Source organism: Amblyomma maculatum, chromosome 2, assembly GCF_055883805.1.
Source record: "Amblyomma maculatum isolate TAMU_Amacu chromosome 2, ASM5588380v1, whole genome shotgun sequence".
NCBI classification, from domain to species: Eukaryota; Metazoa; Arthropoda; class Arachnida; order Ixodida; family Ixodidae; genus Amblyomma; species Amblyomma maculatum.
In genome coordinates, this window is record NC_139345.1 from 143,970,038 (window position 1) to 144,042,126 (window position 72,089).

The 72,089-nt window shown below is 46.8% G+C and overlaps 2 protein-coding genes across 2 annotated transcripts; one reads left to right on the top strand and one right to left on the bottom strand.

Annotated features, from left to right (window-relative positions):
- The first annotated feature begins 3,744 nt into the window (after nt 1–3,744).
- On the top strand, nt 3,745–5,415 carry LOC146200110 (solute carrier family 22 member 4-like). The gene has a single exon (XM_084592271.1). It carries the CDS (start codon nt 3,745–3,747, stop codon nt 5,413–5,415), a length of 1,671 nt encoding a protein of 556 aa, XP_084448397.1.
- A 9,770-nt stretch (nt 5,416–15,185) lies between these two features.
- Nucleotides 15,186–48,037, bottom strand: LOC146200111 (uncharacterized). The gene is made up of 7 exons (XM_084592272.1): nt 48,029–48,037; nt 45,839–45,901; nt 44,743–44,845; nt 42,903–42,997; nt 35,674–35,775; nt 32,437–32,499; nt 15,186–15,260 (listed from the first exon to the last, which is right to left on the bottom strand). The coding sequence occupies exons 1-7, from the start codon at nt 48,035–48,037 to the stop codon at nt 15,186–15,188; spliced, it is 510 nt and encodes a 169-aa protein (XP_084448398.1).
- Between the last annotated feature and the right edge of the window lie 24,052 nt (nt 48,038–72,089).

Consider the following 72,089-nt stretch of genomic DNA (forward strand, 5'->3'; position numbering starts at 1 on the left):
CACTGCTGGGTACTCTCCATTCTATATTATTTTTGGAAGAGACCCCTTACTACCCTTCGACACTGCTTCCCCCCGCTGGCCCCGTCACTAATTATGAACTCGATACGATCGCCCGAGCCGATGCCGCCCAGCAGATTGCTCGTCACAAGCTCTCTGTCTCCCAAAAGCACAAAAACGCCACCACGACGCTCACCGCCGTGATGTTCATTATCCTCCCGCGTTTCTGGTATCCCGCTATGTGGGCTTGTGCGAAAAATGTTGTCCCACTACACCGGTCCTTATCGTGTGTTACGCCCAGTGACTGACGTGGAATATGAAATTACGCCACTCCGCCCAAAGTCACCGTCCTCTACACCCACACCCGAAATAGTGCATGTGTCCCGCCTCAAGCCATATTATTCCCCCTCTTCATATCGTACGCCTAATGCGCATCGGGACGTTGCCTTTTGCCGAGGGGGATAGTGCTACCGGTAAACGCGTGACCGAGAAGTAGTTTGTTCAGAGATGACGATGACGACCGAGGAACACGGGGACGACGAAGTGTTCTAGAAGACAACGACGCTGACAGACTGGATGCTACACGGCCCCTGAAGACTGCGCCGAGTTCCGCCCATCGCAGCGCCAGTTACATTAAATACATCCCCGTCAGAAAATAGCAAGGAGAGATAAGAATGCCTTCCTGAACATACAGTGCCAAGCAGTTGAGGACAACAGCCAATTAAGGAACACAAGAGCTCTGTATAAGACAATCAAAGATATCAAAGGAAGCTTCTGTGCTAAGATGGGCGTGATAAAGGACAAACGAGGCAAGGACCTCACTGAAGCCGCAGAGATAAAGAAGAGGTGGCAGGAATACACAGAAGAACTGTACAAGAAGGACCCGAATGTGCAAACCCAACATAAGGCGGTTGTGATAACTGATCTCGAGCCGGGCATCCTGAAGAGTGAAGTTGAATGGGCCTTAGCCAGCCTTGCTAAGAACAAAGCTAGCGGAATTGATAGCATTCCAGCTGAGTTGCTTCAAAACCTCAACCATGACGCTGTTAACATTCTGCATACAATATGTCAGAAGATTTGGACAACCCTGCAGTGGCCACAGGATTGGAGGAGGTCAGTTTACATCCCCATTCCAAAGAAAGGCAGTGCCAAGGATTGTTCCAACTACCGCACGATCGCGCTTATTTCGCATGCCAGCAAGGTGATGTTGAAAATCCTCCAAGGTAGGCTGCAGCAGTATGTAGATCGGGAGCTTCCGGACGTGCAAGCTGGGTTTCGCAAGGGCAGAGGAACTAGAGACCAAGTTGCCAACCTTCGCTGGATCATGGAAAAAGCAAGAGAGTTCCAGAAACCCATCTACTTCTGCTTTATTGATTATGCGAAAGCGTTTGACTGCGTACATCACAGCAGATTGTGGCAAGCTCTCCAAGAGATGGGAGTTCCAATTCACCTCATCTGCCTCCTCAGGAACCTGTATGAAGGGCAAGAGGCCACAGTCAGAACTGGGCATGGTCTTACTGATTGGTTTCCGATTGAGAAAGGAGTGAGGCAAGGCTGCATACTGTCGCCCTGCCTATTTAACCTATATGCAGAGTGCATCATGAGGAAGGCCGGTCTGGACGAGTCTTCAGCTGGAGTGAAGATTGCTGGAAAACGTATCAACAACCTTAGATATGCGGATGATACCACTTTAATTGCAGAAAGTGAAGCGGAACTCAAGAGACTTCTGATGCGCGTAAAAGAAGAGAGTGAGAAGTTTGGGCTTAAACTGAACATTAAAAAGACAAAGATCATGGCGTCTTGCCCTATCAAGTCCTGGAGCATCAAGGGACAAGAAGTGGAAGCTGTGACAGATTTTCTCTTCTTGGGCTCCAAGATTACCTCGGAAGGAGCCTGCAGCCATGAAATTAGGAGACGCCTGCTTCTGGGAAAGAGAGCAATGGTTAGCCTTGACCGCCTAGTAAAGAGCAGAGACATTAGTCTGCCAACCAAGATCCGTATAACTCGTGCTATGATCTTTCCAGTTGTGATGTATGGACGCGAGAGTTGGACTGTGAAAAAGGCTGACCGCCGAAGAATTGACGCGTTTGAATTGTGGTGCTGGCGAAGACTCTTGAGAGTTCCTTGGACTGCCAGAAGATCAAATCAGTCAATATTGTCGACCATAAACCCTGACTGCTCATTGGAGGGTCAAATTCTAAAGTTAAAGCTCAGCTACTTTGGTCATCTGATGAGAAGAGAGGAGTCGCTGGAGAAAGATTTGATGTTGGGAAAGGTTGAGGGTTGCCGGAGAAGGGGTAGGCAGCGAACGCGATGGTTAGATGGCATCCTCGAGGCACTGCAGATGAAGTTATGTGATGTTAGGAAGATAGTGAGAGACCGGAAAGCGTGGCGTGACATGGTCAATAGGGTCACGAAGAGTCGGACACGACTGAACGACTGAACTGAACTGAACAATATAATACACGTCATTTATCTGCTTTGTTTACATGTGCATGCAAATGTGCACAACCACCAGTAGCTACAAGAAATGAAAATTGTTTCCAGGATAATTTGGTTTGTCCTCCCAAATAATTTCCTGGCCCCATTAGAAGCTCACGACAATGTAGTGCCGCAGGTAAAAATTGCGAGAGGTCTTTTCAAACATTTTATTTTGTTTTTGCTCCATACTTATGAACTTGTGTCGCTGTGTCAGCACGTGAAATGAAGTGCGCTGGATATATTTTATGCTGTTGGACGAAAGATTCCGACAGTGGCAGTCCTACGTGCGCGTAGTGGCAGGCACTGAGCTGGTTTGCTCACTAGCTGTATTTTAAAAACACCTGAAATTTTATAAGGACGCTTGTTAAGGACCATTCCAGTTAATTAGGGCAATAGTTTCTGCGTCGTGGTACTTTGCTAGTGTCCTGGCGCGACATTCAGCTGCTTTATTGGATCCTACAATATGTTGGCCTGTTAATTACCTATGGTCTTCGTTATGGTTATTCCCTTTCATATGAAAATTAGCCTGCAAGTGCAGCGCAGCAGCTCCTGAATTACATGGCGTCCAGAGATGCGCTTGATGATGAAAAAAATCATTTCAACTCCCTGGATGGTAAGCGACAACGCTTCGTATATTACTTTCTTCAATGTTGTTCTTGAGCGGCGGTGGTCGGGTGTTTCGCTGGAGGCAAAACGAAGAGAGGTCTGTGTGCGGTGCAATGCCAGTGCACGTTAAGGAACCCCAGGTACCAAGTGGTCGAAATTACTCCGTAGCCCTCCACTACGGCTCCTCTTGCTCTCTTTCCAATTTCACTCCACCTTCCTCTCTCCTTCTACGGCGCGGTTCAGGTGTCTACAGAAAAAAATGTGACAGATACTGCACCTTACCTTTTCTGTGAACCAAATATTATTAATAATAAACAGTTTTCCCTTTCATCTATAGTGCTAAGACGGTGAAAGCCCCGAAAATATCTTAAATATCTTAATAACATTGATCTAGTTACTTTATTTCGGCTAAAGCTGTACTGGTGAAAAAAGGCGGATAAGACAATTTTCGCACTCCTGTTAAAGACTGACGGTCACGCTTCTGTTACAGTTTCACTGCATTAATAATATCACAAAAGAAAAGGGCGAAGATTGAGGGGCACGAAGAAGTAGAAGAAAGCTCTGTGTCAAACATATTGCTCCGTTCGTGCTCCGGACCCTATTTAAACACGGTGGTAAAGCCGCAGGGTAATAATCCGCCACTCGGAGACATTATATGCAATGCATCTCTTCGCCATTGCCCCTTTGGAGTCCAAGGACTTGCTAACCAGCGAGTCCTTTGATTGTAATGAAGCCTTCGGACATGGACTCTACCAGAACCGACTGATGCTCATCTGTGCTGTCGCTGCTTTCGTGGCGAGCTCTCACTCCTTTGTGTTTTCACTGATCTCGGGAGATGTGGAATTCCGATGCAAGCAATCATTGCAGTCCAATTTTTCATTGAGTGACCCAAAAGATGCCGTGATCTCTTTACCGGGAAACCGAACCTCAGACCCATGCCATATCTACGACGAGGATTCGAACCAACAGAACAGCTCGACTGTAGCACCGTGCCAAGAGTGGGAATACGATGAAGAGTTGGCGAAGACCACAGTCGTCAGTGAGTGGAATATGGTCTGCCAAAGACGACCGCTCATCGTGCTCATGGTTATGATTCAAACCATTGGTGCTGCCATGTTTGCACTGATAGCAGGAGCCATCGCTGACTATGCCGGGAGGAAGCCTGTCCTCCTCCTATCACTCGCGATCCTCTTCGTATCCAGCATAGGAAGCTGCCTTTCCAGGAGCTACATTGGGCACGCCACAGCCAAGTTTTTCACCTCTGGCAGCTCCACAGTTGCCATGGAGATGACTGGCGTGGCACTATTCGAGGCTACCATCCACGACCATCGGCCTCTTCACATTGTCGTCGCGGGGGTACTGGGACTCGTGTTGGGCGACCTTTGGCACGTCGCCATGACCCCCGTGAAGATGGTCTGGGAGGTCAAGCAAGCACTTTTCATCTTGCCAAACGTATTCTTGCTCCCAGCTGTCTTCGTTTTCTGTGAGTCACCGCGCTTTCTCATCGCAAATTCAGAGTTTGAGAGGTCGGAGGCTGCTATGCTGACAGCAGCGAAGATGAACCACTTTCCCTTACCAGTCACGGCGTGCCTTGTGGACAAGCTGAACAAAAATGCGAAGAAAAATGCTCGGCGCCAGAAAGCTATCATTCAAGAACTGTTCGGCGACTTCCCCATCCGATTGCGCATGGTCATTATGTGTGCCTGCTCTTTCTCCGGTACCTTCGCTACGTACGTCGTCTTCTTTTTGGCGCCGGCGCCGAATATTCCTTGGGTTTCGTTATTTTCTCTCCTTGCCAACGTATCCGGCTACGCAATGATGCACCTGTTCATCATGAAATTCTCCATGCTCACAGTAATCATGGCATGGTTCGTGGTGCTGTTTGGCCTCCAATGCCTTCTCAGCTTCACTGTCACGTATCCATCGGCAATCATCAATGATGTATTGATATTGCTCGACATAGGCTTATACTACACCGGTGGCTACGTTTTCTTTGTCTATGTCTTGGAGCTGTTCCCGACTGCTCTGAGGGCCGGCGCCGCCGGCTTGACGTTTGCGTTTGGACGCGTGGGAGCCCTCTGCGCCTCCAGCGCCCTTTTTCTCAAGAGCACCGGTCGCCAGGACGTGGCGTTCGCCATTGCCGCCTGTCTAGTTTTCACCTCCTGGATCACTCTGCGCGGCCTGCCACCGGACACAGCGGTCGAGTGCGCTAAGGGCGGTGCTGGTAGTGACACAGCCGAGAGCAAGGTCTCCTTCTCCATCAATCACATGAAGAACACACTGAAGTCACGTCTCAGGCGTGCCGGCAAGAACAAACGTGATGGGTCCTGAGCGCCATGTCGTACACCAGCGTTCACACCCGGCGCCGTTATGAAGGACATGAGACCTAAGCAGTTATTTTAATTAAAACTGACTCAAAATCTAAAACTACACTTTCATACTTCCTGCATTCAAAAGTAAAATGAAGCAGAACTGAGCAATTTTGGGAACAACCAGATTTTGTGGCAATGACAATGTTTCACGTTTATTGCGCTTGAATGCGTTGTGTTTCAAAACTGACGAGAGGCTGAATAGTCTAATATAAATTCAATCAATGCCGTAATAGCAAAACTTAGAGACGGATATTGTTTACTTTTTGTTTTGTTTGATTTAGAATTTATGGCCTTTAACAGCCTTATTTGATAGCGACTGTAAGAGGCACCGCAGCTCAGGGCTGTTGAAATTTCGACCCCTGTAACGTTCACTGACAACGCGAAGTACACAGGCGTACTGCCCTTCTTGGTTGAAATATGGCTGCCGTGGCCAAGAGCGAACTTGAGTATTCGTGATTAGTAATCAAGCGCACAGTTTCCTGAACCACTATGGCAGGGCGGAGAACGTTTCGTTGAAAAAGGTAGAGGAAAAGCGATTTTTAAGAGCCCTAATTAATAAGAACGCCTACGGCTTTGCGCAACCCGGCCAACTGGTTTTCCAGTTGAGCAGACGCTAGCCAGGCACTTCATGATAGGAGAAGGATTTTATGGAGGTACGTAGAAGCTATTTCTTGCTAAGGGCACTGGGAAGGAATGCCGCAGGCTGGGATATGTGGCAGAGGCAACTGCGGTATTATGAAGAGAACCAGTCAAAAAGCACAAGGATATGATGTGAGACGTAATCCACTACATCTGGTCTTAATGCGCGTCTCTCCTCTTGTACATTTTGACTGTTTCTCCTCTTCATATTTACCAACTGTTCCAGAATTCTACTCTTTTGAAGCTAAGGCAGGAGGGCTCAGAAGGACGTGGATACTTGGGGAGTCTGTAGCAGCAGTAAGAAGAGTACGTGTATAGTCTATTTCTCTGTGAGGATGGGAATTTGCGCGATATATGGAGCATTTACAGCGAGCAGTTAGATTTGCACACAACAGGCGAGGCCAGTAGTAGTGCCGCCATATGCCACCATTTCGAGCATCTCAGCCGCGAAATGCTGCTGCACTGCTTGTGTCGCATGTAGAGCGTTTTATACAGATAGCTATTAAGGGAAAAGTGTCCGGTGATTAATGAACTTGGTCCAAGAAGTAACGAAACGTTGTTAAAAGCTTTGGAAACAGTTATAACGAATAAGCAAATTCCGGACAGCTGGCGGCAGAGTTAAATGAATTTGATTTATAAAGGGAAAGGAGAAAGGATGCACTTAAAATCCTACAGGCCGATTACCATAACATCTGTCAGATACAGGTTGGCCATGGAGGCCGTGAAATTAAAGATGCAAGCATGAATAGAAAGTAACAAGATGCTCGGAGAACTTGAGAACGGCTTTAGAAATGGTAGGCGCTTAGGTGATAGCCTGTTCGTGCTTGCCCAATGCAGCGAAATATCTAGAGTGGAAAATAGACCTTTGTATTTGGATTTCCTGGACATAAACGGGGCGTACGACAACGTAAACAGGGAACTCCTATAGAAAATATTAAAAGAAGTTATCGGTTATGGGATAACAGAGTTCCTATAGGAAATATACCTGGATAACAAAGTAGAAATTTCATGGGAAGGGATAAGAAGTACGGAAGCTGTCAAGGTGGGCAAAGGATTAAGACAAAGTTGTCCTCTATCACCGCTGCTGTTCATGCCTTATATGATAAATTTTGAACAGAGGATACAAGAAAGTAACCTAGGTTTTATCCTGTCATGTAGATTAGGAGGAAAGGCGGTAGAGCAGCGCCTCCCTTGTTTATTGTATGCAGACGATATTGCGCTGCTAGCAGAGAGTCAGGAAGAATTGCAAACTCTAGTTAAGTATTGCAGAGACGAAGGGGGCGCTCTAGGCTTCAGTTTTAGCGCAGTTAAGTCGGGTCTGATGATTTTCAACGGCTCAACTGATCAGGGTCTTAAAATGCAATGCCATGAAATACCCAGAGTAGCAGAATATAAATATCTCGGGGTATGGGTAAACGAAAGATTGGTATACATTGAAAAGCTAGAGCAATCACCTAAGGCAAAAGGGCGACTAAATGCCCGAATAATGAAGCATATGGCATTGTGGGGAAGCAAGAGGTATAAGGTTTTGAGGGGTATTTGGGTAAAAATTATGGTGTCCGGGCTTACTTTCGGAAATGCGGTTTTGCGCCTAAAATCAAAGGTACAGTCGACATTAGAAATAAATCAGAGAGCCGTCGGACGATTAGCGCTGGGTGCCCACGGCAAAACTACAAATGAAGCGGTACAGGGAGTTATGGGCTGGGCATCTTTCGAAGTACGGGAATCTCAAAGTAAAATATTATATAAGGAACGCCTAAAGAAATTGGATAGTAACAGATGGGCAGCTAAAGTATTTAAATACTTATACCTAAAAGCGTTGACTCACAATGAAGGAAAAGAACTAGGAAACTAACCAGTAAGTATGCTGCTGACAAGAACGAAGAAATAAAGAGCGTTAAGCAACAGGTAAAAAACACACAAGATAAAAATTGGATAAATTCGATGGAAAAGAGAGTGTGGAATTATACCGAAAGTGGAAAAGGCAGATCAGGAAGGAAGCTTTCTTTGATAACTATAGAGGCAGTGCCTTACTTTTTGAAGCTAGATTAGGGTGCTTTAGAACACGCAGCTGCAAAAAGAAATTCAGCAATGAAGATGACGCATATGCAGTATGTGGTAACTCCACTGAAACAATTGACCATATTATACTCGAATGTAATGGTATCCATCAGGAAGTCAATACACACGCAGTCACTGAAGCTCTGGGGTTTAGAGATACCAGCTTTCGGGTGAATGAACCTGTGATGGAAGCTGGAAAAAAACGATTGAAAGATTGGTGGCTTAAAAGCAAAAAAGTGGCATAATGTTAGCAATTTAGAAACAAAAATTCAACAAATAGAATGATAGTATAGTTAACCGATCTCAAATAATAATTAAGATATATAGGGGGAAAAATGAGCATGATAGCAACTGCTAACACCCCGTTTCAAAGGGGACGCTCCTGTATTCCATCCATCCATCATCCATGGACTAGGGCACGGTTATGGAGGAAGGAAAATGGACACGGTGGACTAGGGTGCCTCGATACCAGTGTCGCCGTTCAGGGTGGTGACACCATTTGGCATACCCAGCACCGCAGCTTTCTCCGCGCTCGCCATCTTGGGGCAAGTCGCTTCGTGCCGTTGCTGCGGAGTGTCTGAAGCGGTTGTGCTGTGCGCTGGGTGCTGGGCGATTATACTGTGTTCCGTCGCGAAAACTAGCATGCCAGGCTGTTCTGTTTCATTTCGTGCTGGCTCGGCAAAAAGAAAAAAAAGGAGCCAGATGTTTTCGTTTTCCACGGGATGAGAGACGCAAACATGTATGGGAGGCGAAGGTGAAACGTGTAGACTGGACGGCGAATGACAACGCGAGGATTTGCGAGGTAAGCCAGAATACCTGTGCTGCTTTTATGCATCCGTGAAATTTCTTTTGAGCGAATAGGTGCATTTCGATTGTGTAAGAAGATCTAGCGCTGACACAGACCACTAGAAATATGACAAACACACGCACACAAGCGCTTGCCTATGTGCGCGTGTCGTCTTTCCTGTGGTCTGTGTATGTTTATACTGTTACGTTTCGCCACCGACAAGTGTGACAGCTGACGCGGCCACCGCATAGCAACAGGCAGAACAGCGAGCGGAACGGCCATTTCGGCGCCGTCCATCAGCCGCCCAACGCTTTCACCCGCGGGCAAGTCTCGGCGTGATCTTGCCACGCGCCAAATGTGTGTGCGTGCGTGTGTGTGCAAACGTTGGCCAAGCCCAGAGCTCGCGGGAGAGTGCGTCGCCCTCTCCCGTCTGCAGGAGGTGGAGGAGATGCGGTCGGGCCACCTACGATTGAGTCTTCTCGTGTCGGGACATGCAGGGCTCTCCCTTTCCCGGTGAACTGGCAAGCCTATAAAAAGCAGCGGCAGACTCCGCTGCGACCCTGATGGGGTTGGTACAGGTGGGTCACCGCCTCTTGCGGCGGGGGCCAGCCTGGCGCAGAATTTTTATCTGTTCTATTGCACACGCCACCGCTGGTGGTGGACGACGGCTGTTGTTGCGGCGCGCGTCTTTCTTTCCCTCTTCCTTTTCTTTCTTCTCTATATTCTCCTCTATCTGCACGAGGCAGCGGAGGTGGCTCAGCTACAGAGCCAGTAGCAGGCCCGTGCATTTTCTTTTCCTTCTTCCTACAGCCACAACAACAACAACAACGCTGCGACAGAGTAGGTCTCCCCTGATAGGGCTGGGGCAGATAGGTCACCGCCGCTTGCGACGGTGGCTTGCCCAAGCTGGCCTTCCACCGAATTTTTATCTGTTGTAGGCCGTCATTGCACCCGCCACCGCTTCGGTGGTGGACGACGGCTGTTGTTGCGGTGCGCGTCTTTCTTTCCCTCTTCCTTTTCTTTCTTCTCTAATTTCTTTTCTTTCTTCTCTAATTTCTCTTATCTCTGCGCCCCGCCGGGGTGGTGCAGTGGTAAGACGCCCGACTACTGTGCCGGAGTACCCGGGTTCGAACCCGACCTCGGCGGCTGCGTTTCGATGGAGGCGAAACGAAGAGGCGTCGTGTGCTGTGCGCTGTCAGCGCACGTTAAAGATCCCCAGGTGGTCGAAGTTACTCCGTAGCCCTCCACTACGGCTCCTCTTTCTCTCTTTCCACTTTTACTCCCATCTTCCTCCCTTCCCTTACGGCGCGGTTGCGGTGTCCACAGAAATCAAGTGAGACAGTTACCGCGCCTTTCCCTTCCTATAAATAAATCAGTTAAATCAGTTATCTCTGCACGAGGCAGCGGAGGTGCCCCGCCAGGGTGGTGCAATTGTAAGACGCCCGACTACTGTGGCGGAGTACCCGGGTTGGAACCCGACCTCGGCGGCTGCGTTTCGATGGAGACGAAACGAAGAGGCGTCCGTGTACTGTGCGATGTCAGCGCACGTTAAATATCCCCAGTTGGTTGAACATACTCAGAAGCCCTCCACTACGGCTCCTCTTTCTCTCTTTCCACTTTTACTCCCACCTTCCTCCCTTCCATTACGGCGCGGTTGAGTGTCCACAGAAAAAAAGTGAGACAGCTACCGCGCCTTTCCCTTCCTATAAATCAATCAATCAGGCAGCGGAGGTGGCTCAGCTACAGAGCCAGTAGTAGGCCCGTGCATTTTCTTTTCCTTCTTCCTACATCCACAACAACAACAACATAATAATAATATATAATAATTGGTTCACTGGAAGGCAAAGTCTCAGTATCTGTTACACTTGCTATGTGGAAGCCTCAACCGCGCCGTAAGGGAAGGGGTGAAGGTGGGAGTGAAAGTGGAAAGAAAACCCCCACAAATCAACCACACCAACCAATCAGCTTTCGCCTTTTACGCATGGGATAATGAGATAATCCGGTTGATGAGGATGATCTGGTCGCTTCGAGCGCCGCCTCAAGAGCTTTTCTTGCACTAAGTGCTCCCGCTGGAGGAAACGCGTTCCAATGGCAAATATGGAGGAAGGGATCTCAGCGTGAGCGAGGCGCTCCGTTGGTGCTCCAGCCGAGCGCTCGCGATCTGCCATTGGAGTTCAACGTTACAGAGATTCATGTCTGCCTCCATTTCGTCGCATCTGCTGAAGAAGTTTTCGCACAATTTGATTGCGCAGCTTTCAATTTTTTTGTTATGCCTCGGGATACGTCTTATAAGATTTTTGTTGTACTTCTGCTTTTTCTGCCTACGTTCCATGCTTTGTTTAGCGTCCCACATGTTGTGGCTGTAGGAAGAAAGAAAAGAAAATGCACGAGCCTGCTACTGGCTGTGTAGCTGAGCCACCTCCGCTATCTCGTGCAGGCAGAAGAGAAAATAGAGAAGAAAAAAAAAAAAGAAGAGGGAGAGAAAGACGCGCCGTCCCTCATGTGGAGCAGTCGGCTATCCGCTATAACAGGAGCATCGTCTCCTACCAGCGTCTTGGTCACCACCTCATTCCTCAATGTTTACAGCATACGTTTTAATGACGCGGTTGTCCTGGTTTCTCAAAATTGATCCCATTCCGTCATGGCCGGTTGGCGCGCCCCGCGAGTCTTTTGCCTTCTTTGAGGACCGGAATGACAATGCAATGGTCACCGCCGAAATTTTCCTCCGAATTTCGCCAGTGTAAACCCTGTAAGATTTTGGAAATGTCAGGTCTGGGGATGTGTGTAACTCGTCCTCGTTGGCTGATGGGATCCGTATGGAAGGTGAGACCAAGCTCGTGCGTGTCCTCCCATAGGTGCCTGCCTTTCGTATTCAGTATAGAGTAGCCCCATTCTTGATGTCTGGCGTTAAAGGCAGCAACAATCAACGACAGGTTATTCCCGGCCACCTTGGTGGCTTTGCGCGACAGGGCCCCTAAATCTAATTTTCAAACGGACGCCTCTCCGTTTTGCCTCCATCGAAATGCAGCCGCCGGCGGTCGGGTTCGAGCCCGGGTACTCTGCCTAGAACGCCGGTGAACTTTGATGCGTTCAGCGAAACGCTGGTTTAGTTCGATGCAACGCTCGGTCGCCTGCAGCTAAAGCTTTTACTCCACATTCGGTTCAGCAGCGTTGGAACCCTCAATTTTTTTCCTACCCTAAAGTGATTAATATCGGTGTTCTCAGGGTTCCATTCTTGGGGTATCACGTTTCCTGTTACACGTAAATGATCTTACTAACTTCCTTGATTGTTCTATCCGTATTTTATATGATGACACAATTCTAAGCTCTGATAAATGTTTAGATATTTTGATTAACAACCTTATTAATTACGCATTTAAAATTACTGATTGATGTCGTACAAATTTGGTTCGCAATATTGCATTAAATCAAGTTTTTTTTTTTTGCGTCCCGGCAGAAACAGATCCATAGCCTCCCATATTATCCTTAACACTATTGTCATCACAGCAGTTGACCGAACTGCCCCAAAAGCCGGCCTCATCATCATCATCACCATCATCAGCCTGATTATACCCACTGCAGGGCGAAGGCCTCTCCCATATTTCTCCACTTAACCCGGTTCTGTGCTAGCTGCATCCACTTGACCCCTGCGAACTTCTTAATCTCATCCGCCCACCTAACTTTCTGCCGCCCCCTGCTACGCTTTCCTTCCCTTGAAATCCAGTTTGTTACCCTCAGCGACCATCGGTTATCCTCTCTTCGCACTACATGTCCTGCCCATGTCCATTTCTTCTTCTTAATTTCCACTAGAATGTCGGTAACTTGAGTTATTTCTCTGACCCAATCTGCACGCTTCCTATCTCTTAATGTTACCCTTACCATTTTTCGTTCCATAGCCCTCTGGGTTGTCCTCAACTTAAGTAGAACTTTCTTGGTTAGCCTCCACGTTTCAGCCCCATAGGTGAGTACAGGCAAGACGCAACTGTTGTATATTTTCCTCTTGAGCGATACCGGTAAGCTGCTAGTCATAATCTGCGAGTGCTTGCCAAATGCGCTCCATCCCAATCTTATTCTTCTTGTTATTTCCTTTTCATGGTCTGGATCTGCGGTTACTACCTGTCCTAAGTAGACATATTCGCCTACTACTTCCAGTATTTCGCTACCTAATGTAAACTGCTGTTCCTTCCCGAGGCTGTTGAACATTACCTTAGTCTTCTGCATATTGATTTTCAAGCCTACCTTTCTACTTTTTCTGTCTAGGTCATCAATCATTATTTGCAGTTCATCCCCCGAGTTGCTTATCAAAGCAATGTCATCAGCAAATCGCAGATTACTGAGGTATTCTCCATCTACCCTTATCCCTAACTGCTCCCATTCCAAGTCTCTGAATACTTCCTCTAAACAAGCTGTGAATAGTACTAGGGAGATTGTGTCTCCTTGCCTAACACCTTTCTTTATGGGAATTTTGTTACTTTCTTTATGCAGAACTATGGTTGCTGTGCAGCCACTATATATATCTTCCAGCACTTTCACGTACGGCTCGTCTACCCCCTGATTTCGCAATGCCTGCATCAAAGCCGGCCTCACACAACGTCAAACTAACGCATAAGGTTGAGGTCCGATTTTCAGACCTCACTCAACATATTTTCAGATGGTAGCCAACCTCCCCTCACTCTGTTAGGTTGAGGCCATTTTGAGGTAGTGGTCGACGACATGGGGTTGCCCACCTCTGGTGTCTAGCACTATGTCCTGACCAGGCGTTTTGTTTACTTTGTGAATTTTTGAGCTAGCTGCTGTGCGGTCTGTTTCGCTGTTTCACAACGACGCTCTTGCATAGGTGCTTGCCCGTTAACAGTACAGGGGAGGGGCTGCATGTTATGAGTTCTCCAACATCCATGACGAAAGAGACTAACTTCGGCACCAGAAAATTTCGATAGGAGCAGTAATTTAAATTGAGGCGGAACGCCATAGGTTACCTTATTATGACTGGCTTTGCTGAAAAATTTCTTCATTTCTAAGAATTAGCCTAGTTATTAGAATTTCATTGCTTCCACGTTATCGCAGTTAAGGAAGCCTTGGGCAGGAATAAGGTCACAAACACTTCAATGATAAATGCAAAGCAGTTAAAAAGAATAAGGCGAACGGTCATATCGACTGGTAAAATGCTCCTCAATAGTGAATTTGGCTCCTGACTTGATAAGACTGCATCTGACCAGCGATAGTGTTACTACACTACCATTGTTCATCTGCGGTTACGAAGGGTACAGTAAAAGCAGAGCTTATTTAGGGCGTCTCTTATCAACGCGTAATAGGGAGCAAGATCCCAGTATCGTTTCTGAATGATTACTGAACGCTATGTATAGGGCGCAAACTTTGTAGTGCAACATGAGTATTGCTATATAATTTACTAATTTTTCTAGTTTTCTCGCGAAGGCGATCAAGAATCAGTACTGTCGAACTGTAGATCCAGTCGGATCGTTCCTTGCTTTAAAATGCCCTTCATTACCCAACTTCACTTCTTTGGCACGGCCGAAGATTATTAATCTTTGTTATAAGGCAAGTCATGGTCATTTGCCCTCGAAAACTGCATCCCACTGAAGGTTCAGAGCATGCAGAATACTCCATAGCGTCTGTATATTGTCAGTACTAACGAAATAAAACTACTTCGCAAGTTTTGAATAAAAAAAAAATGTTATTCGCGCAAAAAGCGGCCTTCGCTCGAAGCCGATTTGACACGTACACGTTCAGAGTGCCTGGCGGGCGTAACTCTTCCAGTGAACTTGCCGCAGAATTGGCCTTCCTGATAATCAACGCGTTTTAGCAAGACTTTTACGCAGTCGAGGGCTTGCAAGTTAAGTAGTTGCAACCAGGTTCACAGGATCGTTTCCTGGCCCTACCGATTAAAGGCGCATTTCTGCGGTTGGGACGACTTCCCATACGGCGACTCGTTCAAAATAAGGTCATTATATAAGTTATCACTGCAAAATGACAGCCGGAATGCGCCGCCACACATAATCTCTAATAATATTATCTTAAAGGAAGACCATAAGATGCGAGTAATGATTAATCCCTTGTGCGCAATTCCCAATGAGGTTTTATTTTTTTAAGCCACCGGTTTATTAGCAACAAAAAACAATTGAGTCTGACGATACGTGCAACGGTGCAGGCAAGAAGATGTTTGCTGCAGTCGTAAATGCCGACATGTCGCTTGAGGATGGTGTCCGCAGCACGCGGACGTTGTCTCAGAAGGAGTCACGATAGCCAGGATATGCCGTGTACAGGCTGTAAGTTTGGTATACGCTGCCCAGAATGGATAACTGCAAGACAGGTAAAAAAAAAAAAAAAAAGGACGCGACGCGGCACATTTTCAGAGCAGCTAATAAGCTTCTGCATCAGCGTGTAGGCAATGCGCCGGGCTTTATTTATCTAGAACAACATTATATTACAGAAAATAGTAAGCACGGCATCATATCACGTCACACTGAAATGTTCCTCCAGTGAAACTTGGGCCTGCGTCAAGAAGCAACGCGAAATCGCATGGTATACGTGCTTCCTGAAACGCTGCCGCTGACAAATGGCGAGAATGGGCGGCACCATGTGCACGCGGAGGAAGAGCGGGCTGTTCTACTTACTGTGCATGCGGTTTGTGGCATTGTGTGCCACCAGCCTTCGCGGCACTGCTTCGCAAAGCGCGACAGCCGGGGGTTCGCATGTTCCCTATAACAATGTACTTTCTGTACTATACGTATAGGCAAGAACCGAACGCATTTCACATTACTTGCGATGCACCAACCGTTATAGCGATCTTTTAAGGGGACCAAAACCAATAAATTTGTCCTGGTGTGGTGGTCGCTTCAAATTTGACAAAAATTTCGGCGACATTTCTGGTCCGCCTTAAGAGTATGATACGACAGCGCTATAGGCTCCCATTTTTCCACTCTCCTTGGGGATCGTCGTACGCCTATGTACGTTTGCTACTCGCCCAATAAGTGATCTGTTAATTTGTTAATTACCTCGTTCGGCTTGGTTTATGGCACTGAAAGTCCCAGAGCGACTCAGACTATGAGAGGCGCCCTCAATTACCTCACGCAACTTATCTGCACACAGTCATATGCTACCACATCATATGAACACCCGCCCCCCCCCCCCCCCTTTCCCTCCCCTCGGCAGATATATATATAAAACCCCCTTTCAAAATTTCTTTCAATACATGTATGTTTTAATGGCAGCATGAGATGTCTGCCTGGTGGTGAGCCTATGCTACTCCTGATGTAGGTTGAAGGATGAGGGTGACACAATGTGGAAGGGGGGGGGGGGGATGAATAAAAAATTATTGTCGCACACTGTCACACAGACATAATCACAAACAGATGAGTTTTAAAGGATCTCGATCAACCATTGGTCCTTGAGAAAAGTTAATAAGGCCTATGTAGCTCCTGCAGCCGAAGACCCGTCGCACCAAGGACCGAGGACATGTTCAAGGCGCAAGGTTGTGTCTTTAACGAAGCCTACATTATTACGCAGTGTCCTGCGATGTGCAGTAAACCTTTGACAGGAGGTTAGCAAGTGTTCGAAATCTTCACACACATCCCATGTTGAGCGCAGAGGGCTGCTGACTATACCTATTTTATGTAAGTAGTAGTTTGTGTACGACACGTTCAAGCGGATTCGGTGTAACGGCGACATCTGTTCAACTTGTGAGTAATACACAAGTGGGATCTATTTGGTATAGTGGTCGGTATTGATGGTTCGGGTCACACCGCAGAGAGCTCTGTAATCGCCATGATTCAGCGGCTACAAGTCCTGCTGCATCTCTTTGTAAGAATAGAATTGGAATTGTCTTTGAGGAGTCTTCGTGTAGAGGGGGCATAGATATAAAACCCTGCTTTAACTATGCCGTTCGAACGTGCCTGCGTGGCCTTAAGGCAGTGTGCCCAACTCGATATCAAAGGATCCTGAATGTTTATATTCCGATCCCAAAATACGGAGCTCAAGATGGCACCTCATGTCAACTCCGCCGTCTCATGTGATTATGCTCTCATTGCGCCGATATGCCGTCGCCGTACCCAGGTATGAAAGGGAGCTTCCAAGGTCGAGTCAAATTTGTTCCGGCGCAAACTAAGCTCAAACATCTGAGTGGCGCCGTCATGCGATGCGGCAGATGACGGAACTGCAGACATGATGCGTGTGCGCCAAGGCAGATGAAGGATCAGCATTCTTTTACATCATCATCAAACTGCGCGCCAAGGTCGTGTCGATACAGATGCCGTCAGAATGATGGATCTCTTGTAAAGAGTGTATATAACATACACTGTGTCGGTTAATCGATTGGAATGCTTCATAATGTGATTGGTTGACTATTTGATTAGTGAGATGTGATTGGTGATGAGTGAATGAAACCAGGATGGTGTACACAAAGTATCTCGTGCGTGGTCGCTTAATTTCAACTCGTGCGATGACATCTTACTAATAATACTGTGACATAGCGTCGTGTGGCACTGTAACAAATGCGCGTAATAGAGCGGGGGCTTCATTTGAGGATGTCTCTTGTCGTGATGGCACTGTTCGACGACCAGGTAGAAGTCGCAAAAAGGGATGCCAAGAAGACGTAGAAGAACAATCGCTATGAGGCAGCAAGGTGCTTGAAGTAAAGGCGTTATGCGAGGTACAAACGTTAGAAACGAAAGCGAAGCATGGCAATTGTGTAGATGAAGACCAGGTGGATCTTCACGAAGCTCTCGACGATCATAAATGGTCCTTAAAGCCAAATATGATGCGCTGAAACACCAGCGTCATTTAATAATAGTCAAACAAGTGCCTGTGAAGAAAGTAGAATAAAAGTACCAACCAAGGAGGTAATCAGCGTGCACGCTATGGCTCTGCTCTTGATTTGAAGCTTAAGCGTCCTCCTAATGTTATGGTATGGGCCTGGTGCGCTGCAGCTTTGGCCGAGCATGTGGCGCCGTCTGGGAGGCGCCGCTGTAAAAGGCGGCTGTCTGGATCCGCAACCGTGGGTAGTGCCGACGCTGTGTTCCGATTTCTTTTTGGTTCCTCGTAAGAATAAAAAATAAACAGCGACTAAAACAAGGGCCTGTACTTACTTAGTCATTTCGAATCTCATACCGCACCCATTGCTTTTCGTTTCGGCTGCGCATTTCCCACTTTTCTTTTTTTTTTTTTTTTTTTTGTACACTACTTGACGCTAGGTTTCTTTCAAGCATGCACGAGCGATCACTTGTTTGTATCGAGCGCGCAGCACGCGAAAAAAAAAGAACTGTATTTTTTTTTTCTTTACTTCTGGACACAACTCGAGCTCTGAAAGTTGTAACAACTACTAAAAGTTGTAACCAGCGCTGGCAGGTCTTCGGACACAGCCTGTGTTGTAGAGAGCGCGGAGCCTTCCTGCCCAACGGGAGCTTTTTAACTTTTTTTTTTCTAACGACTTCCTAATGATAGTTTCCAGATGTTCTCGGTGCTCGCTTTTGGGAAGCATAGCCTGACGTAAAAGACGTAGAAGCACGAAATGGAGAGCGAAGCACATTGCAGGAGTGCGCGCTTGCTGACTTGACACACGTTCATGGCTCCCCGCAAAGAGAAAACGTCTTTTTAAACTAACAGCTCGATCTGCTGTTGTGCTTACGGGTGTCATAATAGTTATAAAAAAAAAAAAAAAACGTCGGGAGGCAATCGAAAATCAAGTTGTTGTTTTTTTGCGGTTTCCTTGGAAATCATACGAAAGCGATGTGTCGCATCGTTAACAGTGGCACCCGGCCTTGCAGATGCAACTGGCATCCGTGATATTGCGTGGGTTTTCCAACAACTACATAAAAAAAAAATGAATTACATATGTGGTGAAGAGACGCCGAAAGGGCCGAATAAAACTTACCTCCAAGCTGACGTCGTAGAACGCGGTTTTCATTTCGTTAGCGCATTTTCTGAAGATATCCGTGGGCCCTTCTGCACTGTGAAGTTCCCCGCGCACTCCACGCACGTGCTGGCTTCGTACAGTTTCTGACCGCGCACCAAGCAGTTATTCTTAAATCAAGTCTCAACATTCCCGATCACGCGAAATCCCCCGAACAGCACGCGCTGTGGAGCTTGCTCAGCTATGGCTGTTTTTCCGCACACTGAACCTTCACCACTTATTTCGACGCATCGAGTAGAAAATAAAAACTACGGTAGAACTGCCGAGCGCCGAAAAAGCACGTGCACGCAAGGCCCGACGCCTTAGGGTACATCTCCATATACAGCCTGCTCGTCCCGTCCTGGGGAAGACGTGATTTCTTTTTTTTTTCTTTTTTTTTTTTTTTTAAGAGCCTTTCTATTGACCAACGGAGCCCAGCTCTCGGCTGTCGCTTCTGGGGGGTCTAGCATGCCGTTTCCAAATACACTGCCCCCGACGGGAAAAGCCAGTGCTGCGCATTGCACAGTGGCTTAGTTTTTGTTTTATTTATGTCTTTACTTTCAAGGTGCCATATTGTTCGGGTTTCGAATTCCTACTTCAAAGGGGGAAAAAAAACCGTAGAGCCGCCAGCAGAAGCGCTCGCGCGCCGACGATGCGCTGTGCCCAAAGCGCCGGCGGCCTTCTCCCAGATGGCATGAATGGTTAGCGGCTTTCTTCGCTTTGTTTTTGATTTATTTTTCAACACGCACACACGGTACATGTGTCTGTTATGTACGCGTGTGACACGAGTCAGGAAATGACCGACAAAAGGTTTCTTCTCACAAGGTTTCTGCCGAGAAGAGTAGACCTCGCGTTCACTCCGCCGCCTCTCTCCGACGAGCAGACATACCACATATGGGTGCGCCGGCGGGAGGTGGCGCTACTTGTTCCGGAGCAGTGGCGCCTCCATACCAGCGCACTAGGCCCATAGATGACAGCATGCCAATGAGCATGCACGAAATAATAATGGCACAAATTGACAGATTATTGATTTAGCTCGCAGAAAAGTGCGTGCAAGCGAACAATGATACACACGGGGAGCCGGTACTTTGGAGCCATTAAAAATGTTCATCATGCCCTGAAAGACACCTGTTAAGTATCCTCCTTGCTTGCAGCTTGCGGCCTTTTCTACAGTTTGAACCAGAAGCTCGTTTTGTTTTCAGTTAAACTAGCACATTTGCGCTTAGAGTGCGATAATCAATCAATACGGGCCGACTTCACTTCGTCCCCGAGTCCCTTTATGATTGTACAAGGCCATAAAGACACAAACGGTCGTTAAGTAAAATGCGAAGCATCCTTGGTCCTATTTGCCCGTGCCCGTTACTGATTTGTCGATGATACATGGAATGTCTTCATCTTCGTCCAAAAATACACTTAACCTGTTTTGCAAAGTTTTAAAAAGGACGTTCATTGAAGCATATCTTGACACATACAGTTTGTGTCCAACACTTAACAAAAAAAGCCAGAAAAAATTAGGAGGCTGTCACAAAAGTGGCCGCATTTATATTTCATAATATGGCAATTAACCATATGTAGTATTCTAGAAGAGTTTATTGATATATTTCAGTGTATTCTGTTTGCCTCTGGTAATGTCAAGAGCACGCGTACGTGCGCGTTCTCCTCGCGGAGTAGTTTCCGCGCAGTTAGAGAAACCCCCTCGCAGTGCGCGAGCGGGGGTGTCCTCCAGCTTGTTTTGCAAAGTGGCCCCTAGCAGGGTCGAAGTTGTTGGCGTACGTGCATCCTCTTTTGGTTGTTTTGGTTGTTCCTTACGTTTTTTCATCCGCAACATGGCGGCCATGCAGTGTGGAAGTTGCGGGGCCTACGTGCCCCTTCCTGCGTGTGCACTTGTGCGTGTTGTTTCTACGGGCCCTGACTTGGGGAGGGAACTGTTGTGTGGGCGTGTCTTACGCATTGTCAACCGAAGGCTAGAAAAGAAGCCGACCCCAACCCAACGGCAGTGCGCCTCTCGCCTCCAAGCACTCCGGGCTCCCCGAACCGCCGCCGCATCGCACCACGAAGACTTCGCCCCAGGGCTCCGGAAGGACCATCGCCTTCGAGAGCTCCCCATCTGCGTCGTCTTTGTGAGTGGAGTGCCGCCGCGCTCGTCGGACAATATGCCCGTTTCCTAGTTTCTTCTGAACTTTCTCTACGCTCGTCTTATCTTGTTTTAAACATCTGTGTTCAATATGCATGTATCTTGATAGTGAGAATTTTGACTGATGTATTTGTAATTGCTAGTTTTTTTTGTATGCTACCTTAACTGTGTTGTTTTAAATGCTTGTAAATGCTTTCGTCGTATCATCCTGTGTATAATACTGAGAATATATAGTTGTTTTTCCATCATTGACTTCGTGGCTCTGTTCTCATTCGCAACGCTGAACATAACCGGCTAACGCTGGGCGTCAAAGTTCCAACTACCTTTGCCTCGGTTCGAGAAGGTGTTTCGCACCCCTTCCGGAGCCGTGACAGAGGCACTTTAGCGACTAAAGTAGTGAAAGGCTAATGCGGCGAAAGCCTCAGTGCCGCATTCTTCTACGCAGCTAGACTAATGAGTGAGTAATTATAATTAAAAATTATTTGTTTATTTTGGTCGAGTCAATTTATTAATGAATTGCTTAATCAGTCATCTATTAATAATTGATTAATAATTAATTCGTAATTGATCATTGAGTTACATATGGCCATATAAGGCACGCATTCGCGCATATGTGATGGTGCTCTGTGATTGGTCTAGACCTCTATGACGTCATCCCGCCTCGGCCTAACGCAGCCGCCGCAAAAGCGGGGCACATTTTGTCCACGACAGCAAGAGCCATTAAAGGCATTCGCCTTAAAAAAGCACTAACCATTTCTACTCCCTTCTCTCAAACAGGCCTCATAATTCACAGAGCTCCGACGACAATGCAGTAGATCCGACACACTATTTTGCAAAATAGGTCGCCCCACCCCTCCTCCCCCAAAGAACTCCAGGCATGCCGAGAGGTCCCATGCACTAAAAAATAATAAAAGCTTGTTACATATATGATGTTGTTCGGCTTACCGTGGGTACATTTTGCAGGATACTAATTGGTGTCGTAGTAGTTTTGGACGGACACGACCAAAAGTAGAGCGCATTGCCTCTATTTCTGACTATTCAGCGCCAAATTCGGCTGTCGGACAAACAGCTTTCTACTTGTTTCTGTACAATTCTGTCTTTTACCGAGCACCTTTATAAATTCATGTATCCTCTTTCAAGTAGGAAGCATATGTACGCACTGCTCTTAACGATTATTACAGTAGAAGACAGAAAGAAAGTGAGAAGCACTGGCTCCATCCATTTGCTTCACACTTCGTATGTTCTGAACAAGAAAAACAAAAACGCTAGTGATACCGCATTGCAGGCTAGAGCGCATGGGGTTCAATGGTTATTCGAGTTGACTTTTGTGAACTTATTCTATCATGGTCATCTGAATACATCGAGAGAAACATACCTCCAGGAACCATTCTGTCACTCTTCGATAACTATGAAAAAGCACTTCATCAACCCATTAGCCACATTAATGCTCATATATTTTCTTTGATCCCTTCAGCTGCTGTAAGCTAACTCAGTAGAATCATTGATAGAACATGTTAATCGCTTTCAATCTCCACCAATACCACCGTGATGAACCTATGATGCTGATGGGAGTGATGGGAGAGGAGCAGCGCAAGGCAACACAGACACAAGGCACAAGTAAAAGCAGGACCAGCATGCCTAGCACGTGTGTCTTGTGTACGTTTCCTTGAGCTGCTCCTCTTGATGATGCCTCACTGACTGGCCCAAACGAAGGTATTATTATTGTTACGGGCGAGGAAGTGCAGAAGTGAGGAAGAGAAAGTGAGGAAGGCAGTGATGCTCGCAGGAGCACTCGCTCTAGGTCCGCCGCGATTCTTAAAAATCATCTCACGGTCATCGGACATCATCTCTCTGTCCTCTGCTCTTTGTGTTAATCGGCTTGCCACCCCGTAATATTTTGGTTGGAGGTGCTGGATACTCATCATCACTTGTCATCCTGGCCCGGAGCTTCGGCGCCCTTGTCTGCTTGCACCTTCGCCAGCGGGTTCCATGGAGCGCATCGCTTGGCTGTTCCCCAGTCTGCCGGATCCGAAGCGACCTTGCTGTTCCTCAGCTGCGTCACTCGCCCCGACCACAAGACACAACGAAGGAGAAACCAATGATCCCACCGACCCCAGACGCCACCCACACGACCACAGGACACTACGAGAGACCCGGTTGACCTGATGACCCCCCTGCCGAGACGCTGACCTGAAGACCCCACCGACACAAGACGACATCACATATGAGGACATCCCTCCACCTGTGCTATGCTGTGCGTGCCTGGGTCTCGGCCATCGGATCTTGGCGACCTGTGGCCTGAAAATATCCTGGGTCCTGCTTCATCCGAGAATCACCGTGGCGGCAAGCCGTTGTGTTCTTCCTTCTTACCCATATCCTAAACCATCCACACACGTCTACCGTCATGCCATGGATCTCATCGACATCGACAAACTTCCTCGTCCACAATATGGACGATCGCTCGGTGGCCCCTTGTAATGTTACGGACAAGGAAGGAGCTTAATTATAGTGGCGCTGGCAGGACCACTCTCACTAGGCCAGCCGCGTTTCATTAAAAATCATCTCACAATCATCGGACATCATTTCTCTGTTCTGAGTTCTTTGTGTTCATCGGCTTTCGCCCCGCAGCGATATGATGCTGACTTCTCACTTTGTTTACTTCCCTGTTTAATCAGCTCTTTCGTTTCAGCGAATTTATGTCATTACCACCATGATGCCGCTGTGGTGGTGAATTGTTATTTTTCACCTCTATTTGCGGACATTTGTTTCCTTATTCCATATTTTTCATTGTATGCCCTCTTGCATGTGCCCGAGAGAGGCCTACTGTATTTGTAAATAAATAAATAAATCCATTTTGTTGTCGCTTAATAAAAAGATTTCATCTCGCCATTATCATGTTTGTTGCCGCTAAAAGCCGCACATATTGATAAGAAAATTGCACCTAAAATGAAAAGGTCCCCGCCATATGGTTCAAATTCGCGACGCCGAGCACAAAGAAATTATAGCGGTGTATATGTCTCTTTACGTGCAAAAATGCGAGAGCACAGAAAATTCCGTGCCTCATTGTGAGCTCTTTCTGCGATTCATTGCTTTTTCAGACGTCTACAACTTCACTCCTACTTTAATTAGTTTATATAGCTTTTTTATTAGTCTTGTCCTTTTACATTGCTTTTTTTATCTGTATCACATTTTTACTTTTCCTTTAGCGATGCTTTTTACGCGATGGTGTTAAAGGCACGTTCACCGAAAATTTGACATTGGACCGTTAGTGGTCGGCATCGGTGCTGGCGTTAGAATTTTCATCACTTTACTTTTTGATAGCCGGGTCCGCCTATGTTAATTTAGCATCAATATCAAATTATCACAGCTCATCTTATCTATTTTATTTAATTATCAACGTCATATAACTAACTATCACCAGCCGTGTATTATCATTAACTATCTATCTATTCTGATAGCGTTGTGTGAATACCGTTAATATTGCTGCGAAACCTTCAAAACTGTATTTGTTGTTTTTTAACAGCCGCCGGCATGCGGCCTTATCAGTGTGATTCTGGCACGCGTATCAATTCTGTATCCCGTGTTTGTTCATGCTCGTTGTCGCGATACGACGCGTTATCATTTTCTTTGTCGCGAAAGATGCGCCGAGATCTGTCTCGAAGATTCCGAGCACTTGCGTATGTTTCCACAATGTTCCAGGGTGTACTAGTAGCAGTTTGCGACGTTATCTAGATTGTTCTGAGCAGCCTTTAAATTGAGCGTTGACGAGTGTGACGGACATTCTTTGTTCGACGATCGACGAGCACGTTTGTTGCTATCGCCGCCGCCGAGTTGCTTAGTTCTTTTGCGGGCGCAAGTCAGCCCAATAAAGAGTTAATTTCAGCACCATCAAGCCTGTGCCTTTTTTTGGTGTCAACGGCCTTGTCACCACTACGTGACAATATTGACCTAAAATTCCATTCAGTAGCGTTATCAGTCTTATCTATCTTATGTCGTATCATGATTATAATTACGCTAGTTAATAATCTGTACGCAAAATTGTTACGACTTATTTCATTACCGTTAATAATCCTCTAGCAATTGCCTGGTTATCTTAGTTATTATTGTTTTTACCGTCGTTATCTCATGTACATATCTAATGGCTACGTATTCTGTCCAAGCTACCCATGCGCCAAGAAATTGTTTCCCATTGACATTTTCCCATTGGAATATCCGCGATCACCGCTTCAAACTGAATGCTGCTGCAACTTTTCCACGAGCATCACCGTTGAAAAAAAAAAAAAAAAGTGTCTCCGGGTTATCCATATTAGCTTGATGAAACGGCCATAGGTCAAAATAAATATCTGCTACTTTGCCTCTTTTATCTTTACGAATCTCCACTTTAAGGGAAAGTAGGTTATTTATCATACGACCTTGGTAATATATCGCCACAATAAAGCTTTAACATTTCATCACAGCCCCTTTAATGAATAGCGCGGGAAATTTCTTAACACCTTTACAGTGCGTGCAAACGAAGTTCAACACCATCTGCAAAAGTTTCAAGGGGCCTAGCAGCATGGTTCACGGAGAACGGAGGTACGCGCGCTGGCTCCTTTTAAAATAAGCAGAAGGCGAGAAAAAAAAAAATACTGTTCAAACATTGACAGTTCTCAAGGCAAAGCACAGGATAAAACGTAAATGAGGGAGGGGATGCGATGACAGAAACATTTGGTGCACTCACAGTGAGCATAAAAAGAAACAAGCTACAGGACTATGCAGAAAAACAAAATCAGCGTAAATTTCGGTATTGGTAGACGTGACTTTATATGGCAGCTCATTAAAAAGTGGCAAAAATAGAGGCGGGAATTTTAAAGTTATTGTGGCAAAGAGCAAGGAACAAAGCACAGGTTCGTCTTGAAATGTGGACGAGTCGAACTAGGCGAGCGTGCCTAATGTTAATGTTGCGTCTATGCTGTGGTGGAACACATCATAAGTGGTTGATGAGCAATGGGTAAAGCAGATATATATATATATTGTAAAGAAGACAAAGAACGGAAAATGCTGCGGCATCGCCATCACCATCGCTTGGCTCCGGCGCCCATCTCTCGTGCTGAAGCTGTGCCCTGCGGCTGGCAATTCGACCCTGCTCTGCCCGAATTACTGGCAGCGCTAGACGTTCAAACGAACTATTAAATCCACATCGCACTTGGTGGAGGTCAATCTGAGGTTCCCTGTACTCATCTCGCCCTGGAACTTCGCAGCAGAACGTTGACTACACCAATGACGGAGCCGACTTCATTGCACCTACCTCCGCCCGTCACCTGCACAGGTGCGATTCGTCAACGGGACCCCGCTACCTTCAGTGGAAGCAGCGATGACGACGTCGACGATTGGCTGACCACTTACGAACGGGTCAGCCGTCACAATAACTGGGACGACAACCGTAAGCTCACCAATGTCATCTTTTACTTGAGCGACGTCGCTAATCTGTGGTTTAGAAACCACGAGTCTGACTTTACTACCTGGGCGAGTTTCAAGACGAAATTTTCTGATGTCTTTGGCCGCCCCGCCGTCCGAAAACTCCGCGCGGAACAGCGTCTTCGGTCACGACTCCAGCTACCCGGTGAAACGTTCACCAGTTACATTGAGGACATTGTTGATATGTGTCGTCGCGTTGACCCGACCATGACCGAGGCCGTTAAGATACGTCATGTCCTCATAGGAATTGATGACGGCGCTTTCAACATGCTCGTCGCCAAAGGCCCCACGACGGTCAAGGAAATCTACGACCTATGTCAAAGCTACGACGAACTCCGCAAGGAGCGTGTTTTGATTCGCCAGCCTCAAGCATCACTTGCTGGACTAGCCGCGGAGAGGGAGTCATCTAGCCTCTCTGAAAACATCAAGGCTTTTGTACGTCAGGAGGTCGCACGACAACTGTCCCTGCAGCCATATGTTAAGGAGTCGTCACCAACTGGCCTTGTTCCGGAGCTTCGCCGTGCAATCCAACAGCATGTATCTGAAGTCCTCCCTAATTCTGTTCCTCAATCACCTCCGGTCGCACCCTCAATGCCGTTCCCCACGCCCACAATTTCATCGTCCGGCGTTGCGCCACTGAGCTATGCTCCAGCATTCGCGCCGGCTCCTCCCCAGGTATTGCGTCGCTCATATGCCGAAGTTACTTCAAGTCCACCTCCTGAGCCAGCATATGCCTATGCTTCGCCCCCTATGCGTTCGGCACCAACAGCGTTTGCTCCCCCCTTGCGTCAGACACCATCTCCATGGCGCACTGCAGACAACAGGCCTATTTGCTACCACTGCGGCATCCCTGGGCACACTACACGCTACTGCCGGCGCCGAATAAATATGGCCTTTGCTGCGCGGCCTGCGCCACCTTATTTGGCCCCCCAATTCCCCGTCCCATCGGGTCATCCAACAGCATCCCCTGACCCTCCGGACTTCCTGCCTCGTCGTTCGCCATCACCACGTCGCCGCTCCATTTCGCCAATGCGCCGACGACCCGCTACTCAGCCGGAAAACTAACCGCCGCAGTTCGCGAGGCACGAACTGCGTATTCGACAGAATTTCAAAGTCCTCGTCTTAATCCCGCGAATGTTACTGCTGTCATCGTTGAAGGTGTTCATACTCTTGCGCTCGTCGACACCGGTGCCGCTGTATCAGTTATCAGCCAAAAACTCTGCCGCTCCCTCCGAAAAGTGACTACGCCTCTCGAGGGACTATCGCTTCGTACCGCATCCGCTCACAGTATACAGCCGACAGCTATCTGCACTGCTCGCGTCGTCATTGCTGCAGCCTTGTACATCATCGAATTCGTCGTTCTCCCCACATGTTCTCATGACGTCATTCTCGGCTGGGATTTCCTGTCCCAGCATCATGCTATCATTGACTGCGCCAGTCCTCAAGTAGAGCTCATTGAATCGAGTGATGCACCGTCTGATGCCCTGTTCCACGAGCCGTGTCCTCGTTTTGCGACCAAACTCCTCGTAGCTCATGATACAACCATCCCACCCGGAAGCGCTGTTCTGGTTCCCCTCACTGCCTCTTTTACCACCGCCGCGACAGTCCTCTTTGTGCCCTCTAACGTTGTCTGCCGCCGCCGCCACTTACCGCTGCCGTTTGCCGTCCTTGACATGAACAACGGCGCTAGCACACTTCTGGTAGCCAATCCTCTTGCGTCTCCCGCTATGTTGATCGAAGGGGAGTGCCTTGGCCGCATCGAGCCCGTGGACCTTCTGTTCGCCTTTGATGATGTGTCATTCCCTGTTTGCCAAGTTGACGCCTTGACCCCAACTCGTGTGGCTTCCGATCCGCTACAGCGGGACCTTTTTGACCATTCTGTGGACAGCGCTCTAGAGCCGCGCCACCGCGAGCAACTTCTTGACCTTCTACACCAATTCCGCTCCTCCTTCGACATCCCGCAATCTTCCTTGGGCCGCACGACGACCATTTCCCACCTCATCGACACTGGCGCTCATCCACCTCTCCATCAGCGGCCGTATCGTGTGTCGCCGACTGAGCGCCGTGTTATTGCCCAACAAGTCGATGACATGCTCCAACGCGGAATAATTAGAGAATCCTGTAGCCCATGGTCGTCTCCTGTGGTCCTAGTTAAAAAGAAGGATGGCTCCATACGATTTTGTGTTGATTATCGCCGTCTCAACAAAATCACTCGTCGTGATGTGTACCCCCTCCCACGAATCGACGATGCCCTAGACTGCTTGCAAGGCGCAGAATTCTTTTCCTCACTCGATTTACGCTCCGGGTATTGGCAGGTGCCCATGGCAGAGGCGGATCGTCCTAAGACCGCCTTTATTACTCCAGACGGACTATACGAATTTAATGTTATGCCATTCAGACTCTGTAACGCCCCAGCCACATTTGAAAGAATGATGGACACTGTACTGCGCGGCCTGAAATGGAACATCTGTTTATGCTACCTTGATGATATCGTCGTCTTTTCAACCGACTTCCCGACCCACCTGACTCGACTTCGCCAGGTCTTCACCTGCCTAACCCGCGCCGGTCTTCAACTGAACCTCAAAAAGTGCCGCTTTGGTGCCCGCCAGCTCACAATACTCGGACATGTTGTGTGTAAAGATGGAGTTCTGCCTGATCCTGAGAAGCTGCGCGCCGTCGCTGACTTTCCGAAACCGACCACTTTGAAACAACTGCGAAGCTTCGTGGGCCTCTGCTCGTACTTTCGTCGTTTTGTTCGGAATTTCGCAACCATCATAGCCCCCCTTACACAGCTCTTGAAAGGCACCCCTAACCTCTCCTCTTGGTCGCCAGCCTGCGATGATGCATTCGCGACACTGCGCAATGTTCTAACGTCACCGCCAATCCTTCGCCATTACGACCCTACTGCACCTACAGAACTTCACACCGATGCCAGTGGTGTCGGCCTCGGCGCCGTCCTCGCCCAGCGCAAGCCTGGCTTCTCCGAATACGTTGTCGCCTACGCCAGCCGTGCTCTCACCAAAGCCGAGTCCAACTACTCCGTTACCGAAAAGGAGTGCTTAGCAATCGTGTGGGCTGTAACGAAGTTCCGCCCTTACTTATACGGCCACTCCTTCGAGGTAGTTACAGATCATCACGCTCTCTGCTGGCTCGCGTCTCTCAAGGATCCGTCTGGCCGTCTCGGGCGCTGGGCTCTCAGGCTTCAGGAATACGACATCCGTGTAGTGTATCGCTCTGGCCGCAAGCACTCTGACGCCGACGCTCTTTCTCGGTCACCGGTGTGCTCGCCTAACTCATCGTCCCCTCCTCAAACACTCTTGTCAGCACTCACCATTGAGGATATGCCTTTCGAGCAACGACAAGATCCTTGGGTTTCTAACCTGCTAGATATCCTTGGCACTACTTCCGCGGCTACGCATCCTCGGGCACTCCGCCGACAGGCCTCCCATTTCGCCATTCGGGAAGGCCTTCTCTACCGAAGGAACTACAACTCAGACGGCAGAACGTGGCTTCTTGTCATTCCGCGCCACCTCCGCTCCGAGGTTTGTGCCCACCATCATAGTGACCCGCAAAGCGCTCATGCCGGCGTCCTCAAAACATATGATCGAATTCGTCAAAGGTACTACTGGCGGGGAATGTACAATTTCGTACGTCGCTACATTCGCTCTTGTACCGCCTGTCAACAACGCAAGATTTCTCGCCACCCTGCTGGCCCTCTTCAGCCTTTACCGTGTCCAGTTCGCCCGTTTGATCGCGTGGGAATCGACCTCTATGGTCCGCTACCTTGCAGTGCCGCTGGTAATCGATGGGTCATCGTCGCCGTCGACCACCTGACCCGTTACGCCGAGACTGCTGCACTTCCCGCGGCGACAGCTCGAGAGGTAGCCCATTTTCTTCTGCACCACTTCATTCTTCGACACGGCGCCCCCCGCGAGCTACTGAGTGATAGAGGTCGTGTCTTTCTTTCCGAAGTAGTCCAAGAGCTCCTGTCGTCTTGTAAATCGATACATCGAGCTACAACTGCGTACCACCCGCAAACAAATGGCCTCACGGAGCGCTTCAACCGTACGCTTGGGGACATGCTCGCAATGTATGTTACATCTGAATCTGGAAGCTCGAACTGGGACCAAGTACTGCCATTCGTAACGTTCGCGTACAACACTGCCACCCAAGCAACAACTGGTTTTTCGCCCTTCTTCCTCTTATACGGCCGTGAACCATCATGTACTCTGGACACAATTTTGCCATACCATCCAGATGCCTCTGAGTACAGTGCTTTGTCAGACATTGTACAGAAGGCCGAGGAATGCCGTCAGCTAGCTCGCACGTTTACCTCCAACACTCAAGGCTATCGCAAAGATCAGCATGATACCGATACTCCTGCTCCCACGTTCCAGGCCGACAGCTTCGTTTGGCTATGCGTTCCTGCCACCAACAAACTAGACACCAAATACCACGGACCTTATCGCGTCTTGGAACGCACATCCCCTGTGAACTACGTCATCGAGCCAGTCACCCCTTCTTCCGACCACCGCCGTCGCGGCCGCGAGATTGTCCACGTTAGCCGCCTCAAGCCATATTACAACCCTCTGGTCGTCTCTTCTCCCTGAGTCGCCAGGATGGCGACTTCTTCACGTGGGGGAAATGTAAAGAAGACAAAGAACGGAAAATGCTGCGGCATCGCCATCACCATCGCTTGGCTCCGGCGCCCATCTCTCGTGCTGAAGCTGTGCCCTGCGGCTGGCAATTCGACCCTGCTCTGCCCGAATTACTGGCAGCGCTAGACGTTCAAACGAACTATTAAATCCACATCGCAATATATATATATATATATATATATATATATATATATATATATATATATATATATTCGGTGGTTTTTGATCTAATATGCGGCCTCCACGGGCACTTTTCCGTGGAGGCGAAAAGCAAGGCGCCCGTGTGCTGTACAATGTCAGTGTACGTTAAAGAACCCCTGGTGGCCGAAATTTCCGGAGTCCTCCACCACGGCGTCTCTCATATAGCCTGAGTCGCTTTGGGACGTTGAACCCATAAACCAGAAATGCACGTGTTCACTCCTTTATCTGCACCTACGCTTTTATAACAAATAAAAAGAAAGGAAGGCATGCACATTGCTTCTGCAATGATTATGGCCTGCGATTGCCTCTCCGACGACCAATAATATCAGGCTTTCTAATGTAAGTCGATTGTTTTCGGTCAGAACGTTACATTTTTGAGAGCGCTCGAAGCCTTCAGTGAAATCTTGCTCCGCAAGTGCTCGGCGCATTGCTGGCACTTAAGAAACGATATTGTCGGAACTGAATAATACATGGCCTTAGTAGCGCTCCTAGTATGGGTTTTTTTATTGGATTTGGTTCATAATGTTTAACGTTCCGAATAGACTCAGGCTCTAAGAGACCCCTGTAGTGGATGAAAATTTCCAGTACCTGCATGGGATTCTTTAACCTGCACTGACATCACGCAGTGCATGGGCGCCTTACACTTCGTCTTCATCCAAACGCTGTGGGGGACCATAATATTTCCCTCCAGCATATGATTTAGCAACTGCACGTTGTCTGCCCGCGGATTTAATGCACCCGATATAGATCTGAGACAACGGCGGTGGCCTATTGTGCAGACTCCTGAAGGGCCAGGACCTTAGTCTTGCTTACTGTCTGCGATGGCCGGCATATAGGGGAGATGCGATCTGCCTATAGATAGCACTGATTGGCAAGTGCCGAGACTGGATATCACCACAGAAAGTGCATGACGATGACGTTATCCATGGTCCTACAAAATGGTTGCTATAGCCAATTCCTGTCCTTGCACCACGCAGAAAGTAGGCAACCCTTTGTGAAAGCCGTGTTAACTGACTCATGGCTGGCCGAGATGAGCAGCAGAGGAAACTAGGCTGCATCTGAAAACGGGGCCCCCTTCTTTCTCTTAAAGGGAACGAATGGTGGACCTGCAGTTATGGGGACAGTGGCATAATACTTACACGAAGCGCTGTCGCCACGAAGATAAATGGCGGTGACGACTGAATGGCTTTGTCGGCATTGCGCTGCGAGATAACAAGAAAAACGGGTCTTATCCTCCACGGATTTTATGACAATGAGTCAGCTGCACACTCAATACTATTTTGCCGCCGGTACTAGTACTAATTTGAATATCCGCCGACAGCTTTTGTTTTTTCCTTTAGTGGGAAGACGCGTATATATGGTGGAAGCCTCGATACATATAGCTTAGTGAGGCTTATTGAGCTGAGTGATCTTAGTATAAATTCGACTGCGGTGTCGCATAGATTTCAACAATAGCAGTTAGAACGCTTCTGTGCCTCTCTTTTTACTCGAAGGCTGTCCAATCATGCCTATCTTGTTCAAATGATTCAAACAAGAGAACAATTACAATTGACAACCACATGAAGCCTGCCAAACTACACCAAAGGAAACCTGTCGGCTGCGTTGTATACCAGTATAATATGGATGGGTGCTATTGGAAGGCCGCTCTCCTGGCATGTTCTGGAAGCTTCTTTATCGGTGTCGCCCTGCAGCCCTGCTTGATGCCACAAAGTGTCTCGCCACAACTCCCGTCTACATATAGCTGAGAGTACGGTTGCACGAGGCTTTAATTTAAATATGAGCAGAGAAGGAAGATTGTCATCACGTCGCAATATGCATAAATAATGTGTGCGCCGTTACTGCAGAGTTTAAGGAGCAGATATTCCAGTCTGACGCTAGAGATTTATGGGCATTCCCTTTCACGCCGAACGGTTACGACTGTGCAGCGCGAAGTTTCAACAGTAGCTGAGATGTGACGGCAAAGTACTTTTCGGAAATTCGCCATGATGCATATATATATGCCGGGCTACTAATGTGGCTGGACGAGCCATCGCAGCCAGCGATCTATGCCGGTTTAGACTTTGCAAAGCGAAAAATTTTGTTTTAGTCGATTAACTGTGGTTATGAAGAAATGAAGATATTTTAGATACCTCATGCAAAAGTGCTGTAATCTAGCAGAGGAATACAGCAACGAGCTAACGACGCCATGAATGGGGTTCGCGGTGATGGGTGCAGTGTTCTAGAAGGCTTTAGTCATGGGATATGAGTGGCTTTCTCCCGTTTGGTGATACCGTTATTTTAAGGTTTAAGAAAGAAGTAATGAGAAGAGTGGGCCTTGCAGTGTTGTCAACGTTTGCGAGCGACTTTGCAGGTAGTGCATACTATGCATCGGAAACGCAATCGGAGAGGCACCACGATAGCGAAGAAATTCACAACGGCATTCTCTATGAGCCTGCCGAAGACTAGGAAGTACACTGGGCAAAAATGATTTCTTTTCATCTTGAAATGTCAGACACACACCATTCTTCACATGTGGGCTCTGGCTTTCATTATTCTCGGCAATCATATAACTGAAGTTAAGTTAGTCTCCGCGGCCGCATTACATGGACGTCGCCATATCACACTCGATCGATTACATGAGCATCTCTGTGAAATCTTCTGACACCAAAAGTGTGTAAAGCAGACCAAAGGCGTTGCGCTTATGGTCTTTCTTATGGAAGAGAAAGACGGAAACAGCCAAAATGAAGTAATATCGAATCACCTTAAAGGCCTGCAGGTGGTCAAAGTTAATTCGTAACCCTCTACTGCTGCGCACCTCATAGCACTGGTGTAGCTTCGGAACTTTCAAAACATTCGCTGTGGTTTAGCTCTGGTTAAACCTGGATGGAATCGGGAGCTTCTTTTGCCTGCCACCATTATTCCCCTGTCACGCCCTATCATTCTAGGGCGCTGCTTTATTGGGGACACTTAAACTCAGCCTTTAAGATTATGACGCGAGAGCTTAAGCTATACGAGCCCACAGCCGTATAGTCGTGTCTGCGTGTCCTGGGGGTAACGGGAATGCAAAAACTTCTGGCAGGCTGATTCTGCTGTCACCCTCCCATATGAAAGGAGCGACCCGAGTTTGCATCTCCTGCCAGTGGCATAGAGGTAACACGAGTTCAGATGTCACGGCAGGCTGATTCTAATGTCACCCTCCCACATGAAAGGAGAGACCCGAGTTGGCGCTCTCGCTGCTGCTTCTCTGCAGCGAGAGATGTCGAAATCTGCAGGAATGTTTCACCTTTTGTACGCAATGCTGGGGAATACAATCCCAAGCTTTTTGCCCTCTCATCTGCGATCTAGTGACACCAGTTGCTGTGAAGAGGGCGCCCAGCCTTCAACAGTCTATACGGATACCACATGGCAACACACTGCGCTTTCTGTGAATGCTAGGGCGCATTATTGCGCTCACCCGATACAAAGGCTGCAGCCACAAATTATCGTCATCATCATCAGCAATTCCAAGCACAGTAGCGGTTAGCGTTCTTATTGGTTTTCAAGCCAACTAGGGCAGCGACAGCGTCCTCTTCACCGGCAATCCAGGAATATTTCGGGGGCATGTTCAAGAGTGAAAGAATGATTTGCCGCGGCGGCTGAGTGGATACGACGTCCGGCTGCTGAACCCAAGGGACACGATATCGAATCCCGACCGTGATAACCCCTTTTTGATGGAAGCGAAAAGCAAAGCACCCGTCTGTTGCGCGATGTTTCTTCATGGGTTCCCAAAACCAATTGTGCGCATGCAACCCGAGGACTATATGGTAGTGCTTAAGCCTACAACAACGGTCTCTCTGAAGACAGCGTTCCAAGCGGGTGAGTTGGGCGCTGCCCTCACGCATTACGCTCGCCCTAACTACCAGCCCTAGTTGGGAACAAAACCCAGGTGGTCGAAGTTTTCTTAGTCCTCCACACAGCATCAGTGACTTTGGAACGTTAAACCCAACAAGCGAATAAAGCAAAGTGCAGGATTTTCAAGTTCGGTCACGCACTGGGAAACTGGGGAGGAAGCCTTTAAAAAGGCGGCGGTAAGTGCAGTCGATGGGTCTCCAATCGTTGGTATTTACTTATGTACAAAATGTAAATAAATTCGGTCACCTTGACTGATTACACAACTTCTTCACTGAACGTTATTTCTGCCCTAGTGGAAGCGCGCTTGACGTCTCGTACACAGAATCCGTATAATGGCCCCCGAACCCACCTCTAGTAATGCCCTGGCTCACTGTGCTTAATACGAGCGTTCTCACCCGGCATAAATTTAGAACCGCACTGATGTAACTAGGTTCCTAGGATGTGGGTGAAAACAAAACCCGCAGCCTCACGACTTCTGACCAAGACAAGAGTACGCTATTGCTTACCTTGTTGAGGACAGCCACAAAGAAGGCTGATATTATGAAGAGATCCACGGCGAAGTGGAAGAGGTTCCAGTACAGGAATACGCGCAAAGCCTTCACTGGTTGCTGGAACAAGAAATAGGGCCCGAATATTGGTACCATGCTGTGCAGGCCATAGGGAAAGAATCCCGCCAGTAAAATAATTTATATCAACCAGCATCGTGGAGAGTGCAGTGACCATATATTACACTCGACGTGTAATTTGCAATACATAGCAGCAACCACAACTCATTGGCAAGTCATAACAATTCACTTTAAAACGCTATCATATGAAATAATGCGTTTATACCACCAAATCATGTTCAACATTAGATATTCAATTGCTTAGCCAATCACATGCCTTTTCCAAAATCTATTTGTGACGGTAGCGTTAAAATTGGAAACGTGTGTCATTTAAAATAGTTAGGCTCGTAGGGCATATCCTATTGCATTTCCTATAGTATTGGATACTAGTGGAGCCTGTTAATACCTCGTGAGAGAGCAGTTGGAAAGACACGGTCTTACGAGATAGCTCATAAGCTCGTTCGGTAGAAAGGCGTCGCCGTCACCGTAACCCAGAGTTTAATAAAACGTGTCAAACACACACACGAAATGTCGTCTCAAAATATTGAAGCAACAGCAACAGTTCTTTGTGCAATGTGCAGTGTTCAGGGTGGCTTCATATCATCTCGCTTTTATCGAGAAGTGAGATAGACACGGCGCCCGCCTCCCTTTGATCAAAAACTTCTAGGGGCACTTTGGACTGCTAAAGTACGATGAGGCGAAATCGTCTGTGGCGATGGGGTCCGAAGCCTTCCACTACGACACCTCTTTCTCTCGGTTTTCACTGCCACCTTCCTCCTTTTCTTTACAGCTCGGTTAATGAGTCCGCGGAATATTGTGACAGATACTGCACCTTTTCTTTGCTGTCAACCAATTTGAAACGCCGCTGATGCCTGCTGTGCTGCGTCTATTTCTATATGCTCTGTGGTGTGTGACGTCAAGGAAGCGCCAAAGGAAAGGTGCCGCACGGACGCCTAGATCGAACGCCCGGCGGTGTCCTTGTCGTTATCACTCACATTGATGGCATGACCGGATGTGACGTCATTATCACTTCCGGTAACTAGACATCGCCGATGTGACGTCATGATGGTGTCACGTCCGGTCATGACGTCACGGCCGATGATGTCATCATGACCCCTCAAAGACGGATGCACACAAGCTATATGGGCGCGAGCGCCACCACTGGAGCGAACGGCGCTAGTGTCGACCTATATAGGGGAGAAAGTGGGATAACGTGACTCCTCTTGCTGAAGCAAACGCTCGATTGAATTTGTGCGTTTTAAAAGCTAATAGTCGCGTTTATTTCTGTAGTTTCGGTTGATAAAGAGTGCGTGCTTTTTGATCTTGCATCATTACAGAGGCTGCTGAAGTTTATTTAAGCTGTTTCTACGGTCCGTTACTGCTATGTACCCAGACTTAAGCGAGGAAACCCGGCGCAAGCTTCCATTGCTACCCAAAATAAGCTCACAGAATTCTCCTTCCTTAATTAAAATTTGAATGTGCAAAATCATTCTCATGATGTGCGCTGCAGACATTTCAGCGAGCGACATTTTGTCCGTAGAGTTGGCGCTGTGTGTTTGGTGAGCGGCCGGATAAACGGCGCGCGCGTTTTAAGTTGCGCTTATCACTTGTGAATTATAACGACACTGTTGCCGGAAGGATGGAAAAGATGCTGGCTTCTTCATGGAGCAATACCCTGACAAAGAAAGGAGGGATCGTGCGAAGGCCAGAAGGTCTCAAATTATTATGAACACGTTGACACGGAAGTTTCACTGAAGTGAACTAGAAGATTCTACCGCCTCCGACAGCGGTATGCATGGTGAGTTGTCTCAGGCAGCGTCTCCAGTACTGTATGCTAATTTCAAATAACATAGTCTGTGAATAAACGAAAGATGGAGTATTGCATGCATGTTGTGATGTGCTGATCGAGATATGCACGCATAAAAAAAAATAATATACACGTGGAAAACCCATCCGCTCCAACCAGAAGTGTCAATGGCGGTAGTCAGTGCGCAAGAATTCGCTGCGTGGAATGCACTTCTTCACACTTGCTAAAACCTTAATCCACGTCATCTCCACAGTCGTTAAAGGGAGCAGCCGAATGGTACCGCTTTCGCCGGCGCTATACGAAGGCGCTCAACCTGTGTCGGGGTCTAGGTGGTGTTGGTTCCTGACAGTCCTCTGCTCTTGCAGAGGAATCCCATTACCTATGCACTGACTGCTTACATCTGAATGGTTGTATGGTAGCTTCTGTTTTTTTTTTTTCATAACAGCAGAAATGCTACAGCCGATGCGCATCGTCGTAGCAGTAAAGCTCGCCAACTTCAATAACTCTGATTTGATGAAGCGCTTTTTTGCCAAATCAGTGGGTCTCATACCTGAAAATAAGCATATAAAGGCCCAGACCGAGGTGTATATTAAATAACTAAATGAACGTAATGCGAAGGCGCAACTGAACTGCCTAGGAAAGCATCCCACAGCAGCAGTTAACGTGCGTTATCCCACTTACTTCGTCATGCGGGCGCTTCCGAGAGGTGGCGCTACGGTATGTCCTCGCGCCCAATACTACAGATAACTCTCAGAAGGTCCATCAGCATTGATCGACACGAAATCCCCGAGCCATTCGAAATTACAATCCTTGGCCAGTACTTACCACAAGGCCGCCAAAACACCACGGCCGTCAAAAAACTCGCAACAACGTAGCAGATATAACCAGGGTGCTCAGACGCATTTGCAACAGGCACCACGGCATAAAAGAAAGGGACGCAATTCGCCTTGTACAAGCTTTTGTTGTCTCACGAATAATGTACGGGACTCACTTCTTATTCATTCCATCATGTTACTTTAGCCCTTTACACCACGTGTCATTTTGTTTTTTAAAGTCATCGGTGTTTTTATCGGTTTTACTCCACCCTATGTTAAACATGAAATTTGTGTTTATTGTTTTATTTTTTTATGTTACTTTGGCCCTTTATGTACCACGTGTCATTTTGTTTTTAAAAAGCAAGGTATTTTTATCGGGTATAGATTCCCCTAGGTTAAACATAAAATTTATTGGTTGATAATATTGCCTTCTGACGTGATGTTGCAGCGATGTCCCTATATAATGTGTGTGAATTTCAATAAAATAATCAGTTGCTAGTAGCGCGTTGTCCTGTCTCCTCTTTTGTGTTTGCGCTTTTGTGTTTGTGGTTGCTCTTTTGCGCTTACTTTCCTCCGTACGATCATGAGCCAACTACCCCAGCAACAAGTTTCACTTCAGCTCACGTCGTCAGAAATCGCAGATCTGGAGTGGCTAATACGGGCGGCCTATAAAACGGCACTGGGTCTGCCGAAGACCGCCTCATGTCTCGCATCCAGAACACACTGCAAGGAATCTTGGAGGCGCAACGACTGTCACATCTCAACCGCCTGGCCATCATTCGAACAGGCCAAACCCATCTGAACAAGATACATCTCAAAATACCCTACACAGTGGACCAAAGGACGGAACTTTCTCTATCAATCCGCAAGAACATATATGTTCATGAAATACTCCAAAACATGCATCGATATTGAACGTGGAGCGAAGAAAAGCCAAAGCCGAAAGCCTTCGCAAAAATGTGATAGCCACCCGGGCTCGCTCTACGTGGATGCAGCCGGTCCATTCCAAGGACGGCTGATCATCACCATAACGAATCCCGAGGGAAAATTAATTAACTGCATCAGTCCGCACGTCCAATCCCACTCACGCAGAGGAGGCAGCCATTGCACTTGCGCTAGCTACCAACCCAAACGATATTGTACTCGCAGATTCCCGAAATTCGTGCAGGAATATTACCAGCGGACTAATCCATCAATTATGTCTAACATATTATCAAAGCACACTTCTAATCGGGCCTCGATCATATGGTTTCCGGGACACACGGAACACACAGGAGGGAATGACGCCGCCCACCGGCACGCCCGAGCTCTCTTACACCGGGATCCCCCCTTAGCCGATGAGGAAAAAAAAAGTATATTACACAGTCCATATTCACCTTTGCTGAACACCTGCAGGCCTACAGACAGGCCAGACAGACATACCCCACACCTCATAAAACTCTAGACAAGGCGGAAGAACACACCCTCCGCCGGCTACAAACAGACACTCTCGTTACACCAATTAAACTCCACCAGTGGTAACCCTCACTTTACACACCAGAGTGCCCACACTGCGGAGAAATAGCTACGGCTTTTCACATGGTGTGGATATGCCAATTAAATCCCTTTATCGATAAACTTTCTAATCCCAATTTGGAGCAGTGGGAGGCCATTCTGCACAGCGAGGACCCCGACCAACATCGAGGACTGATTCGCAGGGCCCACCCTGCGGCGCAGGTCATTGGGCTGCCGGAATAGGCGGACCACCCACAACACCGAGAACTCCCTTGCAGCCAATAAAGTTTTCAATCAATCAATCAATCGACCCCTTCAACGCCTTTCGTTATCCTTTTCTAAGGTGAAAGTCTTTCTGGGCTCATGGAACGAAATCCAGTGCGCGAGAGTTGTGCGCTAGATTTGTGCTCGAGATCTCTCATATTCTGCGCGATTCCGCGAGATGCGCTCTTGTCGAGCCTTCCTGGCATCTGCAATCCCACACTTGGCGCGCAAGGAACGCCACACGACAGGAGCGATGATGTACCGTTCAAACTCGCGCTTGCCGGAGAGAGTCTACTTCGAAACTGTCGCCGTACTCCTTGTTCAGGGCTTTGGCGCGGGCTGCCCTGCGTGCCCCGTCGTGCTCGGGATCAATGTGCTTGGGGAAAGGAGAGATGATGAGATGGGAGCGTAGGTCTGGAGGTAAGGGGACCCTCTGGGTAGGATGGATGATCGGGGCTATGCCTAGCTGAGAGAACAGATTGGGGCCTACGGCGGTACCCGACAATCGAGTCAATTGTGCTGTTAGGGTAGAATTGCTAGCTCCTCAAATGTGCTGTGTGTACTGTGGTTGAGAAGCCGGGTAATAGAGGTGATGGGGGTAGACGGAGGGCGACCTTTGTGCAGCTTCTGGGGAGCGCGTTGATGCACACCCGCTCATATCACTTTAAAGGGAGGTAAGAAATGCGTATGCCGTGCGGCTCGTGAAGTAGTCTTGTGTGAGACGAAGTGTGTTCCGTTCCCAGTCCCGCGTGCCCGTTCGCCACGCGCTGGGTGAGACGAGTGGCTTACTGGGTTTGGGCCTAGAGAGCTTGGATGGCGTCTCCATGTGCGCCGTGGGAGTGAATGATGAGGCCCAAGATGCGAATCTTGGAGACTAGGGGAATGGGTTGATGACCTAGCATGAGTGAGGTGGGTGGCATGGCGGGGTCGTGCAGCTTGGGGCGGCAGAGAAAGAGTTCTGATTTGGAAGGGGAGCAGGCTAAGCCGCGCGCGCCAATATACGAGTCGATTATGTTGAGGGCCGATTGTAAGTTGTGTTCATGTCGCCATCACTGCCTCGGTTAGCCCAGACATTGATGTCGTCTGCGTATAAGCTGAAATGTGTGTAGGGGACACGAGCGAGTTGGTAGGGGGAGTTGGAGAAGGGCTATATTGAAAAGGATGGGAGACAGAACAGCACCCTGAGGCGTCCCCCGCGCTCCCAGTGAGACACCGGAAAGCTGGTGGTCGTCCAGGGTGAGCGTGGCTGTCCGTTCCGAGAGAAAGTCGCGGATGTAGTTGCATATTCGCGGGTCTACTTCAAGGGAGCGGAGGCCTTCTAGGATGGCTGCGTGGGTAACTTTGTCAAATGCTTTTTAGGTCGACGTCGACGACAGCATTGGCGTCGCCCGTATTAGAGTCAAGTATGTGATGTTTGAGTTGTAGAAAGACGTCCTGAGTGGACAAGGCCGGGCGGAAACCAAACATGCACGAAGACATGAGGTTGCTGTTCTCACGATACCGGCTGAGCCGGGTCTGGAGAACATGCTCCATGAGCTTGCCTACACAGGACGTAAGGGAAATGGGACGCAGGTTAGTAAGGCGGAAAGATTTGCCCGATTTGTGAATGAAGACTATCTTGGCGTCCTTCTACTGAGGTGGGAGGGTGCCGCGCAGTCAGCATTCGTTGAAATAATTGGTTAACGCTGGGATGGAAGGGGAATAAAGGCTGAGGAGTGCCTTGTTATGCACTATGCCGGGGCCAGGAGCTGAGAACGTGTTGAGGCGCTAAGTTCTGCCCTGAATTCCGCCTCGGTGATGGGTTGGTCTAGCAGGTCGGTATGCGAGTCTGTATAGTCGGGATGTTCTGCGGAGGAATATGCGGGAAAGTAGAGATTACGAACCTCCGCGAGGAGTTCTAGCGGGGAGGCGGCAGATGTGTGTATAAGCGTGGCGAGGTTGTGTCTCTGGTGTGTCCTGGGCTAGTCAAATCAATGAGATGGTGGAACAGGTCCCAAGGTTGTGGCAGGCTCATGTTGCCGTCCAGAAGGATTCCCAATTTTGGCCAGTGATCGCAGGGGTAGGAGATCGATTACCGGTGGAGGAGGATATTTTTTTTCTTGAAGGTTAAACAGAACCCATCAGTTTGATAGTGTGGCAGAAGCGCGATCGGACATGCCGGCGAGTCATGACCAAAGTAATGCTTTCGCCTTAATGAACTGTAATAAGTCAGCGCTCGTATATATCGTCGTTCATTTCCACGTGTCCCTGTCCACGTGTTCATTCCTGTCCGACCATACCATCAAATAGAACATGCTATAAGTGAGGGAGTGGTATTTGTATGAGATACCTGATACACTAACCTCAATGTCATAAGGACGCTACCTTTTGCCTCGAGCAAGTGATTTCTCAAGCTTCCTTGGACAGCCTATATACGATCACTATGAAGTGACCCCGAGTCATGAGCTAAGGTCAAACTGAGGCCAAACGAAAATCGGCCTACTTAGACCAGTTATTCTTGATGTTCTCATCTTGAGAAACCTGATTTTTTTTTTTAGAAATAGAAGGAAGTGGTACACTAGAAACAACTGACACCTCGCAATCGCCCGAGTTCGTAACAGTGAGCGTGTGCGCCTTCAGCAAACTACTGTTCTACTATATTATATTCAAATCCGATGGCAGATTGACAGCGTGGAGCCATCGGGCGCTACAGAGTTGAAAGGCCTTACGCTACCCAATAAAGGCGAAGACCAACGCTTCAGGATACTCACCCTCTTGGCGTGCACGAGGAGGATAAGGTCTGCCCCAACAGCGAGCGCAGAAATCACAATATAGACAATGGTGAACACCCGGGTGGTAGCAGCATCTGCAATGCACGGTAGAGAGACAATGGTACCAGTTGATAGCGCCGTTACTTTTTGTGGCATATTCTGTTCAGCATTTTTTTCCGTTGCGCACGCGTCATCAGCGCACCTTCTTTCCTTCGGAGCGGCAGCCGCTATCGCCGCTCTCTCCTCTCCCCTTTCCCTTTCTCACGTGACGCATACCTATAAAAGGCGAGCCTACTTCGAAAATAAACTGAGCTTTTCTCCCTTGCTAACCAGCGTGGCTTCTGTTCCTTGGCGCGCCGCTGGCGGCCGTGTCGATGCTACGCTTTTTTCCGCGAATGAACATTATCTAGTGTAATATTGCAGTTTCGTCTGCGTTTTCCACGGTGACGTCCTTCAGATATGTAATGAAGGCGATCTGTCCTCTTCGTTATAGGATTCCACAGAAAACAACGAACAGCCTGGGTCGTGGTGTTTCTGAAGTTGTTATGTCTTGATACTCGCATGTTACGATTTTTAGCTATTGCAGGAGGCCGTCACAATGCTGTCACAATAGTAAAGAAAAACTTGCGTTAAAGGGCGCCTGTCGTTAATTCACACTTTGATCTTATAGTGCCAAATATGACAATAGAGACGGGTTTCTGGTATAGGTGAACAATAGAATTTCTGAACGATTTATCCGCACGGTGCTCAGATGCGGAGAGCCTCACGTGTAAATTCACGCCACCTACGGTATATTCCCGGTGTCAGCGCAATAAAGGGCCCCTGAAACAGTTCTTCCACCAATCTTCTGGTTGAAGATATGCATAGACGTAGTTTTTGTGAAAAATCGTGCCAAATTTGAAATCTAAATGAAAACGATAATTTAGAAATGTTTTTTTAAAAGTACTCCGGGCGGCCGCTCACAAGTGGTTAGGGCGACAAGTTGCCCCCGCGAAATCCTTCATTATGACGCAAGCCTCTCATTTGACGTCTTGCTTTCCTTTTTTTTTTCTAACGCGCCGGCGTGCAGTAATTTGAGGCGGGGAGGAGGAGGGCAATTTGCGACCATAGATATTTTCGGTGTTATGGACGCTAAAGTAAAACTGTTTGCGTTAAGGAGAGGACTGGTGTACCTATTACCAATGTGCGTTTTTTTTTTTAACTTTAGTAAATGGCTTTTCGTGGGTCCTATAAGTTCTGACTGGTTAATGCCAAACTAGGGGCATCGAACCACACACGAGGCGTTACTGGAGCGACTGGTGAGGTTTATACGTTCTGATAAATAATTACACTGACCTGACACTGAACACTCTTTTTGACGACCGAGTTTGAGATTCCCATGATTTGCTTGCGAACGGCTCAACGACTACGTGGCAAATATGAATGAAGTACGGAGGAACTACGTTTTCGCTTAGTTCTACGACAAAAAAACAAAACAAATTGGGCGCATTTAGGCTCCGCCTTTAAGGGTATCAGGCGACAGCCTTAACGGCTTCCCTCTGCGGTCTTCCTTGAGGATTCTTTGTTCGCGTATATCCCCATTTTTACTCGCTCAATCTTTAATATCTTGATTTGTGCCTCTATTACCTTGCACATATTCATAAGCACGCAGTCGTAAGATACCCTGCTATGGGAAGGACCACCCGGCGTAGATATATACTACCCCCTTCACGAGATTCTCGAGATTCCGATTCACGAGATTCCGTGAGATACCGATGGATTGCACTTGTAATTAATGCTGATGACATCATTAGAAAAACGCAAGCTTTTTTGTTCCGAAGTTCCAAGCATAATCGCTCACCAATGACCTTGGAGTACGTGGGAAAAGGTTTCAGGGTGACTGGAAAGTCGCGTCCCTCGATTAGGCTGTACACGCATTCTCCGATCGTGGCGCCGTTGAAGAGCTGCGCAAGAAGCAGATATTTTCGGCATGAAGAACCACATGCAATGAACCGGCAAAAGAATAAGGATAAGATTTGACGATTAAAATAAAAACACGAGGGAATATGCGATTTAACGCAACAAATAAATCTGCGTTGGAAATGTTGGCTGCCCCACACAGAGCGTTTGCACTGACTGCCTTGGCGTTGCTTATTTGGAATAGACTGCACATAACTCCTAGTGCCATTGGCCGGCATATATAATCCAGAGAATAAATTTGAAAATTAAATCAAAAAGTGGCTTATTGAGAGGGTTGCTAAAAACTGTGCAGAAAAAGAATCTCACGTCCTTCGGAAAAGCTTTCCACTGCAGCATTAGAGGGATTGTCGCACACCTTGCTCTGTGCGTCACACACATGACCTGCCGAGAGATTGCCGACGATTTTTACCGGGTTAAGACATTGTGAAATTGCTTTCGCACTGACCAAACATCCTCGTGCAGAAGGAAGGTCAGAGAATCTGTCCTGACAAGCTTAACGGCTAGAGTCACTGTGATTTAAAGTACAATAAAAAAAAGCTTACCATTTATGTTATATCCAGTAATACTAAACGTTCGTGTCCGAAGCTCGCACCGCATGCAGCATCATAAGCTTGCCTCAAATGAATTTCATTTAACCTGTTAACTATAGCAGCCATTAGCGAGTTTTAGAACAAACTTTTGCGATAACAATTTGCTCCAACTCGACGCAAAGCTTTGCGAGAAAGTTCATTATGCGGATCTGAAGCGGAATCCGAACTTTTTACCACTGCAGCATTGTTTTAGGAGCCATAAAAGGTGTCCTAAACAGGAAAAAGGTTTATTCTTGCAAACACAATACCTAAATTCACTATATTACTGACCTGAGTGCGGCAATAAACGAATTTACTTAAGGAAATATCTGGATGAGCCAAATTCAGCTAGCGGTGGGGTCCTAAGCAGCACAAGTTAAAGAATACTTTGCTAGTGGTTTGACTTACCACGCAAAATCCGGCAATACTACGAAGCCATGTTATTGGCAAGTTTGTGCAGCAAATCGGAACCTGTAAAGACCGGGAGATAGCGGAAACGCAACTTCGAAGAAGATCAGTATAGTTTTCTGTATGCAGAGGACTAGTGCTGGCTAATTTCAGAGGTGTAGAGAGTGGAATACAGGGGAACCAAATGTGAAGATATCAGATAAGGACATTTTGATGGCGATTAAGATTCTTAATGTACATCCTGGGACTACGCACAGACTATGCACACAGTGCGGATTATGTCCAAAGCATCCTAGAAACAGCACCCGGAAATGTTTCCTTGGTGCGCTGGAGGTAACTTTTAGTATCGAGTGGAAAGGTGTTGGGGGTGAGCGTGATTAGGGAGGGTTACGTGCCTGTTCACAATAAATAATCATGATCGTGATCAACACAGGAAAGGAAACTTTTCTTAACGCAGTGTCTCGTGATAATTCCTAATTAAAGCAGTACAGGCGATCAAGTGTCAGACCCGATTCGAAGCCGCTGACCCGCTGCCCTTGACCACTTTGCTTCAAGTTTCGGACGAACGTTTCTTATTGCAGACAAGCATCATGTCCAAAACGGCCACTCCTAGTTGCACGCTTCACCAGCAAAAAGGGAAACTACAGTCGTTTTGCAGCGTTCCGCAAGGAAGCAATTGTTTGTTACCATTCACCCGGTGGCAGTCATGAAGCAAAGAGAAGAGCTGTGATGCTTACTCAACTACTAAACTTTTGATGAAGCTGCGTAGCTTTCTTTTGTGTCGCCATGGATGTGGTCAGCTGAATTCTTGTAACTGCTTCTTTATCTATTTTTATTGTAGTTAATTCAGAGGGGAGGCGGGCAGTTGATACTCAAGGCTGTACTCCGATCCGCTTCGGAAGCCGTGCCGTGCCACAAACGGTAATTACGTTTTAGACTGCTCTATGTCATTGCTATGGTAAAGAGCAGGGATAGAGTGCAGAGCTCCTGTGCTCCCGACATCGAGAAGGAGCTTTCTGTATCACTCCACATCTTTCGCCGCGAAATTCCCATCAGCTAATTCCTCTTTCAAACGCCCAGATTCAATCCCCATTAAGTCGATGAATATCGAACTCAGTGGGGCTCGGCTACTGCAACAGGGCGGTTTTCAATGACCATTCAACTCGATGATTATTATGTAACTGAGGTTCGTGGATGAGCATTGGAATCTTAAAGGCCATAGAGAGTAGCCCCAAACTCACTATACGGTGGTGAACAAGGTAATAAAACTTCAAAGAAACAAAACATCTTTTTTATTGAATTATAAAATTTCATCGAATGGTTTTCCGGTGAGCAAAATGATCGCTCTGGCCAATATGTGACGATTATGTGGCCGCATGAAAACAACCCTCGCTGTTGCTCTACACGTAGCAGGGCGGCGTGCCGCAGCGGTTCGCCCATGTTCGACTTTGAGCATGGTTTGGGACAACGGAGACAAAGAATAACCTTACAAGTGCTGCAACGATAGCAACTATACGAACGCAACAAAAATGACTGCCGAGCCGTGGCAGCTTCGCTGCGCAAAATAAATGCTTCTGGAACGCCTGAAACCAAGCGCGGATCGTTCAATCAATCAATCAATCAATCAATCAATCAATCAATCAATCAATCAATCAATCAATCAATCAATCAATCAATCAATCAATCAAAAGTGAACTTTACTTGTATGAAGCGAAATACATAAAGAATCGTTAGCCCATCGTCGCTCCCTGTGGGTTACATGCCGAGCTGTGAGGTATTTGAACAATCCGAGCAAACATTCAACTAATATAGCACTCAGTCCTACATCCGCCCTGTTTTACCCAGTCTCATTTATTATATTTACTTGATGTTGTTACACGTAGTGCCATCTTTCGAATCACAAGAATTAAATGGTCATTGAACTCGTGCATATATCTAACGGGCTAGAAAATTTCGATCGCCATTGATACAATGGGCACTGAGATTGGCCGTGTGTCAAGTGTATAAATTAAGCTGGTGCGGTAAGCTGCTATAACTAGATGTATCAATTCTTTTACGATCGCTGATTAGCTTTGTTGCATGCATGACATCCAGGCAGTGTGGTCTAAACGGCTCCAGTTTCATGGAACAAGCGTTGTGTACTGTTTTTTTCCCACTCTATGGCAACAAAGTTAATACCAAACGTCTTACCACAATCATCTCGCGAGAGCGATCCGCTTGTCTCTTTTTCTTGCAAATGGAACAAGCTGTTGCTATCCTTGCTGATCTCTTCTACTTCGTTAAGTACACATTGGCAAAAGCACGCACCCCGCGCCTGAAGGCTGCAGCGTGGGCTAGAACTCCAAACGGAAGTTCTTTCAGAGCTACAGATTTCAGCGGAAATTGGAACACAGAATGCAATTGACCTTTACTGTTAAACGATGTGTATACAATAAAGTTTATTTTCTTGGCATACGACTTGATGGAAGAGGAGAAAAAAGTGGTGGTTAGTCAGATGATGTTCTCGCTTCCTTTCCAAAGGTCAGCGACAGGTAGAGAGATGTGGTAGCGCAGTCCAACGAAAAACACATTCATTTTGGCATGGAACACTCAAGAAGATTAAAAAATGCTGCAAACAATTCGAAGAGAAATAGGGAACCCGTGTAATAGTACACAGTACATGACACAATACGCGCCTGACCAACAGAAACAGCAGAATAAAAAATAAATACCCGCTACTTCAGTTTCGCCTTTAATAGAGCGCATCATGTTAATGGCTCCCGCTTTTGACTATACCTTAAGAGCCCTCCTTCACGAAAATGCGCATTGTCGCTCCCTTACACCCTAATGCTTTTATTTAAATAAAGGCACAATTATGCATGTAACTGAACACACTCGTTGCATAGTCCTTAAACTACCAAACTGTTTGAATGACCCCCTGACATAATATTTCAGCAGACGAGGAAGACGAAGAACCAGGCTCACGAAGTGATCGGGGGGCAGGAGCACTTGCGCTAGGTTCACCCGCAATATTAGTGCGAACGCACTCTTGCTGACCCATAAGGCCACTGTCCACTGTCTCCTGTATATAGTAATGAATAAATGTTTTCCACCACCACTCCTCACCGACACCCACCAAGAACATTTCCTAATATTGCTTGTGCTGTCGTTTTGAATGGCAAAGCTGTTTCGTGAGGTCACACCAAGTGGCCACCTGCGGGTAATTGAAATTATGTCCGATATAGAGCTGCAACGCGCGGGTCTCCCCGATGGTTCGTTCAGATTCGCCAGCTGAGTTTATGACTGATCACTGACTGATCATAACCTCTTCTAGAAAGAACCATCAGAGTGATTTCAAATCGGCTGGGTTCGAACTCGGGCGCTCCGGTTCAGGAGTTCAGGAGCCGAGTGTCTTAACTACTGAACCACCGCTAAAGGTACATTTGCGCGTTATAACCAGGTTTAGTTAGGCTTAAACATTCACCCATTGACGCGGCGGTTTGAAGATGGCGTCACAAGCAGAGTAAACCCATCCCAGGCCAGGACACATCATGTCCACCTGTTGTATAGGGGCCGGCCATCACTACGTCATCATCAACCCGAGACGTCCGGGATCAAGCGAGCCGTTTCACCGGGGTTGATCGCGGAGGGCGCGGTTAAACCAACGCCATTTGATGCGGCAGCTCCCACATGGCGCTGCACGTACAGATGACACTAAGCGCACCAGGCCCACAGTCATAGTAAATATCTTGCTTTCACCATTTGGTAAAACCAATTAAAATGTTACCTGACGTCATCGCAGGAAATATGATGAGTAACCGGTTCATTGAGTGTCTTGTGGAAGGGTTAAACTGTTCAGTAAGTACTGTGTAAAAACAGCAATTGCATGGCGTTAAAACAACTGGTATGAAAACAAGCCCATGCTTTTGCACTATATTAGGTTTCACAGAAGTAACCACACTGGCAATTTTGTATAAACCACCTACTGGTCATCATCCACGCCTGACTTACCTAATCGCATTGCATTAGCTAATAGCACTGCATTGCCTCCCTGTAACAATGTATTTAATACCCATGCATTCAGCAAGATGCACAAATGGGTCTGCGTGCCCCATGGCCTGGTACTAGCCTGTAGAACCTGTCTGCCTAGTAGAGGATTACGTTTCCGGCTCTTGATCCAAGAGTCCTGAGTTAGATTCCCATCTCTTGCCACCTCGGCCTTGCTATGTGCTCGCTCCTTGTAAAATAATACATGAAGAATACTACCCGGGGTGTAATTACAGAAGTTATTATTTTTTCTTTCCTTTAGACCAGTCCCCTTGCTACCTGCCTATTAGAGGGAAATACTGGTTGGCATGTTCCGGCAGTTCTTCTCTTTCTGGCGCGCACTTTGGTTCGATTGTGCTTCGGCGACGGGCGTCTCCGTGGTCGCCGATCCGCGTCTTTGCGTTGTAAACATAAAGCGCCCATTTGGTCGAAGTCGAGCAGTCTCCTAGCACGCACCGCTTGATTGACGTAGATCTGCCCCTCCCTGAGGTAGAGCACGTCCTCAGGGTCGTGGTCACCGTCGCCATTTGTGTCCGTATCGAAAACAAGAGCGTCGCCTAGGTCGGGCGCCCCTTGCACAGCGGTAGGGGCGATGATCGAGGTAGCAAAAGGAGGAGGCAGTCTGAAGCCGCGTTCTTTGTTAGCAGCGTCGTGCAGCTGCCCATCAATGATAAATTGTGGACATTTTCTGAGAAAGGGCTTGTACGTATTTTTTTTAATATGTCGTTCAACATTACAATAGCCAACACTATATCCTCTGATCTTCCCTCAGCAAGATAAAGTTTTTTGCTATTGATATCCAAAAACGTGCCCATTAGTTTTCTCGGGCTGTCTGACTTATTTGGTGCGAGCGCAAGGAACACTTAAGAAGCAAAATTATGTTAGGCATCGGGAGTTAAACTTTTACTACACAGGAAAAATTTTAGAAGCATCGTATAGTTACACATGGAAAGTAATACCAATATAACTATATGTTCATAAAAAGTTTCAGAGAAAAACATGGTCATTTGTTTTCTATGCACACGCAAGTACTCGCCGCGAGCACAAAACAAATATAAAAGTAAATATTTGTCACGTACCGGAAGTTTAGACTTGTCCCGTCAACCGGTGGAACACAATACCTCACAAGTAATAAGTGTCCTGGAATCCTGAACTTGTCGGCTACTTCTGCGCGCGTCAGGAAAAGCTCTTCGTCCTCCTCGCTTTAGTCACTGGTGTTTCTGTTGCGAATCTTGGACCTAGAGCGTCCTGTTTCGAGGCGGCGATAATGGCGGCTGAAAGAGCTGCTTGACCACATCTACGGAATGAGCGCCTATTTGCGCCGCAGCCTGGTCCATCCCAAATACCGAGCTCCCGTATATACGAGCGCATTCCGGGAACCGACACACTGCCATGAAATTGACGCAAGCCGTCCCTATCCGTTGTCATTGCTGTTGCACTGTTCTGTAGCGGCACATGCCCACGATGGGAGAGAGGCCAAGGTGTATTTCAGACTTAGACAGGACAAGCGTAGTTGCGCAAATAATCTGGACAGCCTTTGCATAAACTTTGGAATAACTGTAAGCGGCTTAGAAAATTAAATCAAAGACAATAATCTCCCCTAAGCCGAGGCGGAAGTCCAAATTAATAACACTTTGGAATGTGGATCACAGGTGTCCAGCTCGGACCCTGCGGTACAAGTGCGGGCTGTCACCTGGACCTAAGGAATTACCAAAACCAAGGGCTTAAGGCCACCGGAAGAAGCCCAGGAGAAACAAAAAAACCCGGTGACTGCAACAACATTCTGGCGTCTGACGAAATAGTTTTTCCTCCTTCTCCCTTGCGCAATATTGAATTCGTGAAAAGAAGTGAACATTTTATCCCGTGTGCCCACAAAAGAGAAAAAAAAAAAAACAGTAAGAAAGAGTGCAAACAGAGCGACGGGATCACCAAATAGGTTTTACGCAGAGAATCAAATCGACCCATGATTGAAAGTTTCGACAAAGAAAATCCTGTACCACCATGAATAAATACTTCACAGTATTGTGCTTGGGCCTTTTAATACTGTCCTTCGTCTTCTTTCACCCATACGTCGAACAACTTGGAGCTTATTCTAATATTCAATATTTGTCCTTCATTGCGGCCATTACTTTTTAACGGAAATGCGGTCCTGAAAATATTCACAAGGCCATTCTAGGCTCAACAGAACTAATTATTAGACGTAGGCACAAAATGCAGCATCATGCAGTGATGAATAAATTAAATTTATTCGTGATTCGTACTTTCCTCTCAAAGCGACCCCATTTCGTGTGGACGTTGGATGAGGACAAAACGTTTCTCTCCGATGCGAGTAGAATAAATTTTCACTTATGAAGGTGCGGGTTCGCTCCCACAAACCTTTGTAATGCTTGTGGGGAGGTCACAATGAGTGAGTACTTCTTACTAACTTGCCGAAGATTTTCGCTTCAGAGAAGGATACATTCAGAAATCCCCATAAAACAATTGGGATTTACTTTGTCGGTCCCGCTTCTTCCCTCCTTCGATGCGAGTGCCAGAGGATTTGTGTTGCCTTAAATTTTTGAATACTTACACAACCACATCATGGATACGCGAAGATTCCCTTTCTATTCAAAATTTACAAGATTAAGGTTTCGCGCCATATTTTTCACTTTATCCAATTCTACGATCTTGAATGATATGATGTTTCAGTCCATTATTGATTTATTAAACTAACCGAGTATATGCAGTGATTTTGGCTGTCTTCCCTGAACCCTGGCCAATCACCTCTCGTGTGTTCCATGAGCCAAGGAAGAACACTACTTCAATATTCCCGATGGCAACGATTATTTTTGTCGTAATCGCCTGTAAAAATTTTCATGCATATACCACTACACCTCGGGCAATCATTTCGTGTGGATATGTGCCATGTTTCAAAAGGCCAAGAAGAAGAAGAAGAAAAGGAGGGAGTGCGCCCTTCAATCTTCAAAAAGGACCACATTTATCGGAGGATTGTTCCGTTTCAGAGTGCGCAGAAATATCCACTCTTTTCTTCGGAATATAAGACGGCAACCCCAGCCGGTATTCGGACAATGTGAAGGGGTGGAAGGAGGAAGCAAAATGCCTCTTTCGTGGTGAGTATTGAATATCTATATATATGCTGTCCTGATTAACCAAGTTCCTCTCTACAAAAAGACATCTTGGATGCTGAAGTGTGCCTGCGACCAGTCGTGTGATGAACAAAACAGGCATCATATAAAATTGTAAAATATGTACTGACAGTACAGTAGCAGTACCTAGCCGGTACAAAGGGACATAAGCTAAATATATTTGGAGGGTAGGAGGGGAGTTCAGATAGGAGCACTTAAGCACCGACTTTAATAGTACGAGGCGACAGCGTTAACGGCTCCCTTCCTTCTCGAATCCTTGTTCGCATGCATGCATTTCTACACTACAAACACATCACATCCTTAGCGGTGCATTTCCGTGTCCATTACTCCCGAATTAACGTACCCAAGCACCCATTCAATGAGCGCAGGGCTGCTGGCCGCACCCATTAAAAGTTTTTATCACTACTTCAGTGCACCCTTGTTGAAGGGTGTGATTATAGGCACAGAAAGGGTGCACTTTTGTATGCACTGTACCAGCTCTATCGCTAGTCCCTTAACCTGTGCCTCTGTCATCCGACACATACTCATGAGCACGCAGTCGTAAGCTCTCATAATTAGGTCGAAGACCACCCAATATATATCATCATCATCAGCCTGATTATACCCACTGCAGGGCGAAGGCCTCTCCCATATTTCTCCACTTAACCCGGTTCGACAATATATATATATATATATATATATATATATATATATATATATATATATATATATATATATATATATATATATATATATATATATAGGGGGAAATGAGGGTGCTCGTTATAATACATGAATGAAAGAAGCCAACAGTCGGCGAGGCCAAGGAAAGCGTTGGGAATGGCACTTTTATGTCTTTTTTTTTTTTTTTAAGGTTTGCTTAGATAATCACAGAAATCAGTAATGTAATCTGTTTAGGGGAAAGATAATTAAACACAAAGTAGAAGAAAAAACAACGTGCCGATGGTGGGATCCGAACCCACGACCTCCGAATATCGCGTCCGGTGCTCTTCCAACTGAGCTACATCGGCCGCTGTCCCCCCTGCTACTTGCTTGGGTATTTATGTTGTCTGTATACGAACCTTGAGAGTGTTCACCAGCGCCACCCTCAGCCATAGCGGCGGACGTAGAACGTCCTTTGTTACCGCCAGTGTCACGTAGAACGTGATCAAGAGCGAGGGCGAAAGCTGTGCTAGAACCCTCTTACGCTACCTATGGCTTCAAGACTGCCAGAACCGAGACCCCCGTAAGCTACAAGCAGATCAATTAAGGGGAAATGAGGGTGCTCGTTATAATACATGAATGAAAGAAGCCAACAGTCGGCGAGGCCAAGGAAAGCGTTGGGAATGGCACTTTTATGTCTTTTCTTTTTTTTTTTTTTTAAAGGTTTGCTTAGATAATCACAGAAATTAGTAATGTAATCTGTTTAGGGGAAAGATAATTAAACACAAAGTAGAAGAAAAAACAACGTGCCGATGGTGGGATCCGAACCCACGACCTCCGAATATCGCGTCCGGTGCTCTTCCAACTGAGCTACATCGGCCGCTGTCCCCCCTGCTACTTGCTTGGGTATTTATGTTGTCTGTATACGAACCTTGAGAGTGTTCACCAGCGCCACCCTCAGCCATAGCGGCGGACGTAGAACGTCCTTTGTTACCGCCAGTGTCACGTAGAACGTGATCAAGAGCGAGGGCGAAAGCTGTGCTAGAACCCTCTTACGCTACCTATGGCTTCAAGACTGCCAGAACCGAGACCCCCGTAAGCTACAAGCAGATCAATTAAGGGGAAATGAGGGTGCTCGTTATAATACATTAATGAAAGAAGCCAACAGTCGGCGAGGCCAAGGAAAGCGTTGGGAATGGCACTTTTATGTCTTTTTTTTTTTTTTAAGGTTTGCTTAGATAATCACAGAAATTAGTAATGTAATCTGTTTAGGGGAAAGATAATTAAACACAAAGTAGAAGAAAAAACAACGTGCCGATGGTGGGATCCGAACCCACGACCTCCGAATATCGCGTCCGGTGCTCTTCCAACTGAGCTACATCGGCCGCTGTCCCCCCCTGCTACTTGCTTGGGTATTTATGTTGTCTGTATACGAACCTTGAGAGTGTTCACTTTCATTCATGTATTATAACGAGCACCCTCATTTCCCCTTAATTGATCTGCTTGTAGCTTACGGGGGTCTCGGTTCTGGCAGTCTTGAAGCCATAGGTAGCGTAAGAGGGTTCTAGCACAGCTTTCGCCCTCGCTCTTGATCACGTTCTACGTGACACTGGCGGTAACAAAGGACGTTCTACGTCCGCCGCTATGGCTGAGGGTGGCGCTGGTGAACACTCTCAAGGTTCGTATACAGACAACATAAATACCCAAGCAAGTAGCAGGGGGGACAGCGGCCGATGTAGCTCAGTTGGAAGAGCACCGGACGCGATATTCGGAGGTCGTGGGTTCGGATCCCACCATCGGCACGTTGTTTTTTCTTCTACTTTGTGTTTAATTATCTTTCCCCTAAACAGATTACATTACTAATTTCTGTGATTATCTAAGCAAACCTTAAAAAAAAAAAGACATAAAAGTGCCATTCCCAACGCTTTCCTTGGCCTCGCCGACTGTTGGCTTCTTTCATTCATGTATATATATATATATATATATATATATATATATATATATATATATATATATATATATATATATATATATATATATATATATATATATATATATACAGAGGTCCACTTAACCAGGTCTTAGGAAAGTGCCTGCCTGGCGTAGGGGTAGCGTGTCTTACTCGGGATTTAAGGGTCTTCATTCCCACATTCACCCTCCCATTTCAAAAGAAAAGGACTAAGCGAGTTGTCAACCTCTGCCAATTCATCCACGTCACATGGTGACGTCACACTAACCGCCGACTAATTAGCGTACGCCATGTCAGCCCCACCTGCCACGCCACAGCGGCATGCTTAAATGTTTCACTGACAATGCCGACACCAGATTTTTTTAAAGAACGGGACTCTAACACTGCCACATTAAAAGTATTAACAGAGGCTTAATCTGGTTACGCGAATGGCAGTGTGTTTAAATGGTTTAGCGCTGTTTTGCTGCATCTGAGCATTACATAGTTAATCAGTGTCTGATCACCGCTTATTGCAATGTCAAGTATATTCAAATTGACCAAGGCGGTCTTAGGATCACTGTACAAGTTACAGACGCGTAGAGGCGACGCAGTCTTTATTTGTAAAGACCAAGTCGAAAGTAGAGCCGTATAGCATGGTCGATGGCATATCGTAACTCATCAGTTCCAAATTATATTACTATTTATTTCATTTTATTTTATTTCCTTGAACATGTGTTTGGGGGGGGGGGGGGGGCGGTATTACATAGCAATGCATTTCTTAGCACGCTTTAAAAAGCAACGGTATTTTCTTAATTGTTCAAGCTCCTATGATTCCTGCCGCTTAGTTTTTGACTGCGCATCTTCGTGATGCCAGGACTTTCATCAGTTACTGCGTGTTACAAATCCTTTATTGCTTTCTTTTTGCATTATTATTATTATTTATTGCTTTTCTTTTTACAGTATTAGAGTCAAGACAGAAAGTAGGAAAACGAAGTAGGCTTACTGGGTTGCTAAACGTTTCACTAGGCTCTTCTATTTCATTATGATTTCAGTTAGTTGAAACTCTACTGAAAGCAATTACTCTTTAAAAGTTTCGCTTTGTGCCCTTTCATCTAGAAAACCATATCGAGTTTTTGTACAGTTACCATGTTGACATGCTGAAAGGTTGAACACGTGGCCTTTCCTTACGGATGCACCTGGAAAATGCGGACAGAAGTTAATCTAAGTACGTGTAGAATATTAGCTTCAAGGAGATGCAAAACTTCCGCAAGTCTTTACATATCGCGCATTCGTGGATGATTATTTGTTTCATATTCCTGCAGAGTTTCATTCCTGCGGGGAAGATGAGAAATCCAAGCTCATGCCAAGCCCTCGGGCAGCGCATTGCAGTACGCAACCCCGATGGCCACTTGTATGAATTGCCGGTTGCGGACGGCTGCACTGCTGTTCCTGATGCACTGACGGCTAACGATCACCCACTCGCCTCCGTAGCCACCCCGACTCAGCAGACTGCGCTGGTAAATATGCGCAGCAATTTTTCGGCGCACGTACCCCAGCGGACAAAAGTGGTATATTCCACGCGCTGTGAGAAAACTGCCCGCCAGATTTTTTCCGACAGAGAAGCAGTTATTTTTGAGATATGCATAACGGTACCCTCCATGAAATACTTCTAGTCCAAGCAATTTTGTGTGGCGCATTTTTTTTTTTTATACTGAAAAAATGCAATCGTTGCGATTCGCGTGGAGTATACCACTTTTGTCCGTGACTGTACATGGTAGACGTGAGGTATGTTGAGAGAGCCCCTAGCTTGTGCTGTGCGCTAGAAGAGGATGAAGCTCTATAGTTTCCAGATCGCTTCTGTGTGTTCCGGGCGCTGTTGGTATAGGCTACTTTTGCACATTTAGCGCACAAAGAACGTAGCAAGCTCTTTAGCATGAAATAAGAAGGGAGTAGCGTGTCCTCTATCGTACTCCCTTATACCGGCAGAGTATTCTCAACCTGGTGTTGATTTCCATAATGATACGGTACACTTACATTTCGCAAAGGAAACAGTTTCTTAACAATGTCTTTGTTGCCGTGATTAAAAGTCTCTTACAGTACTAACTGCATCGAATCAATAATATATCAGGTGCTAATAGGTCATGTTGCCAGCGGTGTAACTTTCCGTTTATTTAGTGACCGAAATCTATGCAACGCTTGGACCCCATCTAGGAGGATATAAAAAGAAAACTGCTAGAATGGCAACGGCGCATTGGAAGTGAAGCGGCACGGCGCCATCTTGTGGTGCGCAAGAAAAGTGCGGGTTGCCGCTAGCTAGAAGGCTGCACGCTTTTTTCACGCGCAATGCGGTGATTTTTCCCTCGCGAAACAACGTCTTTGTAAACTCGAGCGCTATCAGACGCTGATGCAACATGCATGGTTGCAGGTTGCATCATGCGTAGCATACCGATGTACAAACAATGTGAATTATGCGCCGCGGATCGCTTTTGCAAGTTGGGTTGGTGTGGCTCGTTCGGTCGAAAAGCAGCAGTAGTAGTCGGCACCGCACATAGGAAATAACCGGGGGCGGTGTAAAAAAGTCTTATCGTGGTAATTTGTGCTTCTACTGGTTGATGATTGATAGGTGTGTATTAGGCTATGGCGAGTTAATGAAGTCTGTAATTTTTGCAATTAATAGGAAAACTATAGAAATAAAAAAGCTGGTAAAGGTGTCACAATATTAAAAATGAAAAGCTAATGCATGATGCATGTAATTGCTCAATTCATAATTGTAAAAAATTAAAAAAAAAAGAAAAAATGGCTGGTTATTTTCAGAAACCAGCAAAATGACAAGCTGGCGAAAGCAATTCTGGCGAGCATGAGAGATGAAGAGACCATACTAAACGCACTATTTTCCTCGGAAAATGGAAGTAAATGTTGCAGTCATGAAGTATGACCATGGAAGACAGTTGGGCTAGTTGGTGTGTATTCGTTAATGACTGCGATATTGCAGCTATCGTGAAAAAACACAAAGAACCGCGACAAAAGGTACCGACGGGACAGCACGCTAGTGTCCCGTCTAGGAGAATATACAAAGAAAACTGCTAGAATGGCAACGGCGCATTGATGATGATGATGATGATGATGATGATGATGATGATGATGATGATGATGATATAACGGTCGTGCCCTTTGCAACGGGTGGACGTCGGGCTAGCCGAGTCCGACCAAAAAGAAAAATTAAAGTACAACACAAAAAAAAAAAACAGTATGTGCTGTGCTAGCGGTGCTCCGGGCACCATCAGTCAACACCACGCACCACGGCCCACCACTCAGCCAGGCGGCGCTTGCAGGCTGCTACTGCTGCCGGTTTAACCTGTCCAAACCCGAGAGCTTCTTAGGGTGCCTCGATACCAGCGCCGCCGTACAGGGTGGTGACACCCTTTGGCATGCCTCGTGCCGCCGCGCTCGCCATCTTGGGGCAAGTCGCTTCGGGCAGTTGCTGCGGAGTGTCCGAAGCGGTTGCGCTGTGCGCTGGGTGCTGGGCGATTGAACTGTGTTCAGTCGCGAAAACTAGCATGTCAGGCTGTTGTGTTCCATTGTGTGCTGGCTCAGCAAAAAAAGAAAAAAAAAAAGGAGCCAGATGTTTTCGTTCTTCATGGGATAAGAGACGGAGAAATGTATGGGACGCGAAAGTGAAGCGTGAAGACTGCGAAGTAAGCCACAATACCTGTGCTTCTTTTATGCATTCATAATATTTTTTTTTGAGCGAATAGGTACATTTCAATCGTGTAAAAAGGTCTAGCGCAGACACAGACCACTATAAAGATCACAAACACACACTAGCGCTTGCGTATGTGCGCGTGTCGTCTTTCTTGCGGTCTGTATCTGTTTATACGAAAGCGTTTTAAAAGATATTTTTGTACTCGTCCAACGCAGTTACGCACTTCTGTTTGGAATGACATTATCTCACGCCGCTTCACCCATCTGATTGTAATCACGAGCTTTGTGCGGTTTTTGGCTTCCCCATCTAGCATTGTGCGCAACAGATTTTGGTCTGCCTTCTTCAACGTTGAAGCAGGTCGAAGCATCGCATTGCCTGGCATCGGGAGTAGCGCACAGTGTTTTTTTTTTTTAAGTGTAAATTTTAAATTTTCAGCCTACGTGAGGGCTTATAAGCTAAATATATGGACAATTGCGTCTGCTTATGTTGTAGTCACTCGGGGAAATTTAGTGTAACTTTCAGTGAGTGACACTCGACTTTAGTATCATACGCGTAGTGTCACACAATAATATCTGTTGTTGAGGATCTGCCTTTCTGTGTTCATAGCCGCACCAAGAACATGTGGAGAAGGTCGAGCCCGGTATTTGCCAAAGGAATGCACCATTGTGCCCTTTCGATCGCTCCCCTTTACACTCGATCTTGAAAGCTGGTGGCAACCGCCGAGGCTTCAGATTCACACAGATTACATTTCCTCTGTCCTTCTCGGGAAATAATACATTGGAGAGCGATGGATGGCATGTCATCTCGCGACAGAGTAGGAAGTGAGACGCAGTTTGTAACAATTATTTTGGTCGCAAAAAAAAAAAAAAAAAAAAAAAAACACCCCGTGAGTTGGCCGCGCTGGAATTTGGCAAGTGGGCTTATCGTTAGTACAACATTTCGCGAAACCGAGATAATAGGTCCCCTGAAGCCGTTCTTTTTTAATTATACACAGGAGCAGTTTTACGCGAGGTTTTTGAGATTCGCAATAATATAAAAAGTTGGGTTCTTACGAAAATTAGGTCGTTGTAAGCATATGATTGGCAGCTCGACAAGTCTCAAAGAAACTGCTCTCGTGAGCTGGAAGGTGTAGCGGCATCATCTTGTGAAAGCGGTCGTGAGGAAGCAAGGTTCTTGCGCAGTACAACAGTTCATCCCGAATGCAGCTTTTCCTTCCCTGTATTATAATTACTCATCGCGAAGCGATATTCACACCCTGTTGTCACCGCAAGTACTCGTCTGAGGTTAAGCCAAATTTAGGTGAAGCTAAATTTGACCGCCTGACACCCGAATTAGTGCTGTCGCTGGTTTGGCATCCATGGAAAAATTTTGCGATCGTACATGTAAATATCGCATTGCTTCCATTAAGTTTTTATTAATTCATTCATTTGCGTGCACACTACAAAATACGCAAAATGACTGTTTCGTCGCCTATCTAATTTCAGCGCCAGTTCGAGGGCAAACACAGTGTATGGATGGTGGCTCCTCAAGTCAACAGCTGTCCTGACATTGTTTGATTGCGTGTAAAAATTTTTGCGCGGAATACCCAAAGCTTATGAACAGACTGTTAGAGCGGTTTGGGACGATGCGCTTGCGCATTTACTTCAGTTGGCTAAGTCAGCCAGAAAAATCGAATCATGGGTACGGCAGCAAAACTGTAGCTGGCGCCAACTTTTATTAAAAGATGTCTCCTAGGCGTGCATCTAAAATCAGCTTCAAAGTCTTAATGAGGATTGTTTTGTAGTAAAATGCCGTGTGCATCAGCATGCGACACGTGTCAAAGGTTGATTTACGCATCATTTTTTGCTGTGTCTTTTCTACGGTTTACGACGGGCCATTGCGATACAAATTATTTTCGATATACGGCTCCCTGAAACGTACACATGGTTGTTGATCTATAGCAATAGACGCAATTGAATGTTATGCACCTCATAAACTCATTCATGTCCGGCAGTGCAAAATGCATTGCTTTATAAAACAGCCAGTCGTCAAAATAACCGCATTTGAACATCCGTGACGGCGAAAGAGTAAATGCTTACCATCTGCAATTTGATAATTTCCTCTTAGAACTACGCATGCTAGCAAGCAGTAGTTGCTTTCATTTTTTTTTTTTCGAGCAAAAAAGCGCCCAGGATTGCGAGTATGTGTGTAAAAACGGTACACAGTTGAGCCTGCTAGCGCAAGCGCGTGCTGAACAAGAAATCGGGCCGACGCTCCATAGCCCGCCGTATCTGAGCTTGTCCCAACATGGCGCCGTCGAAGGCGGTGTCTCCACCCTGTACGGCGGCGCGCTACATCGAGGCACCCTAGAGCATACTAGAGCTTCTGACAGCGTAGCGCCCTCTGGGGGCGGTGTCTCGAGTCCGCGACAATGGAGGACGAGGTGCTCCACTGTTTCTCCCGCCACCCCGCACACCCGACACTGCGTGCACAACACTGCTGTCTCGAAGTGGCTGCGGTACTGCAGCGTACGGAGAGCCCCAGCCCGGGCCTCGAACAGGAGGCTGCTAGCACCGCTGTTCTCATATAGCGGCACAGGCGCGATGTCTGTCTTGTGCAGGTGGTAGAAGAAGAGAGTAGACTTCTTCTCCATATTTGCAGCCCACACCTCCCGCTCAATGTGCTGCACACGATCACGCACTTCAGCCGTCCACTTCGTCACGGTGTCGGCCACAATTCGATCCCGAAAAATGCCGCAGTCCTTTTCTATCGCGTAGAGGCGACGTGTCCATGCCGTGCGGACGCATGTTGCTGCCAGGTATTCAAACACACGGCGGGCCCACCGGTCTCGGGGCAGGAACCGCAGGCGGCACGGCGCCATCTTGTGGCACGGCGCCATCTTGTGGTGCGCAAAAAAAGTGCGGGGTGCCGCTAGCTATAGAAGGCTGCTGTCCCGTCGGTACCTTTTGTCACTGTCCTTCATGCTTTTTCACGCTAGTTGCAATGGCGCAGTCATTAAAAAATGTTGCAAATTACGGGGACACTTAAGCCCCGTCGTTAAGGGTGTGACACGATAGCGTACTGCACGCACGTGCGAGGTTTTTCCCTTTTAAAATTGTGTATATTTTTATTTTGCCTTTATTATTCTGTTATTTTTTATACATCGAAAGTTAGCATCAGATAATATTGGCTTTCCATTCTGAGCAGTCTGACGCCTTTGAACGAATTTTTTTCTTTTTTAGTTAGTAAATTAATTAACTGATAAAATCACAGTAGAAGTCTTCTCATTTAGTATCGTCAAATATATTGGCTTTTCATTCTGTACATTTTAGCACCTTTTAGAGCCCTCTGACCAATTATTTCCAATAATTAATTAATCAATTGAACACTCTACATTTTCTTAATTAGCGTCAACCAGCATGAATTTTTATTCTGAGAATTTTGACACCTTCGAGCCTTCTTTTTTCAATTTTTCATTTTTTTCGTTTCTTCCCTTCAACAAATCAATTATTTGCAATGATTTCATTAACTGCAGTCGCCTATCAAACACCAATCAGTCATGAATCACTAGACCACAAATTTCTGCGATACAATTTTTAACGCAGCCTCTGATTATTTCAGACACGCGGTGACGGCAACTAGTACTAGGCGCATGACAGCCACAGTCGCTTACGCTCCAAAAAAAAAAATCGCATATAACTAACAACCAGTACTACGACTACTACTACTACGAACTGTGTAGCTGTCCTTAATATTCGTTTCTTTCCGGTAATATATCTCATGAACTAGAATTACTCAAAACATTGGTAGTGGCTTTGCTCAGCTATGCCAGGACATACGTATACTGAGAGGTATGTTTCCCTGACAGAGCTTGTTGACTACAGGTCCCTTTATAACAAACTGGCCGTTACACCAGTTCATTAGATGCCGGATTTGAACGAAGGGAATGCGAAGAGAACATCAAACGTTCGGCCACATCGTTCAAAGCTGGAAAAGCAGGCGCTAATGGTAGATACCGATACCAATGGCTTACACTGTAGAGTGGATTTTTCTGTTTGGCCAGAAAGCCCTTGCACGTTCCACAAACACTCGCTACAGTTTCACTCGACCATTCTGGCAATACCAAACGCAAAGTCTCATAAATTGAATTACTCACCAGTGTCCAGTCCTTCTGTTACCACAGTCTCTCGCACGTACTACACATGTGTCCAAACGGGTTGTTCACAAAGTCTGCTTCAAATGTCCGGGTCGCAGATGCGCTTTCGGAAACTCGAATGATGTGATCAGTCACACGACGGGCCTTCACATTCTCTTCTGTTGGTTCCCGTTGACGGACGTCTTCCATAGGCTCCATTTCGGCTGCTATGATCCGTCTATTACGCTCGGCAGTCTGGCATCACCGTTCGGCAAACCATTCCTTTCTCTATTCGGGCGTCTCCACTGCTCTCTTCGCCTTCTTACGCTCATTATCTCTTTGTTGAGTAGCCAAGGGTCAGGCGACAAGCTCAGGATCGGAAGAGTTAATCTTCTCTTGGCTATACCGCCGTTTAGCAGCGGCTGGACTCTTCCTTCTTTGCATCAATGCCAAACGTTGTGATACAGCCGCCTATTATTTCATCGCCGCCTTTTATACCCACTGCTGCACATGAGACGCGTGACTCGGCCGGGTGGTAGAGTGGGTTGCCTCAAGGCGGCGACGAAGCGCGCAGCGAACCTGTGGGGTGTCTCTGGTTATCATGGTATCGGCGCATGCACACAACGGCTCATCCGCGGTACGTCACGCGCCACTCCGATGACGGAGCGTATAGTGAACTAGAATAATTCGCCACGGTGAAGCACACGCAAGGCACACGCAGCTCCTGCAGCTCCTCTCCGGCTGCCATGGTAACAGCGCATGCTCACAACTGGCCTCTCCGGCCCCCGCGAAAGGCTCGACTGGTAGCCAAATCATAGGCCAAGTGGCCCAGTGTAGAACGTTCTCGCTACAGAAATTCTGGAAGGCTGTGTAGACTGCGTTTCCAACGTACTGGGCTATCCGCTTTCTGCCCACCACAAGATGGTCCCCATTGGCTTCACGCCGGCCCTTTGATAGCGCTGGAGACTTCCACTCCAGCAGTTTTTACATCCTCCTAGGGCAGCGTACCATGTTCTCATTGTGGAATATGCTACACGACATTCGCTTGTATGGTAATATATGTTTAGAGTGCCCGAGCATCGAAACAGAACAAAGCAAGGCTGAGGTGGCCATGTTGGAATACAAAATATATACAGCGCGCTGTGTGTCCATGCTTCTTGAAGTTATCCAAAGGACGCAGACAGAAGAGGACACGCACACGCACACACACACACATAATGTATACATGCATGTGTCTGCTGCATCCATTCTATTTGCTCTAACAACGCAATTCCAAGACTTATAGTGAGTGGTGTACCCCTAAATCAACCAAATCACCATAAGTCCTTTTTTATTGTGGTAACATATACTGGCGAAAGCTCGGTTTCAATTCTGAAATGAAGTCTGCAGGTGCCAAAAGTATAAGTAGCTGAATGTGCCGAGAGAAACTATGTAGCATCCAGCCTAAAATATTTTCACGAAGTGGTCCGAATATTGTTGATGAATATTGGTGACCCCGTTCAGTTATGGAAGGTTAATTCTAAGACATCTTGATAAAAAATGTTCTCGAATAAACGTCCCCCCCCTCCCCCCCAAAAAAAAAAAAAAGAAAACGCACTGGCCTCGTGTTTTAGTGTCGTGAAGCCAGTGAAACCAGCTCTGTTTTACAGTGAACCTAGCTTCATTTTCTGCATTGTAAATAGTACATGCAAAAAATACTAGTTGTAGTGTCACACCAACGCTCGGTGATTGTCGACGATGACAAAGACGACGAGCGTACGTCGAAAGGCGCGTGCCAGCGTCGGACGCCCTTTGCTCCTTGACGATCGGCTAAGTATTGGGTTGCTAGTCCCGGTTTTGTCTTTCTCCTGTGCTTCTTTTGTTCTCTGTTGACTAACGCACGCGGTGACATTGTCAATTTAAGGTAATGTCGACGCAGTCCCCCGGCCAAGGGCGCTCCCCTTGGTCGGCTTCCCTCCTGACCGATGATCTGCCCTTGGAAGCTTTTCAGAGCTCCGGTGTCCGTAACATCCCTGTGGCACTCGTACCTAAGGATGGGGGCACCATTAAAATGAACAACCCAGGAGCTGTTCGAGCTGCCCTGCAGGAAATCACTTCCTTCTACGAAGGAATAGCCGAGGTGCGCCAATTTGGTCGCGGCGGGATTCTTTGCCGTTCGCAAGAACTATCATGCATAAAGGACCTGCTAAAATGCTCCTCTTTCGCCTCTCATCAGGTAAGCAGTTTTATCCCTTCACACCTGGCTTGCACAAGAGGTTTAGTCCGAGGTGTAGATTCCTCATTAAGTCCACAAGAAACCCTTGACCTTCTTTCCGCGGCAGGCGTTGTTGCGGTCTATCGCTGTAGCCGGGAGCTAAATAATGTTCGTGTGCCGACAGAATCGGTTATTGCTACATTTGCAGGCACAGTCTGTCCATCGGAGATTAAAGCGTGGCCTTTAATATTCAGAGTTGATCACCTACCATCAAAGCCTCTGCAGTGCAACAACTGTTGGCGTTATGGCCATACTGCAGGCGGTTGCAAATCCACTTTGCGGTGTTGCAAATGCGGTGAAGCACATAAAACACACTTATGCTCACATCAAATTCTCAAATGTTGTCTTTGCGGCGAACTTCACTCAGCAAATTCTTTGGAATGTCCCTCTAGAGCGCATGAAATGAAAATTCTGGAGATTATTGACCGTAAACGTTGCTCGAGGCGTGAGGCAATTCAGGAAATTAAAGACAGAGCTCATGGGTATGCAGGTGTGTCGGCCCGTTCAGGAGCTCCATTAGATTCCACGATGTCTAAAACCATAATAACTGCTATGGAAGCAACCATGACCAAAATGGTGGATAGGATTGTGACAATAGTCACAGAATGCATATCCAATGTTCTAGCAGCTAATAATACTCAGACTGTGCAACCTGCTATGGTTTCTTCTACGGCACCTGGACATTCACTATCAGTGCAGCACTCATTAGCTGCAATGTCTTGTTCGCAAAATGAGTCTCTTTCCGCATTACCTATGCTTAATTCCAACAAGTCGGACGAGGCTCACGATGCAGATATGGATGAGACAGATACGCGAATTCTAAAACGCAGTGGATCCCCGTTGTCAAACCCGTCATCACCTCGCCCACAAGCAAAATCAAAAAAGCAACAGCTAGGATCTAAACCAAAGGAAAACATTTTGGGGCAGGCTGTTGCTGCTGCCCGGATTACATAAACATAGGAAAGTTAAAAGTTCTTCAGTGGAATTGTAGATCTCTTCTTTCAGCTACTACAGATTTAGTTTATCTTTCTTTAAAACATAATCCAGAAATAATTGTTTTACAAGAAACTTGGCTTACAACTGAAAAACATTTTCACTTACAAAATTATCTATCATTTCGACAAGATCGCCAGTCAAGAGGTGGTGGGTTACTAATTCTAGTTTCTTCAAAGTTTTGTCATAGGGCTAAGATTTCCTTTCAATATTCTAGTTTAGATTCAGAATTATTGGCTCTAGATTTTGAAATTCCAGGGTTCAGTCCGTTTACATTAGCGAATATTTATTTCCCTCATGGTGTTCACGACACCAGATCTCTAGACCACCTACTAGTTAATTGTCAAAATTCGGTTATTTTGGCTGGAGATTTTAATTCGCACCATGTATCGTGGGGTTACAAGACGGATCCCTGCGGCAAGCGTCTGTGGGATTGGCTTTCAGACAATAACCTTCACTGCATGAATTCTGGCTTACCAACTTTTGTACGTGCTCACAGTCAATCTGTGATAGATTTAACTTTTTCAAACACTAGTGTTTCTATACTAAATTGGTCGACAATTGATGGTGGCACCTCTAGCGACCATATACCTATTGTTTTTGAGGTTAACTGCCGCTTAACTCTGCCGACATCTCAGTTGAGATCATACGTAAATTATAACCAGTTTCACTCATTTTTGATTTCGTCTCTTGAGTCTGTGGTTGAGTCTACGGAAGAGTTAAAATCGCAAACATTATGCCAGGCTATTGCATCCTGTCGTAAGAAGTGTGAATTTTTAGTACGTACATCTAAAGGCAATGCATCACCAAAATGGTGGAATGCAGATTGTTCGCGCGATTATAGAAGAAGAAAGGCTGCATGGAAGAAGCTCCTTCACAACCAGTGCCCCAAAAATTGGCATGATTATAAATTTTTTGCAGCTGCATTTAAACGCACAGTCGCACAAGCGAAAGATAATTATGATAATGAGTATTTCAATTACCTTTCACAATCTAATAACAGACGTGCACTTTTCAGGTTTTTAAAATCGCGGAAAAAGATTCCTGTCTCAGAAAATTTACCCTCATGTGTTTCGACTCCTCAAGAAGCTCTTAGAACAGTAGAAAACATCGCTAAAGGTTTAGAAAAGCGTTTTTTGTCAACACTTCCCAAATACCCTACGTTAGTAGGCCCAGTATATACGGTTAAGGATGTTCCTAAAATTACTTTTTCTCAGCTTTCTTCGATTATAATGACGTTGCCAACTGCTGCGCCTGGCCCTGACGGAGTAACGTCAAAAATGTTAAAAATCCTCTTTGAAGTGTCTCCAAATTCCTTGTTAGAATTGGTAAATTATTCAATTATTCATTCTTGGATACCTGGTGACTGGAAACTAGCCAAAGTGATTCCTTTACGGAAACACAATGGCGGTGGCTATACTTTGGAAAATATCAGACCAATATCTTTAACATCAAACTTGGTAAAATTAATTGAAAGGGTCGTACTCAAACGTGTTACCGAGTTTGTCGAACAAAAACATATTCTTAGTCCCTGTCAAATCGGATTTCGAGCAAAATTTTCAATATGGATTGCACATACCGACCTTGAGAGTCGAATTCTTCTTGCGCGGCGCAAAAAAATGCATGCTGCATTGGTGACTCTAGATATAGAGAAGGCTTATGATAGTGTAGAGCCCCGAATTTTATTGCACAGATTAGAATCGCTATGCTTTCCACAATACTTAATTGATTGGATATCTACATTCCTACAAAACAGACAATTTTACTGTTCATTGAATGGAGTTCATTCTAGCAAATATCAACAAACCAGAGGTGTCCCTCAAGGGGCAGTTCTCTCGCCCGTGCTCTTTAACATTTTAATGAGTTCAATTCCCACTCATCAGGAGATCCGCACGTATGTCTATGCGGATGACATCGCATTCTTTACGGCTGCACCTGACATTCAATCCCTCAACAGGCGCCTGCAATCGTACCTAAGCTTCCTTCAAAATTGGTTAGATGACTTAAAATTTAAATTAAATGTTAAAAAGTGCGCGTTCCTTGTTTTCCAAATTCAGGATCCGGTAACTCTTGCTCTAACATTTAAGCAGGAAATGATTCCTCAAGTTAAGTCTTTGAAATATCTTGGGGTGATTTACGATGACCATCTGGCATGGAGGGATCACATTGAACATGTTGCAGCGAAGGGGGCACGTGCTGTGGGTATGTTGCGCAGGTTAAGCAGTCCAAGGTCTGGGATGCGGCGAGACGCACTATTAATGATTTATGTTATGTATGTCCGCCCAATTATAGAATTTGGATCTGTGTTATTTTCTGGTTCACCTGCTTACAAAATTCGTCCGCTTGTTCTTTTAGAGCGGGAAGCGCTTAGATTATGCCTTGGGCTCCCCAAATTCGTGGCTAATAATGTACTATACCTTGAAGCCCGAATACCACCGTTAATAACTAGATTACAATTCTTGACTGTCCAGACGTATCTGAAAATATATGAATCACAATTCCACCGCTCCATATCAATTTTTTGTTGCGAGCCAGACTCCTTTTTTGGAGTCGTATGGCCTCGGTTTCATACCCCGCAGGTAATTCTAGTGCAAAATCTGTTACAACCTTTGCACGTAGTCCTTTCTAACATCTTTCCAACAAAAGTAAGTGCATCGTCGGTTCAAATTATCTTTGATGACATTTTCCCAAATAATGCGAAACACTTAGCACCTCACATTTTAAATGGATTATTAGAAGATCATTTACAAAGTCTTCCAGTTAGCATAACAATAGCAACGGATGCTTCTCAATTTAATGAAAAAGCCGGCGTTGGAATATACTGTCCGCTTTTAGACTGGGCTTTTTCAGTCCGTCTTCCGGATTTTACTCCAATTTTCCAGGCGGAGTTGCTGGCGGTGGTGCTTGCTCTGCGCAAACTAGACACAACATACTCAACAGTGGCTGTAATTACAGACTCTTATTCTTTGTGCTTGTCGCTTTCTTCGAATATGGATTCGCAAATTTTAAACACCTTTCTTTCATTGCTCCCCTCACATTTGAGGCTCATACATATAGTGTGGGTACCAGGACACAGCAATGTGACAGCCAATGAGATTGCAGACAGACTAGCCAAAGATTCTCTGAACGGCCCTGTATTGCCCATCCTCCCGGCAACAGCGTACATAACAGCAGCAAGATTTCGGCGGCGTGCCTTATTAAGCACGCAGTCTGGATCTATTTTATCCTCGGATGACTACCTGCACCTCAAGTATTCGTGGAATAGGAAATCATGTCAATCAAGGCAGACTGAGGTCTCTCTAACAAGGCTACGCTGTCGTATTCCGCCCCTAAATTTCTATATGCACAGGTCTGGTTTGGCGCTTTCTCCTGTCTGCGCATTCTGCGGGGAACCGGAAACAATAGACCATTTCTTGATATTTTGCCGCCGTTTTACCATGATGAGAAAACGGTACTTAGAGAAGCCGTTACAACAGCTGGGTCTTAATTTGAGCAGCCAAATTTTATTATCGTTCGGTGCCACCATGCTTGGGTACAGCCACAGGTATGTTTTCAACGCCATTCAAAACTTCTTAATAGAAACAAAACGTCTACCTGACTAATATGCTTTGAAGTTTTATTCTGTACATATAAATCTTACTATTCTCTTACTGCGTGCGTTAGTATTTACTATTATATATTTTGGTTTATCATATCTACATTTCCTTTTCTATTCCCTAGCATTTATTATTATTTTTTTTTCCGATGTAGTTATACATCTCAAAATCTAATATCTCTGCACCCCAATTCTTGGCCGATCCCCCTATGTGGGTATGTGCCATCACATTAGAGGAGAACAACAACAACAACAACAAGAGACTGACGCGCTAGGTAAACGGTCGACCTGAACACCGACCTGAGCTTCAACGCACCCTTACATTTGGTGGAGGCTGCTCTTCGTTCCCTCCTCTCAAGCTGGAGCTTCGCAGCCGCACACTAGCTCGGCCATCCGCTATGCCTGAGGCAACAAGCCAGACCGCCACTCCACACTCGACTGATCCCACCGGTTCCCCTACCATCCTGTGCTCCGGTGGGCTTCGCCAGCGTGACCCCAGCTTTTTCAGTGGCGCCGACGACCAAGATGTAGACGACTGGCTATCCTCCTACGAACGCGTAAGCGCCTACAACAAGTGGGACGACACCACGAAGTTAGCCAACGTCCTCTTTTACCTGACCGATGTAGCAAATTTATGGTTCCGCAACCACGAACCCGACCTACCCACCTGGTCGGCCTTCAAAACGAGCTTTTCCGAGGTGTTCGGCCGCCCCGCTGTGCGCAAACTGCGCGCCGAACAACGCCTCGAAGCCCGCGCCCAGAATCCCGATGAATCGTTCACCAGCTACATAGAGGACATTGTGGATCTTTGTAGACGTGTTGATCCTTGCATGTCCGAAGCTGACAAGATCACCAAAATCGTGAAGGGAATCTCCGACGATGCATTTCACATGTTGACGGCCAGAAACCCCCAAACCGTCGTCGAGGTAGTTCAGCTCTGTCAGAGTTACGACGTCCTCAAAAAGCAACGAGCTTCTACCCGGCGTTCTCTCGTGAACGATCGGTTATTCGTACCTCCGACAGCATGCAGTCTCACTTCTGAACCACCTTCCCTCCTTCCTGAGATCAAGGCCTTTATACGGGAGGAAGTGGCTCGTCAACTATCGCTCCTCCCTGCTTCTGCCGCAACCACCCCATCGATAGATTCTGCACTTCGACGCACCATCCAGGAGCAAGTTGCAGAAGTTTTACCGCCAAGTTCTCAAATTGCGCCTGTGACAGCCCCGTTAACGTACGCCGCTGTCGCCGCCAGACCACCACCCTGCCCTGTCGCGTATGCTGCGCCGTTACCACCGCCACCACCTCCGCCCCGCCCTTATCTGCCTCCTCGACGTCCGGTCAACAATCCATGGCGGACCTCCGACAACCGCCCAATCTGTTATTCATGTGGCGTTCCTGGCCACGTCGCCCGGCTTTGTCGCCAGCGCACGCAGTCATACCGCAATGGCCCCCGCCTGTACAGTTACAACTACAGTTCAAACTTTGAACCTTCCCCTCCCCCTGTCCCTGCCGGCACTTCTACGGACTCATCTTATCCTGACCGCTCCTCCCACTCCTCCCGTCGATCGCCGTCTCCCCGCCGTCGTTCCCTCTCGCCGCTGCGCCGTCGCTCTCCTGCTGGCCCGGAGGAAAACTAACAGCCGCAGTTCTGGAGGCAAGAACTGCGTTTTCCTCAACTTGTGAAAGTCCTCCGTCTTCCCCGACCAACGTTATCGAAGTGTTTGTTGATGGCGTCGCAGTTCTCGCTCTTGTGGACACTGGCGCCGCTGTGTCTGTTATAAGTGCCAACCTTTGCCGCCGACTTCGTAAAGTTACGACGACTGTTTCGAA

Coding starts and splice junctions, on each gene's coding strand:
- LOC146200111 (XM_084592272.1), bottom strand. Junction 32,500..35,673: donor TTGTGGCTGTCCTCAACAAG/GTAAGCAATAGC, acceptor GTTATCTCGCAG/CGCAATGCCGACAAAGCCAT. Junction 15,261..32,436: donor TCGTGGCGACAGCGCTTCGT/GTAAGTATTATG, acceptor CCTGTCTTGCAG/TTATCCATTCTGGGCAGCGT.
- LOC146200110 (XM_084592271.1), top strand. CDS start 3,745: ATGCATCTCTTCGCCATTGCCCCTTTGGAGTCCAAGGACTTGCTAACC.